This window comes from Oncorhynchus keta, chromosome 14 (genome assembly GCF_023373465.1).
Source record: "Oncorhynchus keta strain PuntledgeMale-10-30-2019 chromosome 14, Oket_V2, whole genome shotgun sequence".
NCBI classification, from domain to species: Eukaryota; Metazoa; Chordata; class Actinopteri; order Salmoniformes; family Salmonidae; genus Oncorhynchus; species Oncorhynchus keta.
Window position 1 is genome coordinate 20,328,551 of NC_068434.1, and position 61,765 is coordinate 20,390,315.

The window sequence follows — 61,765 nt, forward strand, 5'->3', positions numbered from 1 at the left end:
CTCTGTGTCTCTCGCTCTCTGTGTCTCGCTCTCTGTGTCTCTCGCTCTCTGTGTCTCTCGCTCTCTGTGTCTCTCGCTCTCTGTGTCTCGCTCTCTGTGTCTCTCTCTCTCTCTCTCTGTCTGGCTCTCTCTCTCTCGCTCTCTGTCTCGCTCTCTCTCTCGCTCTCTCTCTCGTCTCTCGCTCTCTGTCTCGCTCTCTGTGTCTCTCTCTCGCTCTCTGTCTCGGCTCTGTCTCGTTTCTCTCTCTCGCTCTCTGTCTCGCTCTCTGTGTCTCTCTCTCGCTCTCTGTCTCGTCTCTCTCTCTCGCTCTCTGTCTCGCTCTCTGTGTCTCTCTCTCTCGCTCTCTGTCTCTCTCTGTGTCTCTCTCTCTCGCTCTCTGTGTCTCTGTCTCGCTCTCTGTGTCTCTGTCTCGCTCTCTCTCTCTCTCTCTCTCTCTCTCTCTCTGTCTCGCTCTCTCTCTCTCTCTCTCTCTCTCTCTCTCTCTCTCTCTGTCTCTGTCTCTCTGTGTGTGTGTGTGTTTACAGTAGTGGTACACACAGACACTAGTGGTGTGCTGGTCAGAGATTTTCTTTCTTCTCTGATTTTAAATATTTCTAATTTCCAACATTTTGGTAGGCTTTTTGTTAACCTGTCTAATTAGATAAATGATTCTCTTCTGTCATTATATTTTGCCCTAGAAGACTAAATAAACTCTTTGCTCACCAGAATAATGTAATAAATTGATAGAATGCTTCAAGCTAGTTGACTTAAGTAAAGTTTTCTGTCTCTTTCGTTTAGGGCCCGGGGAGTAAATGCAAGAGCAAACATTGGTACCTGAATGGCCTTCCTGAAGAGCTCAGTGACTTAACGTGGTACCGTCATAGGATGTCACCTTCCCAACAAAGTTAATCAAATTTCTGGCCTGCTAGACCTGCCCCGGTCAACTGTAAGAGCTGTGTTTGTGAAAGGGAAACGTCTAGGAGCAACAACGGCTCAGCCCTGAAGTGGTAGGCAAAACAAGCTCACGAACAGGACCACCGAGTGCTGAAGCGCGTAACACGTAACAATCTGTCCTTGGTTTCAGCACTCACTACCCGTGTTCCAAACTGCCTCTAGAAGCAACATCAGCACAATAACTGCTTGTCGGGAGCTTCATGAAATGGGTTTCCATGGCCGAGCAACCGCACACAAGCCTAAGATCACCATGCACAATGCCAAGCGTTGGTCCTTTGGGTTGGTTGACCATTCTTGATACACATGGGAAACAATCCATGTCACAATTGTCTGAAGGCTTGAAAATCGTTCTTTAACCTGTCTCCTCCGCTTCCTCCCCTTCATCTACACTGATTTGAAGTTAATTTAGCAAGTAACATCAATAAGGGATTATCACTTTCACCTGGTCAGTCTATGCCATGGAAAGAGCAGGTGGTCTTGTGTAAATTGGATTTTAGGATTTTAAGGCATTGTTTTCTCTTATTCAACCTGCCCGTCACCCACCTGCCCTTCATTCACATAATATTTAATGACCCTAAACCCGCCCACCCTGTGGATATAACCATGGGGACTGCGGGCAACCCGTGCATCAATCAATCAAATAAATGTATTTTTAAAGCCCTTTTTACATCAGCAGATTCACTAACATACACACACATTACCTCTCTTACTCGGGTGCTTGGCACTAATGAGCGATGGCATTTAGAGATGTGCCCGCTCTGACACATGGGCATTGTGTACTGGGTGGTTAAGGGCAAAGGTCAGCCTGTTAATTGCCTCCCTGCCATCTCCTCACCCTGGCGTGGGAGCCCAGCCCAGCTCTCACCACCACTAGCTGCACCCGGCAATGCCACTTCTCTTCACTTCAGGCAGTTTAATCCTGTGGTATCGGGGTTGGATAGTCATTGAAGTGATGGTTTGGAGAGTGGTAGTCGTAGCATTTTGCTATAAAGCCGTGTTGGTCTTTCCTGTGTTTCTTCTGTTCTGTGACGCTGTTTCAGATGTACACGTGAGAGTGCCGGTTGTCGCCTCATGCCTCGTTCTGAAGAAGAGAAAAAAGTTTGTTCTTCCATCCCCAGGGGAAGTAATTAATCCGTACAGGGCTGTCAGGTGTTGAAATGAAGCGAGTGTGAAGCATTTAGTCCAGGAGGCATTGCAGGCTGTCGCCCGCCCAGGCACCTGTTGTCGTCCCTGCCCTACATTTCAGCAGAGAGCAGGATGCTCCAGTGATGGCAAGTGAAACACACAATCACAGCTGGAGCTCGTGTGTGTGTGTGTGTGTGTGTGTGTGTGTGTGTGTGTGTGTGTGTGTGTGTGTGTGTGTGTGTGTGTGTGTGTGTGTGTGTGTGTGTGTGTGTGTGTGTGTGTGTGTGTGTGTGTGTGTGTGTGGTGTGTGGTGTGTGGTGTGTTGTGTGTGTGTGAAACCCCTAGCCCTGGGGGGAGGCAGTAGGGGGAGGATGCAGTGGGTGGGTGCCTCAGTGTGTTCATCAGCCAGTACCATCTGTACTCTGCTGCTCAGCACTGTGATCTACTGCAGCCAGAGCCAATAAGTCCCACAAAGCTGCAGATCTGGCCTGAACACCGCCCGGCAGTGTCCTTTCTCCATGGCCTTAGTTTACTTATCCTGACATACTGCTCCTCCTGGGAGAAGACCAATGAAGAGACCCTGGCCATGCACATCAAACACCACATCAAAGTGTGTTTGTGGGCGTGTGTGCGTACGAGCGTGTTTGTGCACAAATGAGGGGGAGAGAGAAACAGAAAAATCGAGAGAACGGGAGAATGATGCAGAGAATTGTGTATGTGTGTGTCACAAACTCTGCAACAAAGAAATTATTGTAGGCAATTAGAATCAGAAAAAGCACAGACACTAATTTAACACCTCCATACTTCTATTCCTCCTCATACTTCTACTCCTCCTCATACTTCTACTACTCCTCCTCATACTTCTACTCCTCCTCATACTTCTACTCCTCCTCATACTTCTACTACTCTTCCTCATACTTCTACTCCTCCTCCTCATACTTCTACTCCTCCTCCTCATACTTCTACTCCTCCTCCTCATACTTCTTTTCCTCCTCATACTTCTACTCCTCCTCAACCTTCTACTCCACCTCCTGCTCCTCATCCTTCTACTCCACCTCCTGCTCCTCATACTTCTACTCCACCTCATCCTTCTACTCCACCTCCTGCTCCTCATCCTTCTACTCCACCTCATCCTTCTACTCCACCTCCTGCTCCTCATCCTTATACTCCTCTGCCTTTGTGGTTCTGCCTGTTGACAAATGACGGGTGAGCCGGGGAGAGATGGATGGAGGGAGTAGTGGGGCGTTTCTCTGTGGCCAGCCTGATCTCATAGACTGAGTCTAGGTTTCTGCAGCAGGGAAAATATACGGTACAGCAGTTAGGTGTGGAAAATATGGACTCACCAGAAAGGAATGGGAATTATCCACCCTTTTTAAAGAATTTCCTGGCTGTTTCTGGCAGGGTTTTTTAATTGTTTTTTTTCTCATGTGGCAGTAATTAGGAGAAATCATGGGGGTGCGAGGGGCGGCACAGGTCCTTGATATGCCAAAGCTGAGTATCTCTCCTCATTTGAACTATGTGATGATCAAAGATGTTTTTTTTATCCTGTGTTGTAAAGAAGATCAGAAAAAAACTGCCACTGTACCATTAGCATGTTTCTTTTCTCTTTAGAGCAAATGAAATAAGTACCTGTGGGAACATCAAAGCATGGTGCCACCACTGCTGTCACCAGGGAGGGTTGGGAGAGTTGTGTCCCAGTCAGGCAGCCCCAGTCCTGCTACCCACTGATCTGGATGCCTATGGTCCTTTATGCACAAGTCCAGATTCGGACATGTACGGTGTCCTTGTAATCTGTACAGTGTCCTTATCTGGAAACTCATACTTGATGTTAGTCATACACCTGCAACTTAATATTACGGTGTTCTTAATGTTTTGTACACTGTGTATGACAGTTCCATCCCATTGTGATCAGTTAATTTACAGCCATAAACATGGGATTGTGTTTTTTTGAAATCCATGGTCTCTTGTCTTATTTAGGACCAATTGTGATGCTGGAGTCTGATATATCTGTCATTGACTATTGAAGGTTGTGATTATATAGGCCTAATATATCTGTCATTGACTATTGAAGGTTGTGATATATAGGCCTAATATATCTGTCATTGACTATTGAAGGTTGTGATATATAGGCCTAATATATCTGTCATTGACTATTGAAGGTTGTGATATATAGGCCTAATATATCTGTCATTGACTATTGAAGGTTGTGATATATAGGCCTAATATATCTGTTATTGACTATTGAAGGTTGTGATATATAGGCCTAATATATCTGTCATTGACTATTGAAGGTTGTGATATATAGGCCTAATATATCTGTCATTGACTATTGAAGGTTGTGATATATAGGCCTAATATATCTGTCATTGACTATTGAAGGTTGTGATATATAGGCCTAATATATCTGTCATTGACTATTGAAGGTTGTGATATATAGGCCTAATATATCTGTTATTGACTATTGAAGGTTGTGATATATAGGCCTAATATATCTGTCATTGACTATTGAAGGTTGTGATATATAGGCCTAATATATCTGTCATTGACTATTGAAGGTTGTGATATATAGGCCTAATATATCTGTCTTGAACCATCGAAGGTTGTGATATATAGGCCTAATATATCTGTCTTGAACCATCAATGTTTTACTTCGACATACAGCATTTAATCCTCTTGTAGTCGGAGCAAATGGAACGGCTTAAAAAGCATCTTCCATTTTGGCATTAAATTCAGACACGAATACTATGCCCCTCCCTGCTTTTTAACTCTCACTTTATTTCCTTTATGATATGGGTCTTGTAGATTGAGTCATTTTCACAGTTGAAGGCCCATTGCATTGTAGAAATGAACTCTCCATGGTATCAGTAATTGGAGCGGAGAAATTAGAGTTGTGACTGCTTAGCTATGGAGTCTCATTAACATGACTTTGTGATAGGAAATGAAATGGATTAAGTCCCGCTCACACATCCCCTACCCTCAACTCCTCAGGTTGCCATAACATTCGTTGACTGGTTCTTTGGCTTCTCATTTTGGTGCTTTTTGTTGTTAGCTTTTGCAGAAAAATGACATTTTTGAAGAGGTTACGAGTCATTGGTGGCAGTTGATTTATCGTTGGTCAATTTAGTTATATTCCCTGACGCCACTTTTTGTGGGACGTAGTTAATTAGCCATGAAATTGTCTGAATAATGTCATTTGAATCCAATATCGCCATGGTACCCCACCCCCCAACACTGACATGTTTTATTATTTTAATGGACATTTTGCTGCCTGCCACCTCTACTCACGTCGGATAAACTCTTCCTACTTGAGTAAAGGCCAATCAAAGTTTTTTGTGTGAGCGGACTCCAACATTGTGGAATTTAATTTTTGGGGTTGGAATGGCTGCAGGTACTCCAGATAGCAAAGCCCCACTACAACCACCAGTTTCAGTTGTGCATGACCCATGAGCTTGGTTATGAGAGTGTAATTCTGGTACCAGGCAGAATATCTATCTAGTGTTACACCCATAGAGATGTGTACGTATATGACTATATTAATGTGTTCGACTTCAATCTGTGGTTACTCCCCTATACTACAACTTAGATCTAAACGTTACAATTCAGAGATTCCCAGCAGTAGTTTAACAGCAGTCGTCACAGTTCTCTCTAGTTATTCAACATGGTCTCATTAAAATATATTTTTAAAATTCTGAACCATTGTAGTTATACTTGGGGTGACGTATTAGTTTGATGTTCCCTGGGGTCACGTATTAGTTTGATGTTCCCTGGGGTCACGTATTAGTTTGATGTTCCCTGGGGTCACGTATTAGTTTGATGTTCCCTGGGGTCACGTATTAGTTTGATGTTCCCTGGGGTCACGTATTAGTTTGATGTTCCCTGGGGTCACGTATTAGTTTGATGTTCCCTGGGGTCACGTATTAGTTTGATGTTCCCTGGGGTCACGTATTAGTTTGATGTTCCCTGGGGTCACGTATTAGTTTGATGTTCCCTGGGGTCACGTATTAGTTTGATGTTCCCTGGGGTCACGTATTAGTTTGATGTTCCCTGGGGTCACGTATTAGTTTGTTCCCTGGGGTCACGTATTAGTTTGATGTTCCCTGGGGTGACGTATTACTTGGTCACATGTTGGTTAGCTCTGTCCCTTGTTCTCACCCCAGTGTATCTCTTTGTTTTGCAGGTGAGCTGGTGGTTCCCATGCATTCTCCCCGCTACCCCAGTGTGGCTGAGCTGGATGCCTACGCCCAGAAGATGCAGAGCAGCCCGCTGTCCATCAAGATCTTCCCCACCAACATCAGGGTCCCCCAGCACAAGCACCTTAACCGGACTGTGAATGGCTTCGACACCACAGGTAGCCAGCGCTATAGCCCCTACCCACACCTCCACACCGGCGGCTACACAGGCCTCCTGGCCATTGTCAATGCCTCCTCATCCTCCTCCTTCGGCCCCACTAAGGGCATCATCAAGAACTCGGAAGGCAGACGGACTAAGCTCTCCCCAGCCCAAATAGCTGTGGCCCCGTACCCGCCCCCTAGCAGTAGCACTTTAGCCAATGGCCACGGCCAGATGGTGTACCACACGGGGTCCTCGAAGCCCCCTGAAGCACCTGCCCTCTCCCGCTCGGTGCCCCCTAACGTCACTGTGGCCGGCTCTATGATCCCCGTGACAGGGGGGCGAGGCCTGGCCCAGCCCCTCTCCCAGTCCAATCTTCCCTCCATCCAGAGCATCATCTATCAGATAAACCAACACTGCCAGGCCCAGGCTCTGCAGCAGGTGTGCCAGGGGGCCACCTCCTCCACCGCACCTTCCACCAACCCCAGCCCCTCCAAGAAGGGTGCGGGGGGTGTCATGGGCATCTCCTCTGGCTCCTCAGGGGGTGGCTATGTGGGCAGCATTGCGCCCCAGCCTAACCTGGTGTACACAGGAGCGGGGCTGCCGCTGGCGGCCCACAGTGGCGAGGCCATGAAGGCCGGGGTGTACTCAGACAGTATGGACTACATCCTGTGGCAGAAACAACAGCAACAACAGGCTGTGCTTCGCATGTACAGTGGGGGCAGTGGGGGAGGAGGGGCCATCAGTAAGTCCCCTGAAAGTTGTGGTGCCCCGGGGGGAGGGGGGATTATGGCCAAGGCCCAGGTGTTGTCGTCCTCCTCCTCCTCCTCCTCCAGACCCTACCACTTGACGGGGGGCATTGGCAGCGGGGGGTGCCTGGACAAGGTCAGCTCCTCCCCTCTGAACTGCATGGGGATGCATGGCAACTTCTCTGTGGGCCAATACTTTGCCCCGCCCTGGAACAGCGTGCTGGTCACCCCTGACAGTGACTGTTACAACCCCCACCAGGAGCTCCTGAGGACCACCACAGGAGGACCAGCTACGGGGGGCCACAGGGAGATGGTCTACCACCACCACCCCCACCACCATCACCACTACCCCGCCATGGACAGTGGGAGTGGGGAAGGCCTGTGCTGCAGCCTGCCCAGTAAGAGTCAGCTGTGTAACACATCGGTGCTGAGCAGCAGCCTGCAGTCTCTGGAGTACCTGGTCAACGACATCCACCCGCCCTGCATTAAAGAGCAGATGCTGGGCAAAGGCTACGAGACTGTGTCGGTGCCACGGCTGTTGGACCACCAGCATGCCCACATCCGCCTCCCAGTTTACAGATAGAACGGGGATGAGAGCGCGAGTGCCAGAGCTCAAGAATTAATGAATGAAGCAAAATCTGGATTAAAGGTGAGGGACAGAAGATCTTGATTTCCTGGGGATGTACAAGTCTATTGAGACTGGCACTGCTTGAAGCAGGGAGGGGGCTCCAGGGAGGGAGACGATGGCGTTAGTCTGGATCCTGTGTTGGATGACAGGCTGGGGGGGGGGGGGGGGTGGTTATTTATCAGTGGGGGAGAAAAGGGATTTCAGTGGTTTTGGTTTTTAGAAGATTCTCCTGATGTCCCGTGGTTAATTTGCCAACTGGAATTTGGGGCAGTTTTTTTTTGTTTGTTTTGTTGTTGAGTTGACTAAACCTTTTCCTGAGAATCATAGATTGATATGAAGTGCATACAGCCACCTATGTTCCCCCATCCAAATAGAAAGGCAGTGGGGTGCTGTAGTCACATAGAAGGACCCAAAGGGCCAAGGTGTAGGGCTGCTTTCTAAACTCCAAAAGAACACGCACACACATACATTTGCTTACACAAGCACGCACGCACGCACACAAGAACACACACACACACCTATATGCATACACACACACCTATATGCATACACACACACCTATATGCATACACACACATACCCAAACAGAACACAATATACTAAGAAGAAAAATAAAAACATGGAATCAATACTTTGGTATGATGTGCAAGAATCACAATATTGACTGAAGAATATATTACAATATTAGTAATTATTGTTATAATTGATACTATAAATTGCACTGCTTGGAGTTTAAAAACATTTAACTTTGGAGTTTGGATATGATATGTTGAAGAAACTTGAAACTACTTTTGTTGTTTTCTATATTTGTGGGTATATTATATGCATTGGCTGCTATGGGGAAAAGTGTCTCAATGCTTTTTATTCTTTCATTTGGGGTTTATTGGTTTATTTAGTTATTCCTCCTCAAACTGACAGGCAGTTTCTGATGTTCTAGTGTAAGGCATAGTGGCTGGCCAGAGTGCTCTCTTCTCTAACCAACACTGGAATCTACAGTATATCTTCAAAATAAAAAATGTTGCAAAAAAAAAGATGAGAAAAATGTCACTATTGAAGATTGAGAGGTTGTCAACTATGACCTCTTATGTGTATTCGTTTATTTTTGTCCCCTAGACCCCCCCCCCCACACACACACACACACACAAAGAAACCCCCAGTTTAGGAATCTGAAAATGAGGCTGAATCAGCTTTTTCCTATGAGAGGGCTTTTTACTTAATTCCGCTATAATGCTATTCCTCTCTTGCCTAACTTTTATAAGTAAGTATGGTAGAAGTGGGATATCCCTTTCACTTTTGGGCCCTATCATATAGAAGGAGTGTGAGCCGGGACCAAAGGGGAGTCTGTCCAGGGTACACCGATGTGCCCCATACCCCGAAAAACAAGAACAAAGTGAAACAATCATGCCCTGTCCTCTCAGGTGATGTGAGATGAGACAAGGTTCACTGCTTTTTCCTAGTACGTTCCAGCCCATGGTTGAGATGAGTTGAGCCCGGGTCATTCATTGACTTTAGGATTCAGAACATTTAAATATTTATTATGTCTGAGTTTCCCTTGAATGTGCTGCACTTAAATTACTGCGATGTCTAATGCCTTTTGGGACTCGAGTGAACCTGAGAAAAAAGACAAATTGGATCAGTGCAGCAGTGAAGCAGTCCTCTGGTCCTAAATTAGCATTTCCTTTGTCAGTCAAATTTCACTGGTAAATTGAATTTATTAACTGGAGAGAGAGCTGGGCTTTGTCACGAGAAAATGCTGGCAACAGTGGAGATATATAAAGTGCAATTATTATGACTGTATTAACGTTTCTCTGAGCTTACACCAAAAAATGTAAACTACAGTTGTGAATACATTCCCAATGTTCCCCGATCCCCATCCTTTTCTGTTTTCAGGTGTAAAATAAATCTCATTTGAGAATATATTCAGAAGCCAAATCTTGGCTGTGAGAATTGTCATTATTTTTCTACTGTCCCAAAAAAAAAAAGAGAAAAGGATCTCAAAAATAGGAAGTCAAATATCCATGATTCTGGAGTTGATCGTGTTTTTGGCGAGTCATGGTGTGGCTATATCTAAGGTTTGTGTGTGTGAAATGTGTTTTAAAGAGGCTTCATAAATGCTTTTGAGGTCATTACAGAACCCAAACTAACCTTTGCATAAGGAATTGCTCTTTTAAATTTGCCACGTGTTCAAATGGCCTAGTATGAGTTGCATCCATTGTTCACATACACTAAAAAATAACAATTATCAACCTACAGTCATTGTATCTTCGAATTTGAAGATATTCCAACACTGTATCCCTAGATTTACTGGAGCCACAAAAAGGAGAAACTAACGGCAGCAGTTTTTATCTCAATATCAAATCATTTCAGGGTAACAATATAATTACCCTACTGTGATTGATTGTTTTCAATTAAAATGGTCAAAAAGAAACAAACATTTCTCAAGCAGGAAGAACTGAACTGAAAGTTTTCAGTTAGAACTGAAAATTTGCTGTTATTGGCAGAGCGGTTTAGAACGCGCTCTTATTGGTGTATTAAATTTGCCACATGGTGATGTCACCAGGCCAAAACTCCATCCCACCAAAACAGGCAGAAATTTCAGGCATTCTTTTCAAACAGCTCTTACACTAAAAGGGCATTTATAATTTTCACAATTTTACAGTATTATTCCAACATAGTTTGGAAATGTATATAAAACACAGGCAAATCATGTTTTTGACTGCACTGGGCCTTTTAACATTCCATAGTAAAATATTTTCATGTTGTTTCAACAGCTTAGTACCCACGCCACAGTTCTGTTTCTGGCATCGTTTTATTCAGTCTTGTTGAAATATTTTGACAGATTTACAGAAGATGCATCAGATCCCAAATCCCCTTCCCTTTGGCTTCTGCACCCATGCATTAAACCATGTCACATGATGTTGGAGGGCTAGTGAGACTTCAGGCAGTGTGTGGAGCAGTTGGTGTCAGCGTTTTCCCACAAGGAAACGTTAGTGGTGATGGGCCTCCCATCTAATGAGAGTATTGGATAACGCCTGGGTGACGAACTGTGGGAGTGGGATGAATTTGCCCACAGGATTGTAATGCACTATATCCTGTTTTTCAGAGAGCAAGGGGATTTTCTTGAGGTACAGAAGAATCGATAAAACCCTTTAACTATATTGTATTATATCCCTTATCCCATCAGGTATTTCTTCTCATGTTTTAATTTTTTTAGAAAATGACAAAATACCATCAAATCTAAATTTTTCTGTGAGCTTACGTCCTCTGCCCTTCGACTTCACTGTGGCAGACACTCAAGCTGACCACATGAGCCCCTGGGGACTTGGCATGCTGACGGATTGTCTTTCTCCTTTTAGTCATATCTGTCAGATCGTTGTCACCACAAAAGGAACGTCTCGGAGCACCATTCCAGACGGGTATCTCTTCATGCAGGGCATGTCATCTTCTGTCTGTCCCTTTTGGGAGGTTATTGTTGTGCGTTGAAACGCAGATTGTCAATGTGCTTTTGAAACAGTGGATGTACAGGACTTTACTCCTCAGCTCTCTTCCTCTCTCCTGACTCCACATACTCCTCAGCTCTCTTTCTCTCTCCTGACTCCACATACTCCTCAGCTCTCTTCCTCTCTCCTGACTCCACATACTCCTCAGCTCTCTTCCTCTCTCCTGACTCCACATACTCCTCAGCTCTCTTCCTCTCTCCTGACTCCACATACTCCTCAGCTCTCTTCCTCTCTCCTGACTCCACATACTCCTCAGCTCTCTTCCTCTCTCCTGACTCCACATACTCCTCAGCTCTCTTCCTCTCTCCTGACTCCACATACTCCTCAGCTCTCTTCCTCTCTCCTGACTCCACACACTCCTCAGCTCTCTTCCTCTCTCCTGACTCCACATACTCCTCAGCTCTCTTCCTCTCTCCTGACTCCACATACTCCTCAGCTCTCTTCCTCTCTCCTGACTCCACATACTCCTCAGCTCTCTTCCTCTCTCCTGACTCCACATACTCCTCAGCTCTCTTCCTCTCTCCTGACTCCACATACTCCTCAGCTCTCTTCCTCTCTCCTGACTCCACACACTCCTCAGCTCTCTTCCTCTCTCCTGACTCCACATACTCCTCAGCTCTCTTCCTCTCTCCTGACTCCACATACTCCTCAGGTCTCTTCCTCTCTCCTGACTCCACATACTCCTCAGCTCTGTTCCTCTCTCCTGACTCCACATACTCCTCAGGTCTCTTCCTCTCTCCTGACTCCACATACTCCTCAGCTCTCTTCCTCTCTCCTGACTCCACATACTCCTCAGGTCTCTTCCTCTCTCCTGACTCCACATACTCCTCAGCTCTCTTCCTGACTCCACACACTCCTCAGCTCTCTTCCTCTCTCCTGACTCCACACAGACTTAAATTGAGGATTATATTATTTTATAGCCAAATTTAAAGCTCTGCACTCCACAATGGGCACTATCCTCTCAAATTCTAGTCCTGTAGACAGTTGATTTATTATGTAATGTCCATTTGCAACACTGCTTTTCAGAGTTGTACTTGTCATTATCTGAGGATAGAGAATAATACCATGTTTGAGTTAAACTATTCCATAAAGAAAGTCTCATCGTTCCATTCCATCTATAAAAATCGGGACCATTGACCCTTGGTCAATAAAGGCGATTGTTTTAGATTGTTAGCATTCAGTAATACTATTCCAATGTGTCTCGCGTGCTTCATTGGGTGGGATAGGAGGCTTTATTTTGTGGTCACACAGCCTCCAAACCCTCTGTCCCAGACTCTGGATAAAGGGGAGTTACTGTTGATGTAATATACCTCACCCTCTGTCTACTTGGGACAATGGATGCTCAGCCTATATCAGGATAATGGAATTACATTTTCAATAAGACTTGTGGGCGTCCATCCATGGGTCCATCCGTGCAGGACCTCTCTCAGCTGCAGAGGCAGAGTGGCATATGGCATGTCATTATGGAAGCCCTCCCTCCCTCCCTCACCCTCATCCAGGGCCAACAGAGTTCACCAGTGCTTAAACAAACCCAATGTTAGGAGGACTGAAGGGATGGGGCAGTATAAGGGGGGTGGGAGTCACTGAAACACAGCCAATGCAGCGTCGTCTCAGAGGGCCTTCCTCTTCTACAACACCCTGGGCTCCGAGGCAGCGAAGGCTCTTTTGAAAGATGGCCTATTGTTTTTGATGATTGGGGGGGATTTGTTTTCTGTTGGATTATGCATGGATGTGGCTGCATGTGCCCAGGTCCTAGCTGGCTGCATGTGCCCAGGTCCTAGCTGGCTGCATGTGCCCAGGTCCTAGCTGGCTGCATGTGCCCAGGTCCTAGCTGGCTGCATGTGCCCAGGTCCTAGCTGGCTGCATGTGCCCAGGTCCTAGCTGGCTGAGGGGCCCTGCCTGCTCTCTGTGACAGATCTCACAAACAGAGAGAGATGGAGAGGCAGTGGGGGTCAGAACAAGCCCTGAAGCATTTAGTAATCAGGATAATTGCCACGTTGCGGCTGCTGCTGGTTTCACCCTCCCAGCTGGTGACTGTTTGCCCATATTCACATAGGCTATGCTTTGAAAAACTGTAGTGTGTGCCTCTGGGAGTGTTATGTTGCACACTGGTTACTCACATCAAACCCTTCTGCCAATCTATCAAGATCTCTGGCCAGGATTCCAACAAATCGCACTATACCAATATCACACAGTCTTTTTTCACTGGTAAATGTCACTGGTAAATGCTGCAGATGTCGGCTGAAGCATAAAATGACCTTAATTAGTCAAGTGCAGTGGGATGTCGGTGCAGTTTGTTTGAATCCCGGTCTAGCACAGTCTTCAGTGAGGGATATTGAATGGTTTCCATTTGTATGAAGCACAAATGTACGTTCTTGTTTATCACCTGCCAGTTGTTCCTGGAAGGGCAGAGGTCAGTGAATATATAACAACCGTCTACTCTTTTACTACAGAGAGAATGACCTCCACAACCTTTTTGCTATCTAACTGTGGCCAATGGATATGGAGAAAAGTTAATATCACAGAATGTCTATTGATGCACTCCTCCAGTGCTCTGCATCTCAGGTATCTGAAAGACACAGTGACACTGGCAGAGGGAAGATACTAAGTGTGCGGCCAATGGGGGAGAGGTGAAGAGGGATAGACTGTGATAGACAGGCTGTTAAGATCTCTCAGTAAACTCCCCCAGTCCCCGCCCCCGCTCCCTGGCGTCAAGTCCATGGGGTATTTTCACCTTGTGTACATGCCTGTGGCCATAGAACTACTGCAGATATGAACAGGGGACAGGGGCAGATCAATGAAGGTCAACACTCCACTCCTTACCAGAGGGCTAGCTGAGACATATCCCCTGGCTACACCATTGGGCCCCTGTGGTCCCCTATCTCGGGGACGTATCCTCCTCCACCTCTCCGCTACCAATTGGAACATCAGATCAACAAAGTCCTCGCCATTTGGCTCTGTTTAACGCAAAGCAACGTTTCTATTGATAATTCAGTTTTTCTTGACACAAGTTGCATGATATCTGTATTGGGGATTGAATCGCTCACAGCAGAGTGCTTACAGTTATTCCTCATGGGCACTGGTGACACAGTTGACAGATTGGCATGTGAATATTCAGTTTGAATGCACAGTACTGTTGTTTCTAGCATTCTCTCTCTCTTTATGTCATCAAAAAGCAATAAAAGCATTGGAAAATAAACCTATAGCACAGATCCAAGATCAGATCAGTAGAATCAGAGGCACCGCTTAGTAGCCCTTCTCTGCCAAAGGAGTGCAGCTGGGCACAATTTTCAGGCACCTACGAAGTAGAACTTTCTTCTATGTTACAACTGTAACAACAAATTAATTCTAGAAGGGCCCCCATATCTCTCATCTATTTCATGGGGTGGCTATATTGCTGTATCCAATCTAAAAAGTCTGAGGAATTTTTGTTTGTTTGTTCTAATTGTATCTATTCATTGTCCATGTGGCACTTTGTGTGGTTCCTGTAGACAAACAGGACAGATTCTACAATGATCTCCAATGCTGCTAAAGTCTGAGGGTGCCACAACCTTGACAAAATCATATCCAGTGCATTCAGGAAATGTTCAGTCCACTTGCTCACTAACAGGGATGTAAACCAATGTGTGCACAACATTTAAGAGAAATAAGCTTTTGCTCATGAAACATGGGACCAACACTTTACATTTGCTTTTATATTTTTGCTCAGTGTATTTGAATTTTGGATTTTGAATAAAAGGTTCTGAATTCTAAAAAGAAAAAAGCTGTAAAATCCTTTAGACTTGGAATGTTCAACTTTTGAATGTGCCTACAGCAAAGCATCCCTGTGATTGCTTAGCCCACTCTATCCCAGCCCACATTTACAATCTCCCCCATTCGCCCCTACAGCCCCCCTCCCCACCCCACCTCTATCTTATCCAATCTGCTGAGACTGCCGCTGTGTGTCCCCTCATTCACAATTCCACCCCTCAACCCCCCCTCATCCAGCCCAGGTACCATAGTGGATCATTCTAATATTACTGTTCCCTGCTTTTTTGTCAATCTCAGGACTGAATTTCTTTATTTTGATGTAGATGGTTAATTTATTCTGTCCTCTGTTCTGTAATATTGTTTGACATTAAGTAAATAAAATGGATGATGGCTTCTATGTCCACGGCTTTGGTTGTTTTTCCTCTCACACTGGGTAGAAGGCTATGTTATGATAACATGATTTCACTGCAAAGTAGGCCTACTCACTTGAAAATATAAAATACACACATGCTCTCTCTCTCTGTCCCTCTGTCTCTCAGTTTCCCTCTGTCTCCCTCCACCTCTTGTGTAAAGGTCTCCCCCATCAGATCCTACTCAAGGGTGGGCAACATACGGATCCGTCCCCCAAGCCAATTCAATCTGGCCCGCAAATTGCTTTTGATTAACAAATTATTCTGGCAAGAAATCTACGCAGAAATGTTGGCCCTCAAGACAAAATTCTTGCCCACCCCTGTCCTAACTGATTATGGTAACCAAGGTAAGTCCATTAGTGGTGGGAGGCTGAAACTCCATGAACCACACCATGATCGCATACTGTAGTCTGCTGCCCTCTGCAATCCACTGTGCCCTTTTCACCTGATAGTCTGCAACTACACCTGAGTCAGGCAGGATTTGGGTGACTTTGGTACTATCTACTGCTTCTCTCTCATCTATAGTTTGACCATTACTGTTGCATCATTAACCTTGGTGCCCCACGTTAGGAGAAAAGCAGTGGTGGAACGTACTTAAGTAAAAATGCTTTAAAGTACTACTTAAGTTGTCCAAAAGTACTCGTTCAATTTGGAATGTTTGTGAGGATAGGAAAATGGTCCCATTCACTCACTTATCAAGATAACATCCCTGGTCATCCCTACTGCCTCTGATCTGGCGGATTCACTAAACACACGTGCTTTGTTTGTAAATGATGTCTGAGCGTTGGCGCGTGCCCCTGGCTATCCAAAAAATAAACACAAATAAAATGGTGCTGTCTGGTTTGCTTAATATAAGTAATAAAAAATGATTTATACTTTTACTTTTGTACATAGGTATATTTGAGCAATTACATTTAGTTTTGATACTTAAGTATGTTTAAAACCAAACAACTTTTAGGCTTTTACTCAAGTAGTATTTTACTGGGTGACTTTCACTTCAGTAATTTTCTATGAATGCATCTTTAGTTTTACTCAAGTATGACAATTGGGTACTTTTTCCACTGCTGGAGAAAAGTCCTGCAGTGGTTTGAGGCGAAAAGGGGGAAGAAAGAAAGTATGAGTTGTATGTAGTAGTGTGGTGTTTACAAAGGGAGGACAACAAATGAAGTGGGGAGGGGTACCTTTTTGATTGTGTAATGGGATAACATTCTTTCCTAGATGGAGATTTAGAGGGAGGAGGAACCACATGACCTGGGAACGTCTAAAGATGGGCTTAGATAAAGAGAGGGCGACATTTGGATTCAACTCTTTTTACACTCAATTTAGCAAGCTAGCCAAAAGGAGGTGTCCTATAGCAGCTGATTATACAGTGCATGATCGGGGAGGGAGGGGGTAGCAGAGGTTTCTCCAAACAAGGAATAACCCTGATTAGTTAGAGGTCAACTGAAAGCCATTGACCTCTCTCTCCCCTCCCCTCCTCTTGCAGTCACTTGCTCATACTATAAAGTAGCTTCCAGTAGACAAAGTGAAATGTATGTGTATTCCCGTCTTGTACTTGTTCCTGGGCTTTGAGTTGGACAGAATTCTACACGTGTGTTTATTACCTCTGGCTGTCAGGTGATAACTTGATCCAATCAAATAATGGTATTTAATCAGAGTGACCATGTTATAAGTTCCCTGTCTTCTTAATTTGTTGGTGTGTACTGTATGTGAGAGCGTGTACAACAGTAGGCCTATAGGGTATGAGAGCGTTAAGCACATTTGGAAACACATCTACACCACAAAGTAGGGCCAGGATTCAATTCAAGATGCGTTATAGAGCAGAGCATTATACAGTAATACAGTCATACAGTCCAACTTCATTGGAGTCCACCTGTTGTAAATTGAATTGTTTGGACATGATGTGGAAAGGCACACACCCATTTATATATAAAGTCCCACAGTTGACAGTGCATGTCAGAGCAAAAACCAAGCCATGAGGTCGAAGGAATTATCCGTAGAGCTCAGAGACAGGATTGTGTCGAGGCACAGATCCAGGGAAGGGTACAAACACATTTCCCCACGAACACAGTGGCCTCCATCATTCTTAAATGGAAGAAGTTTGGAACCACCAACACTCTTCCTAGGGATGGTCGCCCGGCCAAACTGAGAAATCGGGGGAGAAGGGCCTTGGTCAGAGAGGTGACCAAGAACCTGATGGTCACCCACAGAGCTCTAGAGTTCCTCTGTGGAGATGGGAGAACCTTCCAAAAGGACAACCATCTCTCAACCTATCAGGCCTTTATGGTAGAGTGGCCAGACGGAAGTCATTCTTCATTAAAAGGCATATGACAGCCCACTTGGAGTTTGCCAAAAGGCACCTAAAGACTCTCAGACCACAAGATTCTCTGGTCTGATGAAACCAAGATTGAACTATTTGGCCTGAATGCCAAGCATCATTTAGAGGAAATCTGGCCCCATCCCTACAGTGCAGCATGGTGGTGGCAGCATCAAGCTGTGGGGATGTTTTTCAGCAGCAGGGACTGAGAGACCAGTCAGGATCAAGGGAAAGATGAACGGAGCAAAGTACACAGAGATCATTGATAAAAACCTGCTCTAGGTTCACCTTCCAACAGGACAACAACCCTAAGCACACAGCCAAGAGAACGCAGGAGTGGCTTTGGGACAAGTCTCTGAATGTCCTTGAGTGGCCCAGCCAGAGCACGGACTTGAACCCTATCGAACATCTCTAGGGAGACCTGAAAATAGTTGCGCATCAATGCTCTCCATCGAACCTGACAGAGCTTGAGAGGATCTGCAGAGAAGAATGGGAGAAACTCCCCAAATACAGATGTGCAAAGCTTGTAGCGTCAAACTCAAGAAGACTCAATGCTGTAATCACTGCCAAAGGTGCTTCAACAAAGTACTGAGTAAAGGGTCTGAATACTTAAGTATTTATATATTTTTTTAAATAAATTAGCAAATATTTCCAAAAACCTGCTTTTGCCATTATGGGGTATTGTATGTAGATTGATAACTGTAATCTAACAAAAAGTGGAAAAAGTTAAGGGGTCTGAATACTTTCCGAAGGCACCGGGGTAGGCCGCCATTGTAAATAAGAATATGTTCTTAACTGACTTGCCTAGTTAAATAAAGGTAAAAATTTTTTTTTTTTTAATATGCCATTTAGCAGATGCTTTCATTCAAAGCAATTTACAGTCATGTGTGGATTCATTTTGAGTACAGGTAGTCCTGGGAATTAAACCCACTATCTTGGCGTTGCAAGCGACATTCTCTACCAGCTGAGCTACCAACTCAGCTATAATTTACGCTTGAGCCGACATGTGTAGCGTTTACCGTGAATGAGATATCAGCAAACTTTGAGGAAAATGCCTTTAAAAAGGCTCATTGTCTGGCTGTCCAGTGCACTGCTATTTAAATGCGCCTTGGATTGAATCCTGGCTTCAAACTACAAGCACCTCAGTTAAATGTTTAATGACACTGGCACCTCCAACTCTGAAAGTTGAGCTGCCGTTGTTTTTCTCCCTTCCATCCTCCCCACCACCACTCCATTCCACTCCACCCACCTAAACCCTGTGATAAGCTCCCAGGCTGATGAGGCAGGCACAGGCAGCCGTCTCCAGCAGAGCATGTGGAGCTGGGAGACTCACTGCACACTGATTTCATGCACGCTCACTCACACAGAAAAGAGGGGATCTGTGGAGCAGAAATGCTTCTCTTATTAGCAAAACTCATCCACCTGCACGCTACATTGAGTCCCTGGCAATTTCACAAGAAATCAAGAGGACAAACGCTCATAGCATGAGCCAATGGGCTGCTGTAGCTCTGCTGTCACTGTACCATCAACCTGCCATTTTGACACTCTGAATCATCCTAAGTTTGCTCCTTCTCAGATTCTAGACGAAAGGTCATCTCACCAGCCACATTCCCCCATGATACCTGGGGCCAGTGGTGGAAAAAGTACCCAATTGTCATACTTGAGTACAAGTAAAGATACTTTAATAGAAAATGACTCAAGTAAAAGTGAAAGTCACCCAGTAAAATACTACTTGAGTAAAAGTCTAAAAGTATTTGGTTTTAAATATACTTAAGTATCAAAAGTAAAAGTATAAATCATTTCAAAATCCTTGTATTAAGCAAACCAGACTGCATAATTATTCATTTTTTAATGATGTATAGCCAGAGGCATGCTCCAACACTCATCATTTACAAACTAAGCATGTGTTTAGTGAGTCTGCCAGATCAGAGGCTGTAGGGATGACCAGGGATGTTCTCTGTTTAGTGAGTCCACCAGATCAGAGGCTGTAGGGATGACCAGGGATGTTCTCTGTTTAGTGAGTCCTCCCAGATCAGACCCTGTAGGGATGACCAGGGATGTTCTCTGTTTAGTGAGTCCTCCAGATCAGAGGCTGTAGGGATGACCAGGGATGTTCTCTGTTTAGTGAGTCCACCAGATCAGAGGCTGTAGGGATGACCAGGGATGTTCTCTGTTTAGTGAGTCCTCCAGATCAGAGGCTGTAGGGATGACCAGGGATGTTCTCTGTTTAGTGAGTCCACCAGATCAGAGGCTGTAGGGATGACCAGGGATGTTCTCTGTTTAGTGAGTCCACCAGATCAGAGGCTGTAGGGATGACCAGGGATGTTCTCTGTTTAGTGAGTCCTCCAGATCAGAGGCTGTAGGGATGACCAGGGATGTCTCTGTTTAGTGAGTCCGCCAGATCAGAGGCTGTAGGGATGACCAGGGATGTTCTCTGTTTAGTGAGTCCGCCAGATCAGAGGCAGTAGGGATGACCAGGGATGTTCTCTGTTTAGTGAGTCCGCCAGATCAGAGGCTGTAGGGATGACCAGGGATGTTCTCTGTTTAGTGAGTCCACCAGATCAGAGGCTGTAGGGATGACCAGGGATGTTCTCTGTTTAGTGAGTCCGCCAGATCAGAGGCTGTAGGGATGACCAGGGATGTTCTCTGTTTAGTGAGTCCACCAGATCAGAGGCTGTAGGGATGACCAGGGATGTTCTCTGTTTAGTGAGTCCTCCAGATCAGAGGCTGTAGGGATGACCAGGGATGTTCTCTGTTTAGTGAGTCCGCCAGATCAGAGGCTGTAGGGATGACCAGGGATGTTCTCTGTTTAGTGAGTCCGCCAGATCAGAGGCTGTAGGGATGACCAGGGATGTTCTCTGTTTAGTGAGTCCTCCAGATCAGAGGCTGTAGGGATGACCAGGGATGTTCTCTGTTTAGTGAGTCCACCAGATCAGAGGCTGTAGGGATGACCAGGGATGTTCTCTGTTTAGTGAGTCCACCAGATCAGAGGCTGTAGGGATGACCAGGGATGTTCTCTGTTTAGTGAGTCCACCAGATCAGAGGCTGTAGGGATGACCAGGGATGTTCTCTTGATAAGTGTGTGAATTAGGCAATTTTCCTGTCCTGCTAAGCATTCAAAATGTAATGAGTTTTTTGGGGTGTCAGGGAAATATATGGAGTAAAAAGTACATTGTTTTCATTAGGAATGTAGTGAAGTAAAAGTCACAGTTGTCAAAAATATAAATAGTAAAGTAAAGTACGGATACCCCAAAAAATACTTAGGTAGTACTTTCAAGTATTTTTACTGAAGTACTTTACACCACTGCCTGGGGCCCAATTTATTAGGCACTAAATGGAAGAAAACCGACTGAAACAGGGAGGGCCTATCTGAACTTGTCCAATAACAAACGTTCAGTTTGTTTTCCGTTGCAAAGCCACGGTGAGCCTTAATGAATCCGGCGCACAATTGGCCCAGCGTCGGGTTAGAGTTTGACAGGTGTAGGCAGTCACTGTAAATAAGAATTTGTTCTTAACTGGCTTGGCTAGTTAAATAAAAGGTTAAAAGAAATACAGCCTTGATCGTTGTTCCTAACTCTCCCAGTGGATATATTCATTTAGAAATGTCTGACATGGGCGATGTATTTCACAGGTGCATATGAAAAGCCTTTCATGGAATTACTTCAAAGGAAAGAATAATTACGTTTGGAAAAATAATTTGTCTAAGGGACAATGAGTGATCCTGAAATAAATATGTCAACATGGCTCTAAACGGATCTGCTTTCTGGACTCTACCATCTCTCTATCTACCTTTAAAGACAGATTCTCCGGGTACTTTGGAGACAAGCAAGTATCTTTTAAACATCCCACTTTGAGCTGGATGTGTCAATGTGTAGTTCATATATGTATAATCTATGAGCAGAATAACTGTTTTGTCTCAATTAGCCACTGAAATCCCTAGTTTGAAAGTGACTGTGCTCTGGAAGCTGTCCCGCACAATTTTCCATACATGTACCTCGCCATGAGCCAGGCCCCTAGCAATTCGAGTTCCAGCCAATGAGCTTCAGCCCTTTGCCATTTGAGTGACAGCTAGAAAGATGCACAGCGAGAGAGAGAGAGCAATGATGTGGTGCACATATCTGCACATTTGTGACGTAGTACGCAATTTCCAGGGACTACTTTTGGCTCATGGGCGTTATTTTCAGAACCGCTGGCTACCTTGTATACAAAAGTACCAGAGAATATCTTGGTACATCTTAAATACAGTACGGTATTTATATGTGGGATATTGTTTTTCAACAGGAGAAGTTCCAAAATAGCTGGGGTGTGTCTTTAAATGGATGAGGGATGGGGTAAATATCAAGTTAGCCATGGTTCATGTCATTGATGAAAGAATTACAGTTCTCCTTTCTTCCTCATTCTGATCCCATGATGATGAGCATATGTGGATAGAGTTAAAGCTGAGTTGATGCCTTGAAAGCATCAACACCATTATCCCAGAAACCCTAGACCCACTCCAATTTGCATACCGTCCAAACAGATTCACAGATGATGCAATCTCTATTGCAATCCACACCGCCCTTCCCCACCTGGACAAAAGGAACACTTATGTGAGAATGCTATTCATTAACTACAGCTCAGCGTTCAACACCATAGTCCCCTCATAGCTCATCACTAAGCTAAGGATCCTGGGACTAAACACTTCCCTCTGCAACTGGATCCTGGATTTCCTGACGGGCCACCCCAGGTGGTGAGGGTAGGTAGCAACACATCTGCCACGCTGATCCTCAACACTAGAGCTCCCCAAGGGTGCGTGCTCAGTCCCCTCCTGTACTCCCTGTTCACCCACGACTGCATGGCCAGGCACGACTCCAACACCCTCATTAAGTTTGTAGACGACACAACAGTGGTAGGCCTGATCACCGACAATGACGAGACAGCCTATATGGAGGAGGTCAGAGACCTGGCCGGGTGGTGCCAGAATAACAACCTATCCCTCAATGTAACCAAGACTAAAGAGATGATTGTGGACTACAGAAAAAGGAGGACCGAGCACGCCCCCATTCTCATCGACGGGGCTGTAGTGGAGCAGGTTGAGAACTTCAAGTTCCTTGGTGTCCACATCAACAACCAACTAGAATGGTCCAAACACACCAAGACAGTCGTGAAGAGGGCATGACAAAGCCTATTCCCCCTCACAAAACTAAAAAGATTTGGCATGGGTCCTCAGATCCTCAAAAGGTTCTACAGCTGCAACATCGAGTTGCATCACTGCCTGGTACGGCAATTGCTCGGCCTATGACCGCAAGGCACTACAGACGGCAGTGCGTATGGCCCAGTACATCACTGGCGCTAAGCTGCCTGACATCCAGGACCTCCACGCCAGGCGGTGTCAGAGGAAGGCCCTAAAAATTGTTATAGACCCCAGCCACCCCAGTCATAGACTGTTCTCACTACTACTGCATGGCAAGCGGTACCAGAGTGCCAAGACTAGGACAAAAAGGCTTCTCAACAGTTTTTACCCCCAAGCCATAAGACTCCTGAACAGGTAATCAAATGGCTACCTGGACTATTTGCATTGTGTGCCACCCCCCCAACCCCTCTTTTTACGCTGCTGCTACTCTCTGTTTATCATATATGCAGTCACTAACTATACAGTCATGTACAGTGCCTTGCGAAAGTATTCGGCCCCCTTGAACTTTGCGACCTTTTGACACATTTCAGGCTTCAAACATAAAGATATAAAACTGTATTTTTGTGAAGAATCAACAACAAGTGGGACACAATCATGAAGTGGAACGACATGTATTGGATATTTCAAACTTTTTTAACAAATCAAAAACTGAACAATTGGGCGAGCAAAATTATTCAGCCCCCTTAAGTTAATACTTTGTAGCGCCACCTTTTGCTGCGATTACAGCTGTAAGTCGCTTGGGGTATGTCTCTATCAGTTTTGCACATCGAGAGACTGAAATGTTTTCCCATTCCTCCTTGCAAAACAGCTCGAGCTCAGTGAGGTTGGATGGAGAGCATTTGTGAACAGCAGTTTTCAGTTCTTTCCACAGATTCTTGATTGGATTCAGGTCTGTACTTTGACTTGGCCATTCTCACACCTGGATATGTTTATTTTTGAACAATTCCATTGTAGATGTTGCTTTATGTTTTGGATCAGTCTTGTTGGAAGACAAATCTCCGTCCCAGTCTCAGGTCTTTTGCAGACTCCATCAGGTTTTCTTCCAGAATGGTCCTGTATTTGGCTCCATCCATCTTCCCATCAATTTTAACCATCTTCCCTGTCCCTGCTGAAGAAAAGCAGGCCCAAACCATGATGCTGCCACCACCATGTTTGACAGTAGGGATGTTGTTTTCAGGGTGATGAGCTGTGTTGCATTTACGCCAAACATAACGTTTTGCATTGTTGCCAAAAAGTTCAATTTTGGTTTCATCTGACCAGAGCACCTTCTTCCACATGTTTGGTGTGTCTCCCAGGTGGCTTGTGGCAAACTTTAAACAACACTTTTTATGGATATCTTTAAGAAATGAGCAAGAATTCTTCTTGCCACTCTTCCATAAAGGCCAGATTTGTGCAATATACGACTGATTGTTGTCCTATGGACAGTGTCCCACCTCAGCTGTAGATCTCTGCAGTTCATCCAGAGTGATCATGGGCCTCTTGGCTGCATCTCTGATCAGTCTTCTCCTTGTATGAGCTGAAAGTTTAGAGGGACGGCCAGGTCTTGGTAGATTTGCAGTGGTCTGATACTCCTTCCATTTCAATATTATCGCTTGCACAGTGCTCCTTGGGATGTTTCAAGCTTGGGAAATCTTTTTGTATCCAAATCCGGCTTTAAAAACTTCTTCACAACAGTATCTCGGACCTGCCTGGTGTGGTCCTTGTTCTTCATGATTCTCTCTGCGCTTTTAACGGACCTCTGAGACTATCACAGTGCAGGTGCATTTATACGGAGACTTGATTACACACAGGTGGATTGTATTTATCACCATTAGTCATTTAGGTCAACATTGGATCATTCAGAGATCCTCACTGAACTTCTGGAGAGAGTTTGCTGCACTGAAAGTAAAGGGGCTGAATAATTTTGCACGCCCAATTTTTCAGTTTTTGATTTGTTAAAAAAGTTTGAAATATCCAATAAATGTCGTTCCACTTCATGATTGTGTCCCACTTGTTGTTGATTCTTTACAAAAAAATACAGTTTTATATCTTTATGTTTGAAGCCTGAAATGTGGCAAAAGGTCGCAAAGTTCAAGGGGGCCGAATACTTTCGCAAGGCACTGTATATACTACCTCAAATCAGCCTGACTAACCGGTGTCTGTATGTAGCCTCGCTACTTTTATAGCCTCGCTGCTGTATATAGCCTGTCTTTTTACTGTTGTTTTATTTCTTTACTTACCTATTGTTCATTTAATACCTTTTTTGCACTATTGGTTAGAGCCTGTAAGTAAGCATTTCACTGTAAGGTCTACCTACACCTGTTGTATTCGGCACATGTGACAAATAAACTTTGCTTTGATTCGAGTGTCTTTAATAATGATACAAAAAAATGGTGCAATTTTCGACTGATATTCATTATTGAAAAAGTAATTAATGATCCAATGGGCTGGGCAGGACACTTGATCTGAGTTGGATGCTGTCAATATCATAAAGTACGCAAACCAAAACACAAGAAAAGCAGCAGTGAGTGACAAAGGCAAGCATGAGTGGAGTGCTGAGCAAGACTGAAGCCCATATAATATAATCAAAGATGGTTTAGTATGAAGATTTGTAGAAAGTATTTCTGCAATAGAATTTCCCGATCACAATTGTAGGTGATGTCATGGCGACATTGGCTAGCTAAACTCATGCACAGAAACACGTCATCGGGTCTAATGGTCATCTCATGCCAAACTGAGCATGTACAGGCCGTCAAATCAAAGGCACTCATTCGATATAAAGCTGTTTTTGACAAAAATGGAAATGTGTCAGTTTGTCACTTTCATGAGGTTGGAGTAATAACATGTTCAACTTAAGACATCGGCTCAAATCTAGGTTTTGCCTTTAGATTGAGAAAAATAACAACCAGGAAGACATTTAAACTTCTCTTATTGACTTTTCAAACCCCCGTCTGGTCTGCCAAGTCTGCTTCTCAAGTGTTCCCGGAAGACTTGCTATGTTGGGCCTCTGGGTTTAGAAACTCTGTGGTATCATCACCTTCAGACTCATCAGGCTCTAATTCTAATGGCCTAATTGGCTAGGTGTCAATATCTGGACAAGGTGTGCTGCCAGCTACAGCTCTGTTGTATAAGAATGGCCCTATAATGACAATAAACAATGTGTTATAGACAGTCAACCAATTACAGACCCTAACACAGGGACTGACCCCACTTATCTACCACTTGTGGTGTTGCGTCAGAGACACAGTTACTCATACGATGACGCGAGGCTAGTACAGCATATGAGAGAAAATCATGAGCTTAACGACTTCCTGTGTAAGTGTGCGGTTCCAGAGAGGGTTGTTGACGGTGACACTAGCATACCCTGGCCCTGTCCTAGATAATGAGGTTGCAGGGAGGGAGGAGGGCAGGCCAAGTTGTCAGCAGAGCTAGCTAGGTGCTCACACTGCTTAGATAAACATGGAGGATTAGTGCCCCAGTTAAAGTTGGGGCAAAGAGGATTAGCCTCTCCTGTGAGGTAGCAAGAGATTCCCGGTGTCCTTCAGCAAGGCTAGGGAGGGAGGGAGTGAGGGATGGAGTGAGGGATGGAGTGCGGGATGGATGGATGGAGGGAGGGAGGGAGGGAGGGAGGGAGGGAGGGAGTGCGGGATGGATGGATGGAGGGAGGGAGGGAGGTGGGAAAGTGATGGATGAGGCTCTGGGTCCATATTCACAAAGTGCAGCTATAGGTCAGATTTCCCTTTGAGATCATAATAAATAAGATTATATGGATAGGGGGGGACCTGATCCAACATCAGCACCCCTTATTGTTAATACAGGCCCTGCAGCACTTCTGCCTACTACCTATCTGAGACATATGACTGTTTAACCAGACAACAGGAGAAGACATAGGAGCAAGGTGGATGAATAAAGGAGAAAAACTTAAAGGTGCTTTGGAAGGTAGTAGGCTTTGACTTTTGTTGGAGAATGTGTTTTTAAATTGGAGAAGTAATTAGTCAGGGTCATATTCATTTGGGCACACCGTAGCAAAACATTTTGCAGTGGAAAAAGAGCATTTCTTATTGCACAAGTTCAAGTGGTCCCTTACTGTTTCAGTTTGTTTCCTTCCATTTAGTGCCTAATGAATACAACCTTTGTGCTGTAGGGAAGAAAGGCCACTGAGCATATTTAGGAATTTAGACCTCTGCTTCCATCTGCTGACCAACATAAGGATTGCTGTTGATTGCAGATTCAGAACAGCAAGAAATCATATAGCTCATGCAATTTGATATTATGTCATATGATTAATTCATAAAAAAAGGAGACGCACTTCACAAAATTGATGGCATCACGAGGAAGAAAAATGATGTAGATATATTATAGCAACATCTCAAGACATCAGTCAGGAAGTTAAAGCATGGTCGCAAATGGGTCTTCCAAAGGGACAATGACCCCAAGCATACTTCCAAAGTTGTGGCAAAATGGCTTAAGGTCAACAAAGTCAAGGTATTGGCCATCACAAAGCCCTGTCCTCAATCCTATAGAAAATTTGTGGGCAGAACTGAAAAAGCGTGTGCGAGCAAGGAGGCCTACAAACCTGACTCAGTTACACCACCTCTGTCAGGAGGAATGGGCCAAAATTCACCCAACTTATTGTGTGAAGTTTATGGAAGGCTACCTAAAACGTTTGACCCAAGTTTAAATTGTTTAAGGCAATGCTACAAAATACTAATTGAGTGGATGTAAACTTCTGACCCACTGGGAATGTGATGAAAAAAATTAAAGCTGAAATAAATCACTCTACTCTTATTCTGACATTCCACATTCTTAAAATAAAGTGGTGATCCTAACTGACCTAAGACAGGGATTTTTTACGAGGATTAAATGTCAGGAATTGTGAAAAACTGAGTTTAAATGTATTTGGCTAAGGTGTATGTAAACTTCCAACTTCAACTGTACATACAGGTGCCTAGCACAAGGCACATTAACAGATTTTTCATCTAGTCAACTCGGGGATTCGAACCAGCGACCAGGTAAAGATGCACCTTCCCCCTGGGTTAATACCATCAAGTAGAATCCTATTTAGAGCAATGAATGGTTGGCTTGAACATACGTTAGATTCATAACGTCCTAAAAATCTGTTCAATTTTCTTATAATACTTAAATAAATATTTTTGGCAACAGAGTTTTGTGCAAAGTGGCAAACTTTGTGGCCCAACACTTTGTCCGTTTGAGTATGATGACCTCCGATCTGCAGGGTGTTCTTAAGGACCCGGGGCCCCCCATTGGCCCTGCACAGGTTCAATGTCTGGAGGTCAGTGGCTCCATTTCCAATACTAGATCCCGTGGTTGCTGCCTTTTATTCTGCTCCATAGCCCGCGGCACCATCGTGGACCAACGATCTACAGGAGGTTGGGGAACAAAGGTCAAAGGTTGGCTAATGTGATTTCCCTTGCCCTTATACACTGTACATTTGTCTTTGTAAACTGTGTGAGCATTTATTATAAACCGAGTATAAGAGTCTCACCTCTCCTCAGGCCACGGACAGTTGGATGAACTGTACTGGAGGTTTGGAGGGTCTCTGTTACGTTCTTGCCCGGGTCTTCGTTGATTATGGCCAGGTTCTGATTCCAGTGGCACCAGTTGACCTCATCCACCCTGGGTGACCACAAAAGATGTTTGCATTAGAAGATGTTTCGGAGGGCGCATGACAAACATAACCCGCCAAACCGCGAAGGTCGAGTCATGTGCCCTCCAAAACATGACCCGCCAAGCCCTTAACACCCGCCAAGCTTAACCCGGAAGCCAGCCACACCAATGTGTCAGAGGAAACACTGTTCAACTGACGACCGAAGTCAGCCTGCAGGCGCCCGGCCTGTTACAAGGAGTCGCTAGAGCGCAATGAGCCAAGTAAAGCCCCCCTGGCCAAACCCTCCCCTAACACGGTCTACGCTTGGCCAACTGTGCGTCGCCCTTTGGGATTCCTGGTCAAGACGCACCACTCAGGAGGCCCCCAGAAGAACTTTTTTCAGAAAATATAGCATATCACAAAAAGAACACACTGGGCTGTCTGACTGACCAATCAGACATTTCTTTAGTGCAGAGAGGGGTGAGAGTCCAGAGAAATGACTGTACCTGAAGCACCAGCGGCAGTCAGGGGTGCCGTCCCAGTTTTTCCCCACTGTCACCATCTCCCCAGACCGAAAGGACTTCCGCAGACACACAGGGAAAGAGCGTTCGATGTCCAGGATGGTCGTAGCCCACTGTCGTTAAAACAATGTCAACCGACATGCATTTGTGCCTTTCATAATATAATGTGGCTCTGCCTAGACGATGCACTGTGCATAATGCCGTCAACAGAGGATAACAAGGTCGTGTTAATTAGGCACCAAAAAGAAAGCTGATTTTCTGCACTTTCTGTCCAATAAGAAATTATAGTTTTTTTGTTTTCTGTTGCAAAACATTTACTACAATGTGCACTAATGAATTCTAGGGAACCTAGATGTCCATCAGCTGTCCTCCTCACTCACCTGCAGCTTCCAGATCTTCTTGCTCTCCTTGGACACCTGGCTCACCGTCTCTCCCATCAGAGCGATCAACATGTTGAGCAGTAGAACAAAGCTGAGTATGATGTAGGTGACCAGCAGGATGAGGAAGACAGCCGGGTACTGAGTCCTGCTGACCATGTCCAGATCGCCCATCCCGATGGTCAGTTTGAACAGGTCTAACAGGAATTTGCTGAAGGTGTTTGTGTCCCGGCACTGGGGGTATGTGGGGCAGCCACCTTTCTCTGGACACACTTCTTCCGGCCCTGGGCACACTGTCAGGAGGGACACTAGAGCTGGGGAGGAGATGGGAGACATGAGGAAAGTTCTCTTCTGTTTCAACTGGTCATCAGACTGCTGAGAAGAAGAAGTGCTGAGTAGAGGACACTGTACCTGACGCGTATCCAATCATGAAGAGCAGGTAGACCAGCAGAAACCGGAACAAATCTTTGAAGAGAATCTGAGAGCCAAAGAAGAAGGATAAATTGTGATCTGCCATCTAGTGTCCAAAGAAGTCCACATTCATTTCAAATTCAATGTGATGGATGAAAGAGTGAAGGAGTTGATACCTTCTGTATCATGATGCTGTAGGTGCCGGTGAGCTTCAGGCCTCTGGTGAAGTAGAGAGTGTTCATCCAGCCCAGGACCAACGCAAACACCATCACAGCCACATAGGCCTCGATACCCGACAGGTAGAGGGCTGCAGTCACTATCACCAGCAAAGAGTAGATGAAGCTAAAAAATATATAAAAGAGTTGGGCCGTGTTCATTTGCCCCAAATGGAAGAAAACGGGCCGAAATGTACAAGATACACGTTGTACAATAATGTTAGAGCATTGTGCCAGTAACCGAAAGGTAACCAAAAGGTTGCTAGATCGAATCCCTGAGCTGACAAGGTAAAAATCTGTCGTTCTGCTCCTGAAAAAGGCAGTTAACCCTCTGTTCCTAGGCCGTCATTGTAAATAAGAATTTGTTCTTAACTGACTTGCCTAGTTAAATAAAGGTTCAAATAAAAAATAATAATAATCATTCTCCTACCTACACGGGACTGCCATTTGGCATTTAACGGGCACACCGTGTAGGCTCTCGCAGACGCAGCGCTAATGATGAAAACAAACATGCTTTGGAGCGGCGCTCGAAAATCCTCTGCTCTTTGATGGGATCGTAGGTTTAATTAAAGAAGATGTAAACTATAAAACGTACCAGGGAAATGGAGGCTTTAATGTGGAATTCATTAGATGACTCAATTAAAAGAGGATGAGAAATAAGCCTTGAGTACAAGCCAGAGGGAGCTACAGAGGAGGTGGGGGGGGGCTGGAGTCTTACTAGAGCAGTTGAAAAGATCCATTGACAAATACTGAGTTCACCGCAGGGCATTTCTTCAGTAAGAGGTCCTTAATCTACATAGCGGGGGGAGAGAGAGGAAATGATTGATTCAATGAATGTCAGAAAAGAACAAGATACATTTACAGGGTAGATCTAAGATTTATAGCAAAAGTGTATGTTTGTGTACACATTGAGGCATCTTTGAAAGAAGTTGTTTATTGTAGAGTCAACATTCAAAGCTGTCTGACTGATTGGATGCTTCAACCGGAAGGAAAAACTCACATTGGTGAGGAAGAAAAAGACTCCAGAGCACAGGGTGACAATCTCCCCTACCATACGCAGGTAGTCTGTGTTGGTGGTATAGGGGTACGGAGGCTGGGTGGGGACAAACAGAGTTAAAGCTTTGCTGGTGGTGACACCCATACTGTTTTCACAGTATACGTAATATAATAATAATGCCACTTGGCCAACACTTTCATACATTGTATAAATGCATACATTTTTTGTATTTGTATGATAGTTGTTGGGCACATACGTACCGTTCCCTGGGATGGGCGGTAGTAGGCCACCAGGGTGAAGATGATCATGGTCAACAGGTAGGACACAACACTGATGTAGAAGGTGACGGCAGCAAATTTCTGCCACTTGGCTCTCAGCAGCTCATTGATGGGCTCCACAGCCAGCATCTCATGGCGATTCTGTGGACAGTGCAGGAAGACATGCACGAATGGTAAGTGAGTATGGTGTGAAAGAGACATCATCTTCCATCTTTCCTAGGACTATAATGGCTCTCCCTTTCTCACAGTAAAACATCTATTACAGGTACAGATAGAAAACACACGTAGACCCTGTCTATCATGTCCCACCTCATATGCTTAGCCACAAAACATACACTGAAGACTTGAGTTAGCTCCCAGAGCTTTAAAGCCCCGGCTTTAGCTCAGCCGGGTATCACACACCTCAATGCGGCTGTTGTAGACCAGGATCTCTAGCACGGACACCTCCTCTCCACAGGTGTCCAGGGAGGAAAGGTCGTACAGGGAGGAGTACACGGGGCCGTACGCCCAGTCCTTAAACTTCCGAGAGAGGTGACGCGCCTCCTCGTTCTTGATCTCCCTGCGAATTATGTGCTGGAAAACCTTGGAGAAAATAATAATTAAAAAGTTTACCTTTTGTCTATTTTATAATGGATGTGATTGTATTTTTGTCATTAATACAATACCTAACCCCTTGAAGCGTTACACAAAAGCATTCCCATTGGCATTGCTAATGTTACTCAAAATATCCCTTTAAGATTATAGTTCCACATACACGTGATATGTGTTCGTTCTCAATCTCACCCCAATTTTTCCCAGCTTGGCCGCCATCATGAGGGGCGACATGCCGTCGTTGTTGAGCACGTCCTCAAGACTGCCTTCTGGGTAGAGCTTGGCACACTTGGTCAGCAGCAGGTCATACATCTTAGTGAGGAAGCGGGTGTTGTCCCGAGTGTTGTCGGCGATGTGCACCAGGGCGTGCAGCACAGTATTGCCGCGTGAGTCCTGCCGTCTAAGGTCGGCTTTCTTGTGGGCGTTCTCGGTCAGGTAGTGTACCATGTTTGGCTGGTTGGTGCATGCTGCCAGCGACAGAGGCAGCTCGCCTGGCCAAAGAGATACCGTCAGAGACATACAGTAACAAGCACATACATCAAAAGGATCCCCTTTTACAATGGAACCAATAGAAAAGTCCCAAACCCCGCTGACCTGGTACTCAGGCAGTCTATCCACTCCAGGAATTGAAGTTTATGTGTTCATGAAAAGTTCATGTGAAACAGCAAACCACTTTAAGCATGTCTTTGCAATGCTCCCTATACTTGGATCAAAGATTGGACTTAAATTCTTGCAATGAAAAGAGCCCAATTAGTACCACTTGTCTGAGGGAGTGGCCCATGTATTGAAACCAATGTGCCAAAAGCAGCTGCTGAAAACAAGCTGTTGCCATGGGTGACAGATTACCCTGTCACCTCGCATGGGAAACGCTCCTCTTCATGAATTTGCATGGGTGCTCGTTGAGTGTTAGTATAGCGCTAAATCACATTAGCTGTCGCCTCTCTGCCAGGTTTCCTGTTCACCTCAGCACAAAGCTCCGTAGCGAATGACTAGCACTGTGCCAGAGACACACCGGGATTTGGGAATGATTTGGAAATGACAGTCGCACTTAGTGCAACTAGATATCATCCCTCGGGTGATGAGCATGGAATTGAATGCATTAATACATTAACATTGACAGTAGAGAGTATTTTGGGTATATATTTGCCTACTAAAATCTTCTCTCTTTCTACCTGTATCTCTTTATCTGCCTCTCCCTCCATCTCCTTTATAGCCCTTTCACATCCCTGAGCCAAGCTGAGCTGTAGGGTACTGCACAGGCCTGGTTACGTATCCACCATAGTTGCTGACACAGTGCTGGAAAGAACAATGTCAAGCAAGGTAATATATCCAAGCCAGCACAGTGCAGTTCGGTTTGAATGGATAGTGTGAAAATGTGTTTATTGAACTTGAGGCTGGAAGGTCTAGTTGAGGTGAATGGCATGTAGGCTAGTCTACACTGGCTATAGTCCAATGTTGGGTTCAGGGTTGAGAGTTTCAGGGATACTGTCCAATCAGCAGAGGGCAGTATGGAGTGAGTTTCATTTGGAGGCTTTCTGTCAATGTACTCTCGGCCAGCAACCTCGGTGACGTCAGCAAGGCAAGGGGTAACCCACACGTCTGAAGTCGAGTCAGTATGTTTGCTTTTCTTCAACAGCAAGACACAGACCTTTCACCAAACTGCTCAGAAATACTTGAACTTGTGACATGTTTTCTTTTCATTTTTTGGAGATGACTACTAAGAATTATCGTTTTGATGACTTCAGACTAGTTTTGGGTGGTTACAGTAGTTTACCATTGGCCCATCGAACTATCCTGAATGTGTTTGCCCAGCCCAAAACAGCAACGTAAAAAGGGAAAGGTGGCCTCAAATGTCAGTTCATTTTACCATGGCAACTGAAAGCATTTTACAAGAGAAACTAAGCAATACCTTAGCTGTGATCCAGTATATATTTATTCTAAGTTATCCTACTGTGCAGCGATCCAGTCTTTATAGCCCAAACCTTTGGGCATGTACAATAAAGACTCACTGAGGTAGCTAGAAAACCACTTTTTTACTGTGTGGGGAACCAAGGGCGCCCTGTCATGTAAAACACACGTCATTGAAAACCATGAGGAATAGAATACGACTTTACTAGTATCGAAATACTGCCAACGTTCAATAATAGACTAGGATGGCATGACTTACTATACATAGCACCAAATGGATACCTGAGAAGTCTCATGATGTGATTAAACCAAACTCCTGCACTGTACTGTCACTTTAAGCATATATAAAAGAGATCTTAAAATGCATATTTTTAGCTTTGCTATTCCTTAGGGTGCTTTTTAGTCATTCCGTTTTTATTGATATTCTTATGTTTGCTGTGTAGTAAATACTTTTATTTTTATATTTGAAGGACATTGTCTGAAACATTACATTCAATGTCTGAAATATGCTGTATAAATAAAGCATGATTTGATTAAGCGCCTGCTGACTGAGGACTTCGGTTCTTGGTATGGTAATAAATATTACCTCCTGAATCTGAATCTTACATAGTCCAAAGAGGACCACAAAGAGCTTCTGTAGACAGTAGAATGGATCAGATCTGATTCTACCATTGTGGTGTCTTACCAAAGTAGAAGTAGCCCCCCTCGTCCCTGGGTTGGAAGAAGCGCCCGCGGGCCTGGGCGTGGACATCTGCCCCTTTCTCCACCAGCAGCTCCACATACTGCTTACAGCGCCTCTCGATGGCGATGTGGAGCGCTGTCTGGCCTAGCGACATGCAAATGAGTCAGTCAACACCAGTGGCGTTTCATGAATGCCAAGGGAAGCCCCCCCCCCCAAATTGACCAATTAAAAAAAAAAAAGTATAATAATTTATCTTTTGTCCTGCTGCGTTTCATCATTTTGCCTCAATCGGAAGAGGCTGAATGTTCTTACAGGAGAATGAATCAGAGCGACCGATACAGCGCCCCTATGTCTCTCTTCCTGTAGGCCATATATCTGATGCTGTCTGGTCCAAACGAGTATGACATTTTTGCCACCCATAGCATTGAAGACAAGTGAAGCCGGCGAGCATCTGGCATCCCTTGACAAAAAAAAGTACAGTATAAAAAAAAAAGCCAATCAGTGTTAAGCTAAACTGAGCGAGCTCAACAGTGAATGATCCTGGCGCAACAAAATAAAGTGTCAAGGGAATCCAGCTTGGATTTGGAGTCACTCCTATCAAACTCCATTAGGATCACATGTCATTGAGAGAAAAACTTGAATTGTTGCATGTCATTGTGTTTTTGGTCCTACGGTGGCTAGCTAGCCAGCTAGCTAAAATTGTCCCTTTCCTAAATTAGCCATAGCTGGAGACAGAGATTTGGTCTTGTGGTTTTATTTAATTCTCCATACTGGCCAATGATTATAACGGCGATTCTGATCCAACCATTAATTCATACATTGTTGTGCCTCATGCCTGAGAGGATGACAGTTCAATATGTACAGTTGAAGTCGGAAGTTTACATACACTTAGGTCGGAGTCATTAAAACCTGTTTTTCAACCACTCCACAAATTTCTTGTTAACAAACTATAGTTTGGGCAAGTCGGTTAGGACATCAACTTTATGCATGACACAAGTAATTTTCCCAACAATTGTTTACAGACAGATTATTTAACTTATAACTCACCGTATCACAATTCCAGTGGGTCAGAAGTTTACATACACTAACTTGACTGTGCCTTTAAACAGCTTGGAACATTTCAGAAAATGATGTCATGGCTTTAGAAGGTTCTAATAGGCTAATTGACATCATTTGAGTCAATTGGAGGTCTACCTGAGGATATATTTCTTGTCCTACCATCAAACTCAGTGCCTCTTTTCTTGACATCATGGGAAAATAAAAATAAATCAGCCAAGACCTCAGAAAACAAATTGCAGACCTCCACAAGTCTGGTTCATCCTTGGGAGCAATTTCCAAATGCCTGAAGGTACCACGTTCATCTGCACAAACAAGAGTACACAAGTATAAACACCATGGGACCACGCAGCCGTCATACTGCTCAGGAAGGAGACTCGTTCTGTCTCCTAGAGTTGAACGTACTTTGGTGGGAAAGTGCAAATCAATCCCAGAATAACAGCAAAGGACCTTGTGAAGATGCTGGAGGAAACAGGTACAAAAGTATGTATATCCACAGTAAAACGAGTCCTATATCGACATAACCTGAAAGGCCGCTCAGCAAGGAAGAAACCACTGCTCCAAAACTGCCATATTAAAAGCCAGACTACGGTTTGCAACTGCACATGGGGACAAAGATCATAGTTTTTGGAGAAATGTCCTCTGGTCTGATGAAACAAATATAACTGTTTGGCCATAATGACCATTGTTATGTTTGGAGGAAAAAGGGTGACGCTTGCAAGCCGAAGAACACCATCCCAACCGTGACGCACGGGGGTGGCAGCATCATGTTGTGGGGGTGCTTTGCTGCAGGAGGGTCTGGTGCACTTCACAAAATAGATGGCAACGTGAGGAAGGAAATTGTGTGGATATATTGAAGCTACATCTCAAGACATCAGTCAGGAAGTTAAAGCTTGGTTGCAAATGGGTCTTCCAAACAGACAATGACCCCAAGCATACTTCCAAAGTTGTGTCAAAATGGCTTAAGGACAACAAAGTCAAGGTATTGTAGTGGCCATCACAAAGCCCTGACCTCAATGCTGTAGAAAATGTGTGGGCAGAACTGAAAAAGCATGTTGTAAGCAAGGAGGCCTACAAACCTGACTCAGTTACACCAGCTCTGTCAGAAGGAATGGGCCATAATTCACCCAACTTATTGTGAGAAGCTTGTGGAAGGCTACCCGAAATGTTTGACCCAAGTTAAACAATTTATAAGGCAATGCTACCAAATACTAATTGAATGTATGTAAACTTCTGACCCACTGGGAATGTGATGAAAGAAATTAAAGCTGAAATAAATCATGCTCTCTATTATTCTGACATTTCACATTCTTAAAATAAAGTGGTTATCCTAACTGACCTAAGACAGGGAATTTTTACTAGGATTAAATGTCAAGAACCATCAGAACCATGGACAGATGTATCATATTTAGCTTACGTTGATTAGACTAAATTGTATATTTATATTTTTGGGGGTATGTTTTAGTTGTCACTGTATTAGACTAAGCATAGGTGATTTGATGATGTTGAAATGGTGCTGGAATAGTGGCAGCTCCGGTCCAAAAATGTCAGAAATATTAACTTGCTTGACCATGCTGTAGTTCATGTACCTGTCTGTTACTGTACATGCAATATGCTTTGTGAACTTCAGCGATTGCTATCCAGTTTTGTAATAAAACAAAGGTGTATGTGTGTGGGGGGGGGGTCATTTGATCTCTCGCTGCATAGTAGGCCACCTATTTCAGGTACATGAGATCATAGACATACAGTACCGGTGATAATATCCAATTAGAAGGATAGGATTTACTTCAATCCTAGTCAAACGATCCTACGGTACTGGGTCATGTTCATTAGTGCACGCAACAGAAAACTTTTTTAAACGTTTTGCAATGGAGACCAAAAGTGAGCATCTGTATTGGCCAAGTCCAGATAGTAGTCCTTCCCTGTTTCATTTCATTTTGGGGTGGCAGGTAGCCTAGTGGTTAGAGCATTGGACTAGTAACCGGAAGGTTGCAAGTTCAAACCCCTGAGCTGACAAGGTACAAATCTGTCGTTCTGCCCCTGAACAGGCAGTTAACCCATCATTGAAAACAAGAATTTGTTCTTAACTGACTTGTCGAGTTAAATAAAGGTAAAAAAATCCTAATGATCAGGAATGTGTTTTTAGTGAAGCGCTAATATGAGTAGAGACTGGTGATGTGCTGTTCACGAATTTCCCATCACTAGTAGAGAGCTCACCTCTGTAGTAGACATCTCTGAAGGGTGTGTTGATGAAATCATGGAGGTTGACCGTCTGTTCTGCGATATTCATCAGCAGAGGGATGGTGTCATTCTGACCGTTGTACAGGTTCAGAAGGGCTTTAGGCAGGCACGTCTTACCTGTAGAAGGTTCTGGAAAAAAACAAAACAAAGGATGGTTATTAATGATACTCAGAGTGGACATGTACAGTTCTGGGAATTAAATGAAAAAAAAAATCAAAATGCTTTGCTGCAGCAAAGTGCATTGTTAATGTGAAAAACTATCTTGCAACCAGGGTGACACCAAGCACCAAGTTCATAAGCAATCAGCTAATAAACCATTTCTGAAATATGTCACAACCTGAGCTGTTTCACCTGGCCTTGTGATTGTCTCCACCCCCTCCAGGTGTCGCTAATTATACCCTATGTGTGTATATTTTTCCCTGTCTCTCTGTATTAGTTTGTCATGTTTGCCAAGTCAACCTTGCTCCTATTTATTTTTCCCCGGTTTCTTTTGGTTCAAGTCCTCCTGGTTTTGACCCTTGCCTGTCCTGACACCTGAACCCCTGCCTGACCACTCTGGCTGTTCTGTTTTCAAGCCTGCCTATCCCCTTGTACTGTTTGGACTCAAATCTGTTTACTAAACCCCTGCCTGGCCTGACCTCGAGACTGCCCTTTGTCTGACCCGGTTTATGAACTCTCGCCTGTCCCCGACCTACCTTTTGCCCACCCCTTGGATTAATAAATATCAACCATCTGCTTCCTGTGTCTGCATTTGGGTCTTGCCTTGTGTCCTTATATTTGGAGTTAGGACAACTTTTAGAATGTTGAATATTGTTCTAGACATTCAGTAACATAGCATTGTTTAAATATTCCACATGTAAATGTTATTGGGGAGCTAACATGGCTACTATAGAATGTTGCTGTGTAATGTAAATGCAGAAACTGCATTGCCCCAACTCTCTAAAAGCATGGCTCTGGTTCCCATTTGAGAGAAGGGGAAGAGGTTAGGGACACAAACACAAAAATAGAGGAAGTAAAGACCGGGGATAAATCGTTAGCGATAAGAAAGGGAAGCTTGCGTGACATTTCACTGAAAATGGAAACGCCTCAATCATGAGAAACAGAACACCCAACCCAAATGTTAAAGCACTAAGTTGTCTGCTTCTATTGTTGACTTTTGGGCTGAGTTTTTTAGCTAGCCTGTCAAGCCCCCTTTAGTCCTTTTTTTCCCAGAGGGGAGAGTTTGCTCTGATTTCTCTCTATTATAAAGCCCCACCCCATACATACACAGCCAACAGGAAGCTATCATTGGACACACCACTGGCAGGACAAAACCTCGGACATCACAGTATCTTCCTTCTCTCTACTGTTTGGAGCCAAAAACAACAGGGAGGGGGGGGTACTGATAGGACAGAGTTGAACCCCAAGGGGCAGAAAGAGGTCTGTTTAGACATCTGTACTGAGTATCACTATACGAAGTTATGACAAAACTCCAGGATGACACAAAAACTAAAGGTGTTAGTCACAGGGCTAAGTGGACTAAAAGTTAAGGCTTCCCTTTGAATAAGACGATTGTAACCGAGGTGAAATGTTTGAGACAAAGTTCATAGGCTATTTTAGTAGCTAGAAAAGGACATCTTAAGCTCTCCCCTTCAGCACACATACACACTCTCTCTTTTCCTCTGTCCTTTCTGCCTTTGGCTGTGAAAGCTGACATATCTCCTGTCTCAAATGAGCCTATTTGGCACCAGAGGGCTCCACCCACCACTGGGATCATCTCACCTTTGAACTCCTCGTCGGTGAGCCTCTTGTCGTGACCCTGCAGGTACTCCAGCAGGCCTGAAAGGGCCTCTGGGTCGGCCTGTGACACGCCATCGAAGAGCAGCGTGCGGTTAAACTCTTTAATCACCATGGGTGGATCTGAGCCTGTAGGGTCCACACCTTCATCGCAGGACATCTCAGTCTTACTGTGTAGGGCAATAGACATGCATAATTTACACTCACATACAGTACTAGTCAAAAGTTTGGACACATACTCATTCAAGGGTTTTCATTTTTACTATTTTCTACATTGTTGAATAAACTATGAAATAACACATGGAATCATGTTACCAAAAATGTGTTAAACAAATCAAAATATATTTTATATTTGAGATTCTTCAAAGTAGCCACCCTTTGCCTTGATGACAGCTTTGCACAGTCTTTGCATGAGGTAGTCACCTGGAATGCATCTCAATTAACAGCTGTGCCTTCTTAAAAGTTAGTTTGTGGAATTTCTTTCCTTAATGCATTTGAGCCAATTTGTTGTGTTGTGACAAGATATGGGTGGTATACAGAAGATACCCCTATTTGGTCTAGGTCCATATTATGGCAAGAACAGCACAAATACTTCCACTGCAAATCTACCATTCCAGTGTTTTACTTGCTATATTGTATTTACTTTGCCACCATGGCAGTTTTTTTGCCTTTACCTCCGTTATCTCACCTCATTTGCTCACATAGTATATAGACTTGTTCATACTGTATTATTGACTGTATGTTTGTTTTACTCCATGTGTAACTCTGTGTCGTTGTATGTGTCGAACTGCTTTGCTTTATCTTGGCCATGTCGCAATTGTAAATGAGAACTTGTTTTCAACTTGCCTACCTGGTTAAATAAAGGTGGAAAAAAAATAAAAATACGCAAAGAGAAATGACAGTTCATCATTACTTTAAGACGTGAATGTCAGTCAAGCTCTCATGAGGCCTGACACAGGAAAGGAAGACCCATAGTTACCTCTGCTGCAGAGGATAAGTTCAATAGAGTTACCAGCCTCTGAAATTGCAGCCCAAATAAATGCTTCACAGAATTCAAGTAACAGACACATCTCAACATCAACTGTTTAGAGACTGCGTGAATCAGACCTTCAAGGTCAAATTGCTGCAACAACAAAAAACCCTACTAAGGACACCAATAAGAAGAGGAGACTTGCTTGGGCCAAGAAACACGAGCAATGGACATTAAACTGGTGGAAATCTGTCCTTTGGTCTGATGAGTCCAAATTGGAGATTTTTGGTTCCAACTGCTGTCTCTTTGTGAGACATAGAGGAGGTGAATGGATGATCTCCGCATGTGTGGTTCCCACCGTGAAGCATGGAGGATGAGGTGTGATGGTATGGGGGTGCTTTGCTGGTGACACTGTCTGTGATTAATTTACAATTCAAGGCACACTTAACCAGCATGGCTACCACAGCATTCTGCAGCAATATGCCATCCCATCTGGTTTGGGCTTAGTGGGACTATCATTCATTTTTCAACAGGACAATGACAAAACATACCTCCAGGCTGTATATGAGCTATTTGACCAAGAAGGAGAGTGATGGAGTGCTGCATCAGATGACCAGCCCTCCACAATCCCCTGACCTCAACCCAATTGAGATAGCTTGGGATGAGTTGGACCACAGAGTGAAGGAAAGGCAGCCAACAAGTGCTCAGCACTTCCTCATGAAGCTGGTTCAGATAATGCAAGTGTGCGGTTAAAATTGGCAAAAAACACACATTTCTTCCCACAGGGCCGTGGGCTGAGACAGGGATGCAGCTTAAGCACCACCCTCTTCAACATATATATCAATGAATTGGCGCGGGCACTAGAAAAGTCTGCAGCACCCGGCCTCATCCTACTAGAATCTGAAGTCACCCGCTGCAATTCAGCGGGTGTTGATGAAAATGATCCCACTAACGGGATGGGTGCGTCAGGAAGATAACAAAGCCATCACCTACAGAGAGATGAACCTGGAGAAGAGTCCCCTAATCAAGCTGGTCCTGGGGCTCTGTTCACAAACACAAACACACCCCACAGAGCCCCAGGACAGCAGCACAATTAGACCCAATCAAATCATGAGAAAACAAAAAGATAATTACTTGACACATTGGAAAGAATTAACAAAAAAAACAGAGTAAACTAGAATGCTATTTGGCCCTAAACAGAGAGTACACAGTGGCAGAATACCTGACCACTGTGACTGACCCAAACTTAAGGAAAGCTTTGACTATGTACAGACTCAGTAGGCATAGCCTTGCCATTGAGAAAGGCTGCCGTAGGCAGACTGCCCACAAAACGAGGTGGAAACTGAGCTGCACTTCCTGACCTCCTGCCAAATGTATGACCATATTAGAGACACATATTTCCCTCAGATTACACAGATCCACAAAGAATTCGAAAACTCCCATATATACTGGGTGAAATTCCACAGTGTGCCATCACAGCAGCAAGATTTGTGACCTGTTGCCACAAGAAAAGGGCAACCAGTGAAGAACAAACACCATTGTAAATACAACCCATATTTATGCTTATTTATTTTCCCTTGTGTACCCTTAACCATTTGTACATCATTGCAACACTGTATATATACGTAGTATGACATTTGTAATGTCTTTATTGTTTTGAAACTTCTGTATGTGTAATGTTTACTGTTAATTTGTATTGTTTATTTCACTTTTGTATATTATCTACCTCACTTGTTTTGGCAATGTTAACACATGTTTTCCATGCCAATAAAGCCCCTTGAATTGAATTAATGCCAAGAGTGTGCAAAGCTGTCATCAAGGCAAAGGGTGGCTACTTTGAAGAATCTCAAATATAACATATATTTAGATTTGTTTAACACTTTTTTTGGTTACTACATGATTCCATATGTGTTATTTAATTGTTTTGATGTCTTCACTATTATTCTACAATGTAGAAAATAGTATAAATAAAGAAAAGCCCTTGAATGAGTAGGTGTGTCCAAACCTTTGACTGGTACTGTATAACACATACTTTAGGTGTTTATGTACACTGAGTGTACAAAATGTTAGAAACATCTGCTCTTTCCATGACATAGATTGACCAGCTGAACAGGTGAAAGCTATGATCCCTTATTGATGTCACCTTCTATCAGTGTAGATTAAGTGGAGGAGCCATTTAAAGAAGGATTTTTAAGCCTTGAGACAATTGAGACATGGATTGAGACAAATGATTTAAGTGCCTTTGAACAGGGTATGGTAGTAGGTGCCAGGCGCACCGGTTTGTGTCAAGAACTGCAACGCTGCTAAGTTTTTCACACTCAACAGTTTCCCGTGTGTATCAGGAATGTTCCACGACCCAAAGGTCAACCAGCCAACTTGACACAATAGTGAGATGCATTGGATTCAATAAGAGCCAGTATCCCTGTGGAACACTTTCGAAACATTGTATAGTCCATGCCCCGACGAATTGAGGCTGTTCTGAGGAGAAAACGTTGGGGTGCAACTATTAGGAAAGTGTCCTTAATGTTTTGTACACTCAGTGTATAGTTAGGTGAAAGACATTTGCATGAGGAACAACCTTGCCTGACGCCTGAAGACTCCCTGAGCTGATATATAGGCGTTAAGCTCAAGGGGCTAACACAATTTTGTGGTGTGCAGGAGACCCGGGTTTGAACCCAGTAGGTTACATCTGTACCCCGGAATTGATCTACTATGCTTCTCCTAACTCTACATGTTGTTTAACAATCTATGCCTGCATGAGCTCATGAACCCCTGTGGCCACCATAACAAGTACCTCCTCACCCTCGTAGGAGCTTCTTCCTGCCTTGCTTCTTGTTGTTGGTGTGACTGTAGGTACCATAGTCAAAGAGTGAGTCCATGGGGGCTTTCTTGGGGCCAGTCACCACGGGTGACTCATAGATGGTAGACTCCAGCAAGTCCATGGGGTTGGAGATTCCCTTCTTAAAGGCACCGTGGAACTTCATGCGGAGGTTCTGTCGGCCGTCCCCTGGTTGCAGCTGGCCTGGTCGGGCTAGATTCTGAGCAGGGTCCTGGGGCAGGTCCGGAGTTGACTGGGAGCCCTCCTCACTCTCAAACAGGTTGGCCAGTGCCGATAGATCAGAGTAGGTACTACTGGCATCAGGCTGTCCCTCTCCAATTCCACCTCCTCCCTTCTCTGAGCCTGAGGACAGAGCAGCCTTGGTCACAGCCAAGGAAGGCATGCCCTTCTCCGTCATGGCGACGTGATACCTTCTCAGTAGAATGGCAGCGGAGCAGCCCTAAAACACATCACAGTAAAACATGCAGGTTAAAACTCCACCCAGGTCATAGGTCAAAGACATGGGAGAGAAACAGTGATCCAAACGTATCCCTTGCATTTGGTCTCACTCAACTGTGAATGACCTGGGTTGTGAACATTCGGGCACGTTAGCTGAATTTGTTTGCTGCAGAAAACAAGAAGGTCCAGTTAGTCTCTCCCTGTTTCAGTCTGTTTTTTTACATCTGGTTCTTCATGAACACAACCCTGAACAACTATCACTAATTACTCTAAAACAGTCACTTGAATAAAATAAGTCTTTGACCACAGCTGAGATAAGAGACTGAGAAAATGTATGTCTAAAAGTGACTCTCCTGTGTGTAGCCCTAATCCTGAAGTAACCAGGGCTATGTCCGAAATGACACACTATTCCCTTTATAGTGCACTACAGGGATTATACCCCAAGGGCCCTGGTCAAGTGCTATGCACTGCAGCCCAGGTGTGTGTTGGTAGAGCTCTTGCATCCTACTCATCTTGTGGGCAACATTGATGGCACAGGAAGTACACCAGTCAGCCATTTGCAGCCACTGGCAGCCTGGGAACATAATCTGTAAATACTGAGCACTGTATTGCCTGACACTTCCTGGCCCAAAGCTCATGTGAAGGAAGTGGTACCGGAATTTTCAATTTGGGGTTGAAGAACAGAGTGGGGTGATTCTGAATTTCCAACCAGTTTACTGACCAGACAGAGAACAGCTTACTGACCAGACAGAGAACAGTTTACTGACCAGACAGAGAATAGCTTACTGACCAGACAGAGAACAGCTTACTGACCAGACAAAAACAGCTTACTGGCCAAACAGAGAAAAGCTTATTGACCAGACAAAGAACAGCTTACTGGCCAAACAGAGAACAGCTTACTGACCAAACAGAGAACAGCTTACTGGCCAAACAGAGAACAGCTTACTGACCAGACAAAGAACAGCTTACTGGCAAAACAGAGAACAGCTTATTGACCAGACAAAGAACAGCTCACTGGCCAAACAGAGAACAGCTTACTGACCAGACAAAGAACAGCTTACTGGCCAAACAGAGAACAGCTTATTGACCAGACAGAGAACAGTTTACTGACCAGACAAAGAACAGCTTACTGGCCAAACAGAGAACAGCTTATTGACCAGACAGAGAACAACTTATTGACCAGACAGAGAACAGCTTACTGACCAGACAAAGAACAGCTTACTGACCAGACAGAGAACAGCCTACTGACCAGACAGAGAACACGACAGAGGACCACTTCAAAGACACTATTGTCATGACAGAGTATTTTCTCCAATTACATAATATGAAAATATAAAACAATGACATTCTTCAGCCATTATCAATATATTTGGCAAAACTCTTCATCACAGTGTAATGCAAGAACCTTTTTTAAATTTTAAATAATTAAATTTTAAACCATTATCATTATAGGCTTATACATAAACAACTGTTTTGAAGTACCTTATGCAAGTAACCCATTACTCCTTTCCAGTAATGTTATGTAATATAACTATTCCTCTTTGTTGCAGACGATAATAAAAACAGTTGTGTTCATTAGGCACCAACGGAAAGAAAGAAAACTGACTGAAACAGGGAGGGACTACCTGGACTGGTCCAATAAGAAACATTTTTAAAATGTTGAAATATTTTAATGAACATGGCCCAGATTATTTTCCAAATGGGAAAAAAAAACACCACCTGACAAAGTCTGAATGGCTACACCCCAAAGAGTGCATTTTCTACTCAGGGTGACAAGGAGATGGTAGAAAGAGAAAGCTGGTGAAGACCTCTTAAATGAAGGGAATATCAAATCAAATCAAATTTATTTATATAGCCCTTCGTACATCAGCTGATATCTCAAAGTGCTGTACAGAAACCCAGCCTAAAACCCCAAACAGCAAACAATGCAGGTGTAAAAGCACGGAATACCCACGTGTGTTCTCTTGGGGTCCTGGGATCTATTCAGATGGACACTTAACCCGTCCGTACCTCATTCATCCCTTTATGTCGCACTGTGGTACTGTATTATTTTTCAGGGGGAACTAGAAGTGACCCTGGAGCATGTAGGGGTCCTGTGTGAGCTAAAAACAAAATCTGTGTTAGACCAAAAACTAGCAGAGAGGGCAACTGGCAGTAATACAGACTGGCAGGAAAGCATGACAGGGCACACTGATGAAAGAGAAAGGTGTGACAGCGAGTAGAGGTTTTGGTTCTCCATTTGCCACTATGGGTGAAATGTGACTTGAGGTTGGTCTTCTGGTTACCAACTATTGCTGTGGACAAAACACGTTTTATCCTGTGGGGGAATCTTTGGAAACCCAAGTTAAGGTCTCTAGCCAAAATCAACCACACAGCTACAGGTCTTGAAATTCCTAGAGGGAGCATGTCTTCTGTATCAGGCATTTACTATGACACGTCACTTTTCTTTTCAGACACATGTGTCTGTGCAGGCATGCCCACACATATATATATATATACACACAGGCCCAATGTTCCCTCTAAACTGTGGACCTGAGACTGCCGCACAGCTCCTCTGGGGCTGCCACACAGAAATATCAGCCCAACCGGTCGATGGCGATCAACTGGTCGATCTCCAAGCTATTCCTAGTGGGTCGCTAAACATTTCTGTAAAATAAACAGCAAAGATAAAGTTATGAGTTCCTATTTTTTTATATTTGTCTCCGGTTGTTGACGGAATGTGCACCTGATTCAGCTGGCCTGCGCGCCGGGTAGGTGAACTGTTGCCATTTTAAACCATTTCATGTTTCTGAAGGTACAAAATCTGCCTTGCCGGTGGGCCCAGAGAGCAAATCAAAAGCACCATAAGTCTAACGCTGTCCAATCGTATATCTCAGATGACTGTGTCTGCAGTAACGTAGCAGGCATATAAGGAAGCTACAGAAAAGTTGATAATGTGAGATTTCAAAACGTTTAAAACCATGTCTTGAGAGAGACTGTCAATGTATACAGTAAAGAGGCACTGTTTTTTACAAGTGAGTTCATGTTTAAGTTCTTACTCAGCACTGTCAACACTTTGTATTCAACACTTGTATAAGCCATGAAATGGGCGTTCTTCCTATTTCCACTCAGCAGTAATCAACAAGTAGGAAAGTGTATTTATAGGCTTGCATATAAACCTGCATATTTAGCTAAAAGAAATCCAGGTTAGCAGGCAATATTAACCAGGTGAAATTGTGTCATTTCTCTTGCGTTCATTGCACGCAGAGTCAGGGTATATGCAACAGTTTGGGCAGCCTGGCCTATTGCGAAATAATTTGCCAGAATTTTACATAATTATGACATAACATTGAAGGTTGTGCAATGTAACAATAATATTTAGACTTAGAGATGCCACCCGTTAGATAAAATACCGAACGGTTCCGTATTTCACTGAAATAATAAAACGTTTTATTTTCGAAATGATAGTTTCCGGATTCGACCATAGTAATGACCAAAGGCTCGTATTTCTGTGTGTTATTATGTTATAACTAAGTCTATGATTTGATAGAACAGTCTGACTGAGCTGGGCTTTCCCGCAGTACGTGAACGCCCTTTTTACGACAAAACAGCCGAGCTGTGGTAGTTTACATTACGCACTGTAGTTTACGTTCGTTCTCTTCTACAAACTTTTCTCAAAACTGAAAAAGTAAAACATGGCTACTAAGAGTGGAAAAGCTAGTCCAAGTACACACATTTGGATGAGATTATTGCAGAAATTGACCGGGAGAGTGACACAAAATGAATGGACTCTGAGTGAGCACAGTTATGATTCCAGAGCAAAATAAATGTTTTCGAAGGAAAATATCCACTTTTAGATCAGTAAATAAAATATGTTTTTGCTTCTCATGCTAATGCAGCTGTTTAAATGACTGCATATTCATTTGAGATATTTTTCTTTGATTTCTATAAACAATACCAGTCAGCAGTTTGGACACACCTACTCATTCCAGGGTTTTTCTTTATTTTTTACTTTTTCTACATTATAGAATAATATTGAATACATCAAAACTAGGAAATAACACATATGGAATCATGTAGTAACCAAAAAGTGTTAAATAAATCAAAATATTTTATATTTGAGATTCTTCAACATAGCCACCATTTGCCTTGAAAACAGCTTTGCGCATTCTTAGCATTCCCTCAACCAGCTTCATGAGGTACTCACCTGTAATGCATTTCAATTAACAGGTGTTCAAATATCATTTATGGAATTTGTGGAAGAACTTTGAAAGTTTCTTCAAGTGAAGTCTGATTTATTTAGAATTCAAGGCACACTTAACCAATATGGCTTACACACTATTCTGGGACTATCATTTGAGTTTCAACAGGACAATGACCCAACACACCTCCAGGCTGTGTAAGGGCTATTTGACCAAGACGGAGAGTGATGGAGTGCTGCATCAGATGACCTGGCCTCCACAAACACCCGACCTCAACCTAATTGAGATGGTTTTGGAATGAGTTGGACCGCAGAGTGAAGGAAAAGCAGCCAACAAGTGCTCAGTATATGTGGGAACTCCTTCAAGACTGTTGGAAAAGCATTCCAAGAGAAGCTGGTTGAGAGAATACCAAGAGTGTGCAAAGCTGTCATCAAGGCAAGGGGGGCTACTTTGAAAAATATAAAATATATTTTGATTTGTTTAACATGATTCCATATGTGTTATTTCATAGTTTTGATGTCTTCACTATTATCCTACAATGCAGAAAATAGTAAAAATAAAGAAAAACCCTTGAATGAGTAGGTGTGTCCAAACTTTTGACTGGTACTGTATATGTATATATATGAAACGGCAGTCCACCATTACTAATACAATCTATTAGCATAGCCTATGTGTATGTTGGCTATGACATGATGTGGCTGGGGTTTTTGAGTGTCTTATTGCCTACTGGTCCACACATTTCATTATAGTGATTGTGTTTGCCCGACTCTATATAATATATATGTTTATATATATAAACTCAGCAAACAATAAAACATCCTCTCACTGTCAACTGCATTTATTTTCAGCAAACTTAACATGGGTAAATACTTCTATGAACATTTTTATTTTATTTTTTACCTTTATTTAACCAGGCAAGTCAGTTAAGAAAACATTCTTATTTTCAATGATGGCCTGGGAACAGTGGGTTAACTGCCTGTTCAGGGGTAGAACAGCAGATTTGTACCTTGTCAGCTCGGGGGTTTGAACTCGTAACCTTCCGGTTACTAGTCCAACACTCTAACCACTAGGCTACGCTGCCGCCCCTAACATAACAAGATTCAACAACAGAGACATAAACTGAACAAATTCCACAGACATGTTACTAACAGAAATGTAATAATGTGTCCCTGAACAAAGGGGGGTCAAAATCAAAGTAATAGTCAGTATCTGGTGTGGCCACCAGCTGCATTAAGTACTACAGTGCATCTCTGCCTCATGGACTGTACCAGATTTGCCAGTTCTTGCTGTGAGATGTTACCCCACTCTTCCACCAAGGCACCTGCAAGATCCCAGACATTTCTGGGGGGAATGGCCCTAGCCCTCATCATCCGATCCAACAGGTCCCAGACATGCTCAATGGGATTGAGATCCGGGCTCTTCGCTGGCCATGGCAGAACACTGACATTCTTGTCTTGCAGGAAATCAGGCACAGAACAAGCAGTATGGCTGGTGGCATTGTCATGCTGGAGGGTCATGTCAGGATGAGCCTGCAGGAAGGGTACCACATGAGGGAGGAGGATATCTTCCCTGTAACGCACAGCGTTGAGATTGCCTGCAATGACAACAAGCTCAGTCTGATGATGCTGTGACACACCGCCCCAGACCATGACGGACCCTCCGCCTCCAAATTGATCCCTCTCCAGAGTACAGGCCTCGGTGTAACACTCATTCCTTCGACGATAAACGCGAATCCGACCATCACCCCTGTTGAGACAAAACCGCGACTCGTCAGTGAAAAGCACTTTTTGCCAGCCTCGTCTGGTCCAGTGACGGTGGGTTTGTGCCCATAGGCAATATTGCCGGAGATGTCTGGTGAGGACCTGCCTTATTACAGGCCTACAAGCCCTCAGTCCAGCCTCTCTCAGCCTATTGTGGACAGTCTGTGCACTGATGGAGGGATTGTGTGTTCCTGATGTAACTCGGGTAGTTGTTGTTGCCATCCTGTACCTGTCACACAGGTGTGATGTTCGGATGTACCGATCCTGTGCAAGTGTTGTTACACGTGGTTTGCCACTGTGAGGACGATCAGCTGTCCATTCTGTCTCCCTGTAGCGCTGTCTTAAGTGTCTCACATTGCAGACTTTGCAAGTCATTGCCCTGGCCACATCTGCAGTCCTCATGCCTCCTTGCAGCATACCTAAGGCACGTTCACGCAAATGAACAGGGACCCTGGGCATCTTCCTTTTGGTGTTTTTCAGAGTCAGTAGAAAGGCCTCTTTCGTGTCCTAAGCTTTCATAACTGTGACCTTAATTGCCTACTGTCTGTAAGCTGTTAGTGTCTTAACGACCGTTCCACAGGTGCATGTTCATTAATTGTTTATGGTTCATTGAACAAGCATGGGAAATAGTGTTTTAACCCTTTACAATGAAGATCTTTTGAAGTTACAGTATTTGGATTTTTACGAATTATCTTTGAAAGACAGGGTCCTGAAAAAGGGACATTTATTTTTTTGCTGAGTTTATATGTGTTGTGTATTTGATGCAGGGCTCATCCGTAAAAGTGCTGATGCAGTATTCATTTTAGGCAGAAATTGAGATGAAGGGTCCGATGTGCAACACACACACACACACACACACACACACACACACAACACACACACACACACACACACACACACACACACACACACACACACACACACAGCAATTTAATTTTACCTTTATTTAACTAGGCAAGTCAGTTAAGTTCCAATTCTTATTTTCAATGACGGCCTAGGAACAGTGGGTTAACTGCCTGTTAACTGCCTGTCCTTGTCTAGGCATGTATTTTAGTAACAGTGTTATACAGGTAACTGCCAAAGTAAAGGAAACACCAATAAAGTGTCTTTGGCCTACTGGGGTGTTGGGCCACCACGAGACACCAGAACAGCTCCAATGAGCCTTGGCATAGATTCTACTGTCTGGATTCTACTGCCCCTCTATTGGAGGGATGCGACACCCTTCTTCTACCAGAAATTCCATAATTTAGAGTTTTGTTGATGGTGGTGGAAAACGCTGTCTCCGGCGCTGCTCCAGAATCTCTCATAATCATTCAATTGGGTTGAGATCTGTTGACTGAGATATATATACACACACACACCCACTTTAAACCCCCTATGCGCCTTTGAGACCCTCTTTCAAAGTCACTGAGATGTCTTCTAGCCATGGTAGCCAGAATAATGGGCAACTGGGCCTTTTTATACATGACCCTAAGCATGATGGGATGTTAATTGCTTAATTAACTCAGGAACCACACTTGTGTGGAAGCACCTGCTTTCAATATGCCCCAATTTACAGTACTCAAGTGTTACCTTTATTTTGGCTGTTTTCTGTACATCCTTGGTATAAACTACAAACAAACTGTCACATGTCCTTGGCAACAGAATTGTCTCTCTCTGACAGCACGTAGGGTTGATATGTAAACTAAGCAAAGCCAGACTCTTCCTCCGAGAGGAGCAACGCAAACAGAGAGACTGGGGTCCAGTCAGGGAAAACAGAGGAGTGCCTCCAGTCAAATCCAACACAGGATTATCAGGCTTCTCCACTCCAATGGACTTCTACTGTGGAGGCTAAAAGGACAACAGGACGAAGAGAGGCTTTCGTTGATAAACTCTCTAAACAGAGGGGTGACAAATTAATGAGTCATCCACCCGGCATTTGAGACCATTCTCTGGAGTTCAGATGAAGAATGAGTCCGAAAACAGGCTAATACTATTGTGTTCACACCATCGGAGGCTGGTGTCACTTTAAATCAGAGGAGTGGTTCATTAATGCAATGGAACTGTATCAAACACATCATTCACACCGTTCCATTCCCACCGTTACTATGAGCCATCCTCCCTTCACCAGCCTCCACTCGTTCACACAAACCAATGTATTGGTAATAATAGTGGTGAATGATTTGTGATGATATGTCAGCTGGGTCAGACTGAGGATAATTATCTGCCTAAAACCAAGTGACTTCCTTAATCCTCATGGACTTAGTGCAGTGGTTCCCAACCTTTTTCGGTTGCTGCACCACCAAGTACATTTTACTCTTTCAAGAGTACCTCTGAAGTACCCCCTCATGTGCATTTTACCAGTTAACCTATGGTCTAATGACTCTTCTCAAGTACCCCATGTGAATAGACCATTTACCCCCAGGGGTCCTAAATCAAATCAATTTTGTTGGTCGCATACACATATTTATCAGATGTTATTGTGGATGCAGCGAAATACTTGCGTTTCCAGCTCTAACAATGTAGTAATATCTAATAATACACACAAATCTAAAAGTAAAAGAATGGAATTAAGAAATATATACATTTTAGGATGAGCAATACTGGAGTATATATATGTTGGGATGTATACACATTATGGACAGTATGTCAATAGAATATGCTGTATATCTGTAGAATAAGTAGGATAGAATAGTATATGTACAGAAATTGTTAAATAGGATGGACTTGACCAAAATACAGTATATAAGTTGGAAGTTCGCATACACTTAGGTTGGAGTGATTAAAACTCGTTTTTCAAAAACTCCACAACTATCTTGTGAACAAACTATAGTTTTAGCATGTCGGTTAGGACATCTACTTTGACACAAGTAATTTTTCCAACAATTAACCACAGACATATTATTTATTAATTATTAATACATTTAAACTCAGTTTGTCACAATTCCTGACATTTAATCCTCGTAAAAATTCCCTGTCTTAGGTGAGTTAGGATCAACACTTTATTTTAAGAATGTGAAATGTCAGAATAATAGTAGAGAGAATTATTTATTTCAGCTTTCATTTCTATCATCACATTCCAAGTGCGTCAGAAGTTTACTCAATTAGTATTTGGCAGCATTGCCTTTAAATTGTTTAACTTGGGTCAAACTTTTCAGGTAGCCTTCCACAAGCTTCCATCAATAAGTTTGGTGAATTTTGGCCCATTCCTCCTGACAGAGCTGGTGTAACTGAGTCAGGTTTGTAGGCCTCCTTGCTCTCACAGGCTTTTTCAGTTCTGCCCACACAATTTCTATAGGATTGAGGTCATGGCTTTGTGATGGCCACTCCAATACCTTGACTTTGCCACAACTTTGGAAGTATGCTTGGGGTCATTGTCCATTTGGAAGATACATTTGTGACCAAGCTTTAACTTCCTGACTGATGTCTTGAGATGTTGCTTCAATATATCCACATAATTTCCCTGCCTCATGATTCCATCTATTTTGTGAAGTGCACCAGTCCCTCCTGCAGCAAAGCACCCCCACAACATGATGCTGCCACCCCCGTGCTTCACGGTTGGGATGGTGTACTTCAGGCTTGCAAGCCCCCCCTTTCCTCCAAACATAACGATAGTCATTATGGCCAAACAGTTCTATTTTTGTTTCATCAGACCAGAGGACATTTCTCCAAAAAGTATGATCTTTGTCAAACAATAGTCTGGCTTTTTTATGGCGGTTGTGGAGCAGTGGCTTCTTCCTTGCTGAGCGGCCTTTCAGGTTATGTCAATATAGGACTCGTTTTACTGTGGATATAGATATTTTTGTACCTGTTTCCTCCAGCATCTTCACAGGGTCCTTTGCTGTTGTCCTGGGATTGATTTGCACTTTTTGCACCAAAGTACGTTCATCTTTAGGAGACAGAACGCGTCTCCTCCCTGAGCGGTATGACGGCTGCGTGGTCCCATGGTGTTTATACTTGCGTACGATTGTTTTTACAGATGAACGTGGTACCTTCAGGTGTTTGGGATATTTCTCCCAAGGATGAACAAGACTTGTGGTGGTCTACAATTTTTCTTCTTAGGTCTTGGCTAATTTCTATTAATTTTCCCATGATGTCACTCGGGAGCCTTTTATAGGTAAAACAATATGTAAACATTATTAAAGTGATCAGTGTTCCATGTCTATGTACATAGGGCAGCAGCCTCTACGGTGCAGAGTTGAGTAACCAGGTGGTAGCCAGCTAGTGACAGTGACTAGGTTCAGGGCAGAGTACTGGGGAGAGGCTGGATAGTGATGGCCTTGAGTTATAATCTGTTTTTCCATTCTCTCTGTCCCAGCTTTGATGCACCTGTACTGACCTCGCCTTCTGGATGATAGAGGGGCGAACAGGCCATGGCTCAGGTGTTTTCCCATCCTAGTATCCCAGATTGGGAAACACTGATTTAGTGGATATGACCCAGACCACTGGGGAAGGCAAGGGTTCCGTCCAGGTGCAAATGGTTGGGGGAAAATGGGATTTAGCCAGTTCCACTGTTGTTTCAACAGCCTCCAACTCAACAATCGGTTTCACATTCCCATGGATGCATGTCTGACTGTCAGGTTTCATCATAACAATAGATTCATGAGCTGAGAAGATGTTCACAACCTCAATGTCTTAATGTTATTATTTGGCTTCTTTGCCTAACTTTAAACAGAAAAGTTCCAATATGAAGCAATTAAAAGATGGTGTGGCATATATTCCAGCAAGAGGGTAAATATTTGTATCAAATAAATTAGACCGAAAAATTGCACTGATTTCTTTAAAAATAATATTTTGCTGATAGGCCTAACTCATAATTACATGCCACACTCAATATTGGCTATTAGAATCGATGAGAGATCACTAGTCTAGGGACTCAAACATACCCGACTATTATACGTACAATATGGTTTCTAGAAATGCCATTGCGAAGATAGGCACAATAGGACAAATATCTTCATAAAGTAAAATTACACTTTCAAAAAAACATTTAACACAAAATACCTTACTCCCGGTTGAAAATAAGTGAACCCTACTAAATGAGAACTTTTTATGCTTACCTTCTCCTATAATCAATGGACCTTTTGTGCAGTGTAGTTGTTCATTCTTAACAATAGGAAACGTTCAAAAAACTTTATGGACAAAACATTTGGATCGACTGCCTCCCGACTTTAGTTGGCTACTTCTTTCTTCCAAGTATTTGGGAGAAACGTGATCTGATTTCGCGTGTAGCCTAGTCCAATAATTATTCAGCCCCGCAAGCAGTATGCTCAGGTACACTACAGCAGCCTCTGTCCTCTGGTTTCCACCAATCGGTTTCCATTTTCAGGCATACAAGGTACGCTTGTGTTTGGGTGGGGACTAAACCGGACTAACCGGTACAGGGACTACTCTTAAAGTGGCACTCCAGTCTCCTTTTCACCTTATTTACTTTAAAAAGGCACAACTCAATAGGTGACCGGGGGGCGCTTTTCTTTGTTGTCCTCTGTTGCTCCTTTATTGTTTCTGCAAACAATGCTGAAGAGAACAACGACCTAAACAGCAAGGGAGAGACCAATGACATCACATCAGAACAGCAACTCCTTGAAGTCTAAAAAACACAATTATGATCCAAATATTTTTGTTACCCATAAATGTGTGTAAATTACTGTATTTATACTTAGGATATTGTTTTTAAATAGCTGAAATGCCTCAGTCAGTCTCACAAGAGGACTCCACTTTGTTTTACTTCTTTATGGTATTGTGGTGTTACTCTAAATTCAATGAATTGGCTAATCACATGCCATGCAGATACAGCAATAAATCATCCTGACTACCACCAAAAAGTAACACAGTAGCACCCCCAAGTGGATAATAAGACAATTTGACCTGCTTTGTTCCTAGACATGAAGCCTACTACAATTCCTAAAATCTCTTGTGTTTTTGAGCAGGCACCAGTGAATTTCACAAAGTATGTACAAAACATGTTATTAAAGTTGATGTAGGCACACATGATTAATAACAAAATCTAATTTTATTGGTCACATACACATGGTTAGCAGATTTAATGCGAGTGTAGCAAAATGCTTGTGCTTCTAGTTCCAACAGTGCAGTAATATCAAACAAGTAATCTAACAATTCCCCCAAAACTACCTAATACACACAAATCTAACAAGTAATCTAAAAATTCCCCAACAACTACTTAATACATACAAATCTGAAGGGGTGAATGAGAATATGTACATACAGTGCCTTGCGAAAGTATTTGACCCCCTTGAACTTTGCGACCTTTTACCACATTTCAGGCTTCAAACATAAAGATATAAAACTGTATTTTTTTGTGAAGAATCAACAACAAGTGGGACACAATCATGAAGTGGAACGACATTTATTGGATAATTCAAACTTTAACAAATCAAAAACTGAAAAATTGGGCGTGCAAAATTATTCAGCCCCTTTACTTTCAGTGCAGCAAACTCTCTCCAGAAGTTAAGTGAGGATCTCTGAATGATCCAATGTTGACCTAAATGACTAATGATGATAAATACAATCCACCTGTGTGTAATCAAGTCTCCGTATAAATGCACCTGCACTGTGATAGTCTCAGAGGTCCGTTAAAAGTGCAGAGAGCATCATGAAGGACAAGGAACACACCAGGCAGGTCCGAGATACTGTTGTGAAGAAGTTTAAAGCTGGATTTGGATACAAAAAGATTTCCCAAGCTTTAAACATCCCAAGGAGCACTGTGCAAGCGGTAATATTGAAATGGAAGGAGTATCAGACCACTGCAAATCTACCAAGACCTGGCCGTCCCTCTAAACTTTCAGCTCATACAAGGAGAAGACTGATCAGATATGCAGCCAAGAGGCCCATGATCACTCTGGATGAACTGCAGAGATCTACAGCTGAGGTGGGAGACTCTGTCCATAGGACAACAATCGTCGTATATTGCACAAATCTGGCCTTTATGGAAGTGGCAAGAAGAAAGCCATTTCTTAAAGATATCCAGAAAAAGTGTAGTTTAAAGTTTGCCACAAGCCACCTGGGAGACACACCAAACATGTGGAAGAACGTGCTCTGGTCAGATGAAACCAAAATTGAACTTTTTGGCAACAATGCAAAACGTTATGTTTGGCGTAAAAGCAACACAGCTCATCACCCTGAACACACCATCCCCACTGTCAAACATGGTGGTGGCAGCATCATGGTTTGGGACTGCTTTTCTTCAGCAGGGACAGGGAAGATGGTTAAAATTGATGGGAAGATGGATGGAGCCAAATACAAGACCATTCTGGAAGAAAACCTGATGGGAGTCTGCAAAAGACCTGAGACTGGGACGGTGATTTGTCTTCCAACAAGACAATGATCCAAAACATAAAGCAAAATCTACAATGGAATGGTTCAAAAATAAACATATCCAGGTGTTAGAATGGCCAAGTCAAAGTCCAGACCTGAATCCAATCGAGAATCTGTGGAAAGAACTGAAAACTGCTGTTCAAATGTTCTCCATCCAACCTCACTGAGCTCGAGCTGTTTTGCAAGGAGGAATGGGAAAACATTTCAGTCTCTCGATGTGCAAAACTGATAGACATACCCCAAGCGACTTACAGCTGTAATCGCAGCAAAAGGTGGCGCTACAAAGTATTAACTTAAGGGGGCTGAATAATTTCGCACACCCAATTTTTCAGTTTTTTATTTGTTAAAAAAGTTTGAAATCTCCAATAAATGTCGTTCCACTTCATGATTGTGTCCCACTTGTTGTTGATTCTTCACAAAAAAATACAGTTTTATATCTTTATGTTTGAAGCCTGAAATGTGGCAAAAGGTCGCAAAGTTCAAGGGGGCCGAATACTTCCGCAAGGCACTGTAAGTGTATGGATGAGCGATGGCCGAGAAGCATAGGCAAGGTGCAGTAGATTGTATAAAATACAGTACATACATGTGATGAGTAATGCAAGATATGTTAACATTAAAGTGGCATTATTTAAAGTGACTAATGATCCATTTATTAAAGTGTCCAGCGATTGGGTCTCAGTGTTGGCAGCAGCCTCTGAGTTAGTGATTGTTATTTAACAGTGTGATGGCATTGAGATTGAAAAACAGCTTCCATCTCTCGGTCCCAGCTTTTGATGCACCTGTACTGACCTCGCCTTCTGGATGATAGCGGGGTGAGCAGGCAGTGGCTCGGTGGTTGTTGTCCTTGATGATCTGTTTGGCCTTCCTGTGAGAGTGCTGTTGGTGTCATGGAGGGCAGGTAGTTTGCCCCCGGTGATGAATTGTGCAGACCGCACCACCCTCTGGAGAGCCTTGCGGTTGAGGTCGGTGCAGTTGCCGTACCAGGCTGTGATACAGCCTGACAGGATGCTCTCGATTGTGCATCTGTAAAGTTTGTCAGAGGTTTGGGTGACAGGCCATATTTCTTCAGCCTCCTGAGGTTGAAGAGGCACTGTTGCGCCTTCTTCACTACACTGTCTGTGTGGGTGGACCATTTCAGTTTGTCTGTGATGTGTACGCCAAGGAACTTAAAACTTTCCACCTTCTCCACTGCTGACACAATTCAATATAAAATTAGAAACTGGTAATATTTTGTAAAAATATTCATTTGCAATATAAGATTAAAATAGTGTATAATATCGTACATAATTTATGCCCTGCATTTGAATCCTTTTCATACACATTTCTCATGACAATCAAGTGATACCTAAAAATTCATAACCAGAAAATGGAAACGAATCAGACTAACAATACATTTTCAGTGAATTTAAATTTTACTATAATGCTATAAATTTACGATAATGCCATAGTGTTTTCATTACATGTTTTGACAGGCCACCAAACAAATAGGAATTGCAAAAGGGCAAGGAAAGGACATCTGGAGGCACCCGAATCAGTATTAGAAAGTCAATCAGAAGTAAAACTGAGAAATACCAAGGGAAGACATGCTCCATTATGGTTCAAGATAAACCCTCTACAATATATCACAGGGGTGTGTTCATTAGGGTACACAGTAATGTGTTTCGCAAGAGAAAAAAAGTGCCTTATGAAAATCAAAAATTCAACTCGAGGCAGGCATCCTGTAAAGTTGCACTGTTGGACAAAGACAAAGCTAGTGAGAGTTCACCCTCTCCCCTGTCAATGGCAGATGGCACAGTTAGGTTAACAATATTAGTGGCATCTCTCTATACTCACATGGCTTGATTCAGCCACTATAATTACACAAAATAAATCTGGTTTATTTATCATAATCAACACTGCATCACAATGTAATTCACAATCAATCATATTTATGAAACAGCTTAAAATGAAATGTCACCATTTGGTGGATTGATTTCAATGTCACTTAACATGTAAAGGTTATAAAACATTTCCTTTCCAACACATTTTTTAGAACACTTTAAAAACTCACTTATTTGAAGCTTGAAACTTTTCAATCTTTTAAAACAAATCATCCCGACTTGACAGTGTACTCCTGCCGCTGCTTTGACTATACAAATATTAGTCTCCTGTGATATGACTGTTTCCGCGAGAGATTTGGTTTTGACTTCCTAAATGATGATTAGTTGAGATGACATTTGTATGATTACATCAATAATAAGGCATCTTTTATCAAATACAATCACGTTGATGTACCAATGGAATTAGATCTCGGCATTCATCTTGGTGTACATCTCATAGATGGCATCGGTGGCAGTGAAGTTCACTAGAAATAGTCGTATTTTGTCCCGGCAGTCCTTTTCCTTGACCTCTTGGACAGTGCCCTCAGGAAATCTGCCTTGTAGGGGGCTGCGAACACAGCTACCTACAGTGGAAGACATTCAAGTAAAGTCAGTTCAAAAAGGCAGACTTGACATAAGCAAACAAAGTTAACTGCTAGATCTAAGAGATGGTGACATCACTTGAATGATGGCCACCACTAGCACAGCGAATTACCAAGTGATTTCAAATTGGCTAAACTATAACAGTTTCGGATAATGTGATACATTGTCAATGGAGACGCAGTGTAATTAAAGCCGTAATCTAAAGCAATCATGCTATGGTGAGGCGCTTACCTTGAAAAGCTTTTGCACTAGCCACCCATGGTACTTCTTCAGGGCCAGCGCACAAGCTTTGGTGCAATTGACCCGGATGAGGTTGGGGTTGTTTTCGTCCCTTCTCCCCATCCACCAAACTCTGAAGCAGGACCTGGATAAAACGGACCCCTGGTCAATAAAGAACGAGAAAAAATACAAATCACATATCAGACAGCGGGTACAGCTGTAGACAGACTCAACGGTAACACTTTAAACCAATCTACCGGAAGGCTTTTTACCTGTTAAAAAGCAGGTATGAGGCTTTATAATAAGGACTATATAAATATCCCTCTATTTAAATCAACTGAATTGAAATGTCTGGTACTTAATCAAGCTCATTATTAGATGCTAACGAGATGTTATAAGAGGTTTGTATGCTCATGACAAGTCTTATAATGCATTATAACAGCATCCTAAAGTTTTAGACTCAAGCTCCAAAAATAAAACATTTGTCTGACCTCTTCAGCCACATTAGTGCCAGGGTGGCTCCCATTTTGGGCCAGCCTGCTCCATACAGCTTATTCTCTACCTCCAGGATTTTTTGGCAGGTCTTGAACCTGCTAGGTTGCTGTCATAAACCACCTTGATTTTCTAAAACAGGGATAGTTCAGTAATATAGTTGCTTGTTTCTTTATGGCTCCAAGTTTACCCATTTGCACTTTAACCATGTGAAAAAGTTGATGTAGGCTACTTACTGTGATGCTCCCTGCAATGTCAGATTTAACTCGAGCAAAAACAATAGAGCCAAGGCAGTCTGTAGAGAGATTTAAAAATACCATGTTTGCCCATACTGGAAAAGTAACATCCTGCACAATGTCAGCTTTGTCTACATTCCCAAGAGCTAAGAGAGAGGGGTTAGGAACAAAGAGAGAGGGGTTAGGAACAAAGAAATACATAGAGGTTAGGGAGTAAGAGAGAAAGTACAGGAGAGAGGGGTAATGGAGAAAAAAAAAAGTTAGAATATGTCCTCCCCTTCATCTACACTGATTTTAAAGTGGCTTTAACAGGTGACATCAATAAGGGATCAAAGCTTTCATCTGGTCAGTCTATCATGGAAAGAGCAGGTGTTCCTAATGTTTTGTACACTCAGTGTATATCCATAACATCGGTCTATTTGAACATTGGAGAGATCTCAAAGAGGACCAATACCACCACACTACAGGGGGAAAGTTTTGCAGTTTTCTTCATACCAAGGTGTAGACTAATTATTGTATAGTAACCTTTTTTTTTTTTACCTACCTAAACACATTAGGTTTAAAGACTTCCAATGATCCAACAATTTGTAAGAATCTATTATTTGCTTAGCCTTTTCTAATAGGAGAATTTGGCTAAGCAACTGCAATTTCTAACAGGCCATTTACATTGTAACTTTCCAAATGCACTCTCATTCTAAAATTTATTTATTTTAATTTTAAATTTAACATTCCTCAATCTACACACAATAATCCATAATGACAAAGCGAAAACAGGTTTGGAATTCCTTAAAAATAAACAGAAATACCTTGTTTACATAAGTATCCAGCCTCAAAATTGAGCTGATATGCATCCTGTTTCCATTGACCATCCTTGAGATGTTTCTACACCTGTGGTAAATTCAATTGATTGGACATGATTTGGAAAGGCACACACCTGTCTATATAAGGTCCCACAGTTGACAGTGCATGTCAGAGCAAAAACCAAGCCATGAGGTCAAAGGAATTGTCCGTAGAGCTCTGAGACAGGATTGTGTCGAGGCACAGATCTGGGAAAGTTGGGAAAAAAAATTCAGCAGCATTGAAGATCCCAAAGAACACAGTGGCCTCCATCATTCTTAAATGGAAGAAGTTTGGAACCACCAAGACTCTTCCTAGAGCTGGCCCCCCCGGCCAGCTGAGCAATCGGGAGAAGGGCCTTGGTCAGGGAGGTGAATCATAATGTAATAATATGGAAATATAGAACTGTTGGAAAAACAAAGATTAGATTTTAGGCCTATCCTCCCAAGAGCATTGAAATTCC

General features: G+C 43.4%; 2 protein-coding genes and 1 pseudogene across 7 annotated transcripts in view; 1 reads left to right on the forward strand and 2 right to left on the reverse strand.

The window, feature by feature from the left end:
* Positions 1 to 7,920, forward strand: part of LOC118392938 (protein FAM222A-like) — a 90,181-nt gene extending 82,261 nt beyond the window's left edge. For 2 of the 4 annotated variants that reach the window (XM_035784976.2, XM_035784975.2), the window contains exon 4: positions 6,236 to 7,918. In XM_035784976.2, the coding sequence (XP_035640869.1) occupies positions 6,236 to 7,719 (1,484 nt within the window). In that variant the 3' untranslated portion in view covers positions 7,720 to 7,918. Of the gene's footprint in view, positions 1 to 6,235 lie in introns of all 4 variants that reach the window. The other 2 variants (XM_035784977.2, XM_052461250.1) reach the window with 1 other exon arrangement.
* Positions 7,921 to 27,211: 19,291 nt separating this feature from the next.
* LOC118392940 (transient receptor potential cation channel subfamily V member 4-like) lies at positions 27,212 to 55,201 on the reverse strand. Of its 3 annotated transcripts, XM_035784979.2 has the most exons (17): positions 54,782 to 55,201; positions 45,756 to 45,903; positions 43,327 to 43,802; positions 39,540 to 39,724; positions 37,755 to 37,907; positions 34,485 to 34,625; positions 32,084 to 32,382; positions 31,703 to 31,882; positions 31,283 to 31,441; positions 31,026 to 31,118; positions 30,744 to 30,817; positions 29,987 to 30,152; positions 29,811 to 29,877; positions 29,403 to 29,713; positions 29,008 to 29,135; positions 28,400 to 28,530; positions 27,212 to 28,274 (listed from the first exon to the last, which is right to left on the reverse strand). In XM_035784979.2, the coding sequence occupies exons 3-17, from the start codon at positions 43,758 to 43,760 to the stop codon at positions 28,174 to 28,176; spliced, it is 2,622 nt and encodes an 873-aa protein (XP_035640872.1). In that variant the 5' UTR covers positions 43,761 to 43,802; positions 45,756 to 45,903; positions 54,782 to 55,201; the 3' UTR covers positions 27,212 to 28,173. The 3 variants fall into 3 exon arrangements, with proteins under 3 accessions (XP_035640872.1, XP_035640873.1, XP_035640874.1); XM_035784980.2 differs by lacking the exon at positions 45,756 to 45,903; XM_035784981.2 differs by lacking the exons at positions 45,756 to 45,903; positions 54,782 to 55,201 and having other exon boundaries at positions 43,319 to 43,468.
* Positions 55,202 to 58,284: 3,083 nt separating this feature from the next.
* Positions 58,285 to 60,423, reverse strand: LOC118394030 (glycolipid transfer protein-like; annotated as a pseudogene).
* Positions 60,424 to 61,765: the final 1,342 nt, after the last annotated feature.

What these genes read in the sequence shown, in the direction of transcription:
- LOC118392940 (XM_035784980.2), bottom strand. Translation starts at nt 43,760, where the DNA reads ATGACGGAGAAGGGCATGCCTTCCTTGGCTGTGACCAAGGCTGCTCTG. An exon ending in TCTTTTTCTTCCTCACCAAT is followed by an intron (nt 30,818 to 31,025) that starts GTGAGTTTTTCC and finishes CCCGCTATGTAG; the next exon opens with ATTAAGGACCTCTTACTGAA. An exon ending in GGATCTTTTCAACTGCTCTA is followed by an intron (nt 30,153 to 30,743) that starts GTAAGACTCCAG and finishes TATATTTTTTAG; the next exon opens with CTTCATCTACTCTTTGCTGG.